This window comes from Hesperophylax consimilis, chromosome 9 (genome assembly GCF_061612785.1).
Source record: "Hesperophylax consimilis isolate HC1 chromosome 9, BYU_Hcon_1.0, whole genome shotgun sequence".
Lineage (NCBI taxonomy): Eukaryota > Metazoa > Arthropoda > Insecta > Trichoptera > Limnephilidae > Hesperophylax > Hesperophylax consimilis.
The window spans coordinates 16,304,419-16,376,507 of NC_142844.1; the positions used below are offsets into that span (position 1 = coordinate 16,304,419).

A 72,089-nucleotide genomic window follows, 5' to 3' on the forward strand; every position below is an offset into this window, starting at 1 on the left:
GGGATAAAGAGGTATAAAAACCTCATTCAAGCGAGTTAGGACAATTAGGAGGTCGAGTCAACACACACTGAACAGCTCTATTTGAAAGCTGCCGCCGCTTGAAGTAAAATGTCACGAATTCTTAAATCATAAATGATACACAAAATTATAATTTTATTTTAAATGCCGGGACCAATTAGCTTATCCTCTCTCCTCGCCATTCTAAATTTTATTTGAGGAAGGCAACTTCCCCGTCCTTTGGAAGCAAGCACACAAGCACGCCAATCCACAAAAGCAGGGATCAAAATAATACATTACATTTCTTGAACAACCAGCAGTACAATCAAATCATACTAAAAAATCCACTACTATATAGATTTTTCAAAAGCCTCCGTCAAAATTAACATCAAACTGCTTGTGAAGAAGCTGTTAAAAATCCGGATCCACGTGGACCTTCTAAGATGAATCAAATCATATGTCACAAACAGAAGTCAAACAGTTAGAGCTAAGGGTTTCTTCTCACGTTTTTACAATAAACCGTTTGAAATTCCACAAGAATCTCATCTCGGACCTCACTTGTCTATTTTATATTACAATGATAAAGGCACTTGTTTTAAAAACTCAAAATTCCAAATTTTTGCTAATGACATTAAAATTAAAATAAAAAAATCTGTAATATTAATGACAGCCTAGAAATTCAGGAGGATATTAATAAGCTTGGATTATATTGTGCGAACCACCAAGTGTTCCTTATTTGGGAATATTGTACCACAATATATTTCACAAAAGCATTAAACCCCTAACGTTCTCGTACAAATCAATGACATAGAAAAAAAAAAGATGTAGTGATGTAAGGGTCCTAAGAATAATAATAGACTACGAAATGTTTTTCCTTACAAACATTGCTTACAAACTTCTAGGATTCAACGTAAGATTGACTTAACCATTCAGATCATCACATGTAATGAAAATACTATTTTTCTCTTTTGTTCGCTCAGTATTAGAATTTGAATCAGCAATATGGAATTTCAAATATGAAGTTAACAATGACAGGTTTGGAGGAATTCAAAAAGTCCTTCTGACCATCTGAACATTTTAAGGACACATTATTTTTCCATAAACTATCAACACTAAAAGATACAAGAGATATATCAGACCAAAACATCTTATACAAAAACATCCACGATGCTGTTGACTTGCTTGACAATGACTACCTTCTGGAAAACATACATTTTCACTATCCAGTACGAAATATACGATACAACCAACTATTCCACATCCCACGCTCAAAAACTAACTACACACAACAATAATTTTTCAAGAGGACGTACATTACGTAATTTTACGTCAATTTACATAATGTCTATTGGAAAAAAATAAGTTAAATTGTTAATAACGAACCCTCTACCCATGATGTGTGTAATTTATTTAAGTTATTTGGAATATAAGAAGTAGATTCATTTTGGTTTCCGATGACATATTCTTCCAATTTCAAAAGAAAAACAAAGCAATGGACGGTGAAAATCTGGGCGGGCGTCATCGAAGATCAAAAACTTATAATTTTATAGCAAAATACTGAAATAAAATTTTACTCATTAACATTTTTTTTTTTATGTATATTTTATTTAGTTATAAGAGTTTACATCTTATACCTAATATATTATTTACTATGACTACTACAATATTATTTACTTCTTACATACTAAAATTTAGATTTCACTACATTGAGACATAATCCACGAAAAACTGCAAGACTTTTAGCTTCCTTAACAATTACCGGGAGTTCATTGAACATTTTAAAACCTTTATAATAAATATTGTTTTGTGTTTCTGATAAGTGTGTTTTAGGAAGCCTAAAATCGTTGCAGTTTCTCGTAGGATATAAATGAACTGTACTATTAATTCTAACATTCTTTGAAATATAGTCAGGTAACATTTTATTTTTTAGCTTATAAATAAACACTAAGGTATTATAAACTAATCGTTGCCACACACTTAAAATATTGAGTTGACGTTGCATGGTTTTTATTCTGGTGTACCTGCTACAACACAGTATTGACCTCATGCCTCTGTTCTGGATTACTTCCATTCACTTAATTTGGATTTTGTTACTTAGAAATATTACACTTGTACAATAATTTAGATGGGATGCTACAGTGGTATTGTAGACCAATATCCTTGTTTTAATGTCCAATTTTCCTTTTATCCTACTTAAGAAATTAACCTTTTTCGCCATTTTTTATTTAAAATTTCAAAGTTAGTGTTAAATTTTAACTTGTTATCTATTATGATTCCCAAGTATTTAATTTCTTTTACTTCTTCCATATTTTGATTGTATTGGATTGAATCATCGGTAAAATATTGTATTTGTGTGCCTTTCTCGAAAGAATTAAGTCTTTAAACGAACAAAACTATTGATTCACATTCATATTGCGTATATACGGGCGCAAACAAATGATTTGTCTTAATATTGTAAAGCAATACCTTGCAAAAGCGTATTTAAACAAAATTAATTCATTAACGCCATCTGTGAACACGTAGAATACAACGAGCGTTGCGTTTAACCGTAATGAAATGTTTCGGGCTTTAGCTCCTCCCACTGGTAGGGCGTCAACTCTTTAAAACAATGGTCGGAAACGCCCATAACTGATATTTTTTTCAAGTCTTATTTCGCCATAAAAAAATATATTTCAAAAAAGGAATTATGTATACCTACAATACAAGCCGGTAGGTAGGTACCATTATATTAAAAAATGAGAACAGCAATGTCCTAATAAACACGACGTTTTCATTTGAATATAGATTTTTTTTTATTTATTTATTTAACTTTATTTATTACGTTTCATTGGTGGATGTACTGTGCTTGTCACTCTAGGAAATCCTTCGTTGAGAGCAGACGCAATATGTAATATGAGGAGTTTATAACAAAACAATCAGCACTGTACCATTGAATATACATACTTATATGAAATCCAATGCGCCCTGGCGGAATAAAAAGGTACCATCAACACGGCTACCATCTTGACAGGATTGACCTTAATATTTATGTAGTTTGTACATTTTTGTTTCTTTTCAATTTAAATCTACCCATGTTTTGTACCCCCTTTTATGCTTGTACCGGGAATCTTTGAGAGTATTACATGATTAAAAAAATATGTTCGTACATGGATTTTAGGTTTAAGTACAAAGAAAGAACAGTAGGTAGATACAATTTTTTTAATTGTTAAACATTTGAGAAAGTCGACAGTTTTATTTTTTTATTTAATAGCTATATATAAGTTGGCGCAAAAGTAATCACCCTATTGGAAAACGCTATAACTTTTGCAAATGTCCCCAAATGTGAATTCAATTTTGACATTTATGAAGTAAACAAACGCAGAATACAAATCGACAAGACATAAATAGGTTTACTCCGCAAGAACGCAGAATAATTGTTTCTATTTTTTTGCAATAATTCGGAATTTCGTCGCAGTTTTCCTGGCCGTCCGACACCAACTGGACAAACACTGCGGCGTTTGGCCATTTGCCTTAAAGAGATTAGGAGAACACAAGATGTTCCAAAGGCTGGCCGCCCCCGGAGCAGCCGTTCTCAACGAAGAGGTGGACGATTTTTCATCAAAAAATTATCATGAGCGATGAAGCTCATTCCCATCTTAGCGCTTACGTGAATAAACAAAATAATCATTTCTGGGGCCCCAAAAATCTGTGTATCACCCACAAAGAACCATTACACCCGCTCGAAGTTACTGCGTGGTGTGCTGTTTACGCGGGAGGAGTCATTGGGCCATTTTTTTTAGAACGCCGCGGGCCAACGACGACTGTGGACGGCGCGTGCTACAGAGCCATGATTACCGATTTTTTTCTTATGAATTGGATGAATTAGGATTGTAGGATATGTAGTTCCAATGGGACGGTGCAACAGAGCACACTGGTCGAGCCATAACCGATATTCTGAAGGAAAAATTTCCGGGTCGCTTAATCTCTCGTTTTGGTGATTTGCACCCGATTAAACCGTTCCAAATTTATTTTTATGGGGTTTTTTGAAGTCGCGGGTTTACGTCAACAAGCTTCAGACTCTTGAAGCCCTTAAGGACAATATTCGCCAGGAATGCGAGAACCCGCCGCCCGAAGTTCTGGCAAGAGTGATGGAAAATGCCATAAAACGGGCTCGGAACTCTGGCGACGGCTACTTGGCCGATATCATTTTTTCGACTTGATGGAATAAATTCTAATGGATTAAATAAACAAATTTCCTAAGTTGTACCAAAGTTTATCATGAAAAAAAATTACAGCAAAAGAACATCGGGTGATTACTTTTGCCCCACCTGTATATATATAAATATATATAATGATATTTTCCTTGTGATTTGAACGACACAGTCAATTAAAACACAATTGAGTTTATCTGTAATGAAAGAAGAGGTTTATTTTGTTAATCTCACAAGATTTACATAAAGAAAAGCATTCAGTAACAAAACATCACCTGTAAGGAAAGAAACGACATTTAATGTTATTAATTGTTATGTCAACTCCTTAATCACAATCACGATAGCAATTACCAATTATTGAAATTATTCTCATCAATCTGCCTTAAACCATAGATTACGAAATATTGAGTCGACTGTGTAGGTACTGTGGCGCACATCCAGCCAGTCCACGACACACACAGCCACAATGACGAGTCAAGCTCGGCATTGCCTTGAATCAAAGAAAATTATATTTTTCTTCACATATATATTTATTTTTTTACATTTTTACGAGAATAAGTATATTTATATATATTAATAATAAATATTGATTATATTCGTAGTCCTCTTCACCAGGAGATCCTGTGTATAATACTAATATAATATACCTACAGGTACGTAGGGACGTAGTGACTTTACTTACAGTTGATTCATGGCATTATTTGTAGTTAAAAAAAGGTAAACAAAATTGTCTCCGGTGACTTTTTTAAAATTAAATTTTTTTATTTATTTCAAAAACAAAAGAAAAAATGGTCACTCAGCCGAGGAACCGCCCAACCCTTCACCTGACCCTAACTGGCTAACACCTACCGATTATTTTAAGGTTCAACGCAACGCTCGTTGTATTCTACGTGTTCACAGATGGCGTTAATTAATTAATTTTGTTTAAATACGCTTTTGCAAGGTATTTCTTTACAATATTCAAATCAAATTCAAATTTCAGTGCCGGCAACCCGGGCGTTTATTTATTATTATTTATGTACATACATGATTTTTCTCCTTACCCTCCTCACTAGACAAAGTCTGTTCTGAGGCTGGTAACTAACAATTTCTAATTACATAAAAACAAATAAGTGGTAAAAAAAAGAAAAAAAAGAAATATATATATTATAGTAAAAATAATAATAATAAAATAAGAGGAGAATCAGAAATTAAAAACAGAGTAGAAAAAAGGAAATATATAATTTTAGATATTAAGAATATTACTTATCTCTCTTCTTTCTTTGACATTCAACCAGTTTAAAAATCTTTTGAATACCCAATTCAAATTATTAGATGCGACGTAGGTCTTTGTTTGGGCTACAAATTTATTGAATATATGTGGTGCCAAGTAAGATTCATGTTTTTTTGCAAAATTTGATTTGATATATGGTACTTGTAATTGATTGTGTGTGTTTGCTCTTGTGTTTTGCGAGTGAGTTATGAAGATAATTAATATGAATAGAAGTTATGAAGATATTAAGATAAATCATTTGTTTGCGCCCGTATATACGCAATATGAATATGAATCAATAGTTTTGTTCGTTTAAAGACTTAATTCTTTCGAGAAAGGCACACAAATACAATATTTTACCAATGATTCAATCCAATATTGTATTTGTATGCCTTTCTCGATAGAATTGAGTTTTTATATGGACAAAACTATTTATTCATATTCATATTGCGTATATGAGGGCGCAAACAAATAATTTGTCTTAATACTGTAAAGCAATACCTTGCAAAAGCGTATTTAAACAAAATTAATTAATTAACGCCATCTGTGAACACGTAGAATACAACGAGCGTTGCGTTTAACCTTAATGGTAAGTTAGGTCACCGAAGACCTAAATTTCTTTTGCATTTTATACTCCATTTAATGTCAGAAAGTCCCTTACCACCTTGTATATTATTATGTAGTTATGCTAAAAAAATAGGTACCCACCCATTCCTAGTTAAAGTATGAACTCATAGTCAACTGTAAATAAAGAAAAAAATTATATCAAGGTCTTTTCATCTTTTTTCCATATTTTTTCATTTGCTACATTTAGGATGCCTACTGTTGATTAATTTTTTCCGAAAATGTTTTAGTTTCTACTTATATAATACGTACATTGGAAATTATTTTATGCCGTTACTACAAAGCATGGTAACTTCAATAATAAAAAATAATTAATAAATTGCATTGACACCGAAATATCGATATAGCGACATCTATCGGCAAATGGTGAAAACTTCACAATAACCCGAGACGCACACCTTCGAAATTATTATTTTGTGTTGTATTTTTCATTCAGTGTTCGGGAAAAGTTTTAACCTTTTAATAAAGGGAATAGGAAATTATGCAATAATTAACAATTACATTTGAAAATCTACTAAAATTATGAGAAGCGTTAATTAAATTATCCAAGTGGCAGAAATACATTACGATTTATCAACTTTAAATTTAAACATCTTTCCAAATATACAAAAATACAGTAGATACAACGCGATAGCAATGATTGGCAAATGCCACATTTTGCTTTTAATCAATTTAAATTATTTATTATTAGTTCTTGTCTGTCACAATCAGGTTGGCACATTAATTTCATTTAGCGCGTTTAGTTCTGGGCCTGTGTACTATTTTACAATACCAGATTACCTAGTAAGGTGCTAAATGCTCAAGGAGACATGGAGGTCGCTAGTTCTTTGCAAGATACAAGGAAATTAATACGAATATATTGAAAGTTAGTGATTAATCTGGAAAATAAAACGTCTTTTATCATTGCAAGGTCGCTCACAATGGAAGCGGAAATCACATCATGTTTGTAACTTTTTTTAGTTTATATATGGTACAAGAAAAACATCGGAGTAACCATTAAAATAATATATGTAGGAGTGAAACGGCTATATTATTATGAACGCCCCTTGCTTGTCTTGCGACTTCGCGACACCAGTTGCGAGCTTACTGCGGCCCACTGACGGGCGAGCAAGTCCGCGGCAAGCATGACGTCACAGGCAAGCGACGATCAATTTTGAATCGACGTCATGCTCAAACTGCTCACCGCGCACATGCTCGCCCGTCAGTGGCCCGCTTTTACCCTCAATCTCGATGAACAAACGAGCGAGCAGAGCAGTAGAATACGACGTACTGTCATATTACTAGATTGTCCTCATACTCTGATGTGTTTCTGCGTTCGCTGTCGCAGTTCATTTTATTCGAAAAGCAGCATAAATAATTGTATTTATTGAAGTAATCAGTGATTTTGAGTACATGCGAATGGAAACAAACTCCATCAGATTTTTGCACGAAAATGATTTGTGCACATATTGAAAGCACAAGAATTGATTTTTTTTAAAAAGAGCCTCGAACGACTTGCTTGTGGCAGCCGGTGACAGCGTGTCTGACCGACGGGCTTATGTTCGATACTAAACGCAGTAAATCACCAGTTTGTCCACTGGGCCCAGTTCAGTGCAACAGCGCACAATGTCTCAGTAACCTATCTTCCTTTTTATTTCATTTAAGTGGCCTCCCCCAGAAATAACTCAACAAGATCCAGTCCGTCTTCAATTCTGCGACAAGAATGATAGCCTTAATATTACCACAAACCTCCAAGTCTAAGGCATCGCCGTCATTGGCTTGGATACCATGAAAGAATATTTGAAAGCATTGCAGGGAACGGCAACAGCCTGTATATTGGAACTATGTGTCTGAAAAGACCTAAGAAGATCTTGATTCTTGCTGACTAGTTAAACTCTTTCGGTTGAATAAACCCATCTACTAATATGATCGTGCATTTCGTATATCCCGCCCAGTGGAATAAGCTTTCCCAAATACTGCTAACATTTATAATTTAGCAAAACGCAAACGAGTCTTAAAAACCAAATTATTCAAAAATATGTATTATTATTCAAACATGTCGTTATATTTTACCAATATTATGTAAGAAGCATCGTTAGAGTAATTTTAAGAACATGATCACTGATTCTGATCACAGAATAGGGTTACTAAATCATTACTTTGAAGTTTATTATGGTGCTTACTTGAAGTGAAATGACACAAAACTGTGCTAAACAAACGCTTTGTTATTATGATATATTAAATCAATGTTCATTTTACACTGCGGTTTTGTAATATCCATCCATCAACGTCAGGATACTCGGTTAGCTCTAACAGGAAAAAGTGTCGAAACCCAACAAAAACCCTAAAAAGTACAAATAATTTTGGGATCAAAGATAACCTTGTCGAGGTTTTTTTCCCCCTTTTGTTACAATTTTATTTATTGGAGCAAGAATAATTGTTGTAGGAATGTTACTAAATATGTCTGCAAATTATATTATAAAAAGTGGGATCGAAAACAATTCAACTTTTGCGGCTAATTTCGTATTTCCCAACATCAGCAACTATCCCCAGAAGGTAATTTTGATTTGTGACGGTTTTGAAAGGTCAATAAAACAAGCGATGGTGGATGAAATATTTTATTTACATCAAATTATGTAGGTGCAGTCGATAAAAAATCGTAATGATATTGTTAAAAGACAATTGACAAAGACAGGATTGCAGAAATTCTAATAAATAATTACAAGTTTATTCGTAAAATTGCGTAGGTGCATGAAAATGTGATAGTATTTAATATGTTCACATTTGAAGTGTAAAAAATATTAACCTTTTTTGTAACTTTTTTTTAGATGAATAATCATTACATGCATGAAAAATATTTTTTTGTAATTTGTTACTATCTTAAATTTTATAATATATTTGTTAATTTATGTTCATTTACATAATAATGTACGCTTAAAATTAATCTTAAATAACGATGTATAAAAGTTCAGTCATATTTGAACATCACTCTCTTAGACTAATTTGAATCCAATAACATAGTGGAATCTTAAAACAACTTTCAAACCATATTTTCTGTTTCGTAATATTAAATAAACAAAAGTCGTTTTTAATAATTTACGAATAAATAAATAAATATCAAGTTATTTATTTACAAATGATAAGTAATTCAAAATTATTATCAAATAACCGACATTGAATTACACCTATTCCCTTCCTTTCAACATCTCAGTAATCTGGTCCGACAATTCAATCAAATATTAAATACACTTATTTCTAGGCACTACTAAATGAAACTTTAATGAACTAATCAGGTGAGGAATAAGTGGTTTAATTCAGCAGAATGGCGTTACAATTACAAGTATATTAAATATAAACATCAAATTCTATAAGGTTAAACAATTGTTATCCTCTACTGCTCTTTTGTTACTCAAAACTGTTTTTAAAATCAATGTTTCTGTTTCACCAATGCATTTCAAAATAATCGTTGAATGGGGACACTATTACACAAATAATACCCAGAGTCGCAAAACTCTCAAAGTTTGGTAAAATAATCATTTCGAAAAAAATGGTACAATTGAAACATACATAAACTCGGTTAATTTTTTTGGAAAATCAATTTACCAGATATTCTAGTATTTCTACACCGCGGGTGATATATTTATAAAATATGTTATGGTTACGAAAATGTTACTTTTTTTCTTAAGCGTGTGGCAGTTGAATAATTGAATGTGTAAAAGTTTTACTCCAAAGTCGATTAGTATCATAATAATATACTAATAATAATGTTAGGTGCCGTTCGAAAAGCACAGGTAACTGGTTTGCAAATCATTTGATATGAAACTTTTATGTGAAATACTAAAATCGGTTCATTTATAACATGACCATTCCGATTAGGGGCTAGAATATACTTTACTTTTATATTGTTGAATGAATTGTATTTAAGTGTTAGCAGTGGAAGGATTTTGGTTAGTTAAGTACTCGGAAGTAGAATAAAGAAGAACAAGAGAAATGGCTTGTGAGCGTGTTTCGTAATGTAAATATTTCTCTAATCGAGACTTAAATTTGCAATACAAAACTGTATTTACGAAATTCAAACGGGATGGAGATCTACGATGTCAGGCTATTGTGGGTATTGGGCTCAATGGCACAGTTGTTTCCATTCAAATTCGTATGGAGGACACTTCTAGTTTTCTTCATTATTCTATGGTCAAGTTAGATGTGAATTTTTATAACCTAATTATTACATACCGTTAAATATTTTTATGGTAACTACAAAAACAGGTAACTAGTGTGGTTTTGGTGACCGGAATTCAAAATAAAATTTCAAGGTCATTATAAAATTGGCATAGTGCATTTTTTTTTAAATATATTTGGTAGGTATCAGAATTCAATTTCATTTATGCTTTAAATTTCTTGTTATACTAAACATATTCGCAGTGAATTATTGTGAACTATTTCAATGTAAGTATAAATAATAAATTAACGGAAGATCCAATGCGGATCTATGAAGGTCTTACAATATTACTCCCGCTTTTATAAAAATAATGTTATAAAAAGTTATTGCACTTAGTTTACTAATCGTAGTTACTTTAATGGATTCTAGTATTTATAGCTAAAATGGCATATCATGGAACCAATAACGGGTGACTCAGTAAAAAAGGATCAGTTCATCAGCTCACTTAAATCTGAAGAAGATAGAAAAAAAAGATTAAAACAAGTTTTCTTCCTCCTTAGAACCATAATAGTAATAGGTCCACGATGACTGAAATTATGAAATAAAAATAAATCAGGATTTTTATGGAATAATTGAAACATTGACTATAAATATAAAATAAGCCGTCAAACTGAGTTCTCTTACTGCGCCATCCGGTGTTAATTTAAAAGATTCTACCACACTTTTACGCTAAATTATCATCGAAATTAGATAGTTCATCAAATTGAAATCATCAAAGTATCGTAAGATCATCTTCGTCATTATTATCGCATTATTATTGGGGACAACAATAGCGCGATGATTTCTGCAATGATAAGGAAATTAGAATTCCGGAAAATCCCAATAAATTACACCGTCTTCTTTTATACCTTAAAATTAATATAATTCAATGATTTGAATATGTTTGAACTCAAATATAATTTATTACCTATCTACATTGTTAAATTTATCGACTAAATTCAACGTTTTTCAGCATAAAAATGTCTATTTTAAAGAACACATTTTTTAGGCGGTGGTTGGCCTTCCATTGATGTTCTTGTTTCACAAATATGATGTCCGTTGTGTTGTGTTTCGAGAAGAAAGTCATCACTGATACAGGAACTGGTGGTGATAGTATCTGAAGAAACCTGAAAATCAAATAAATAATATTTTTAGTCGAATATTTGCTAGGCACGATTAAATCACACTTTTGTGAGAACCTGTTGAACACACCTTATTAAAATGCAAAAACAATACTGTTTGAAATAAGTTAGGTTAGAGGTAAGGAAGGAATGATGTTGTAGGCATTATATGAGTAAAAATACAAGAAAAAATCGTTATTATTTTTATCAGGCAAATAATATAGAATACCGTAAAATTTTAGCGTCATCGTCATGTTCCAACAACGAAAGATTTAGCAAGATACCAATCTGACAATAAACTTATCTAACTTAATATTTGTAAATGTTTATACACTTTCATTTGTATGCTGGTTTGGGTAATATTTATTCCCAGCAGAAGGTTCAGTTTGGTAAAAATACCTCATTTACTTTTTTTTATGCATGTATGTGGGCATAAACATTGCCGAAAATAAAAACGATCGATCAAAATTGTCGAAAACAAAATCAATCACAGAAACGTATGGAAAATCATCTTACTATCAAGTGAAAGTCTTGGATTTAATCCCCAACACGTCAAAAATCTTGTTTTCATAAAATTATATTTACATACTTGCTTAAGTGGGTTGATAACATACACTTAATATATGTTTAGTATATCTTATCATTCTAAAAAATGGTAGAATCATATAGTTGTATAGAACGTAATCTGCTTTGCATGAATAATTTTAAATGAGAGTACGCTATGTCCACGTAGGTACTTGGCGCCATCTGTGATTGTTATAATGTATGAGCATATTATTAATACGGCAGCGCACGTGCTGGAACTGTCCATCCGAAAAATCCCAGCGCCAAACAAAGGGCACTCGACCACTTAATTAGACGTTAGTATTGCAGAATTTAATACAGCCCTGTGGGGCGGGCTCACATTTAAGCCCTCGGGGTTAAAACGACCCGAGTTTATTTTTTTCCCAATTACGATTAAACATAGTTTCATTATCATATTTTTATTTTTTATCACACAAAGTATTTTTACGCACAAATAATAATATGTTCTCAACTCAATAAATTTACAGATGCGTCAGTAAAATTTATTTGTAATAGATATGAGGAGCTCAGTATCAAAGTGGGACATAAGCCATTTCGATTATTTTGCAGTAGAGTGAGTTTTTTGTTTCGAATATGTAGGTATGAAATATCTGATTTTTTTTACCTGCATAATCCTTGAGCGTAAAGAATCACAAGCCACAAATTAAATTATGCAATTTAATACTCTAACTAATTTATTTTAAAATTTAAAAATGCTTATGTCCGCTTTTGATACCAAAACCAGCAATTGTCCGTTTTTGAAACACATGAACCTGTAAGTGTCCATTTTTGAAACAAAGTCTTACAAAGGTCCAAGGTCTATAATATGAAATAAAAGGCTGTTCAAGTTTATTTTTAAGAAGTATATTTTTCACGAATAACATAATAACAAAATGGTTACAAACAAAAATACTCACTTGGTAATAGTAAGCCAACTCCTTTACACATACAAAATAAAGGGCATAATCTCAATTTTTTAGAGCTTTTGGAAATTAACAAAAATTCTAATAATCTGAAAGATAGTTTCGCTCGCCACTCCTAGATATATTTAAACCGAGTTCAAATATTAGAGACCATACATAAAAATACTTTATTATACTGGAAAAAGAAACCCCTGAGTCATCATTTGGGTATAATTCACTTAACGAACTTTGGTCAAATTTAAACAATGCGGTAATTGGGGAAACTTAAAAGGGGAATAACCATTGATAATTTCTGATATTTTACTAGGAAATCAATAAGAGCTTAGGAAAAAAAACAATAAATTTTCATTTGAGTACCTATTAAGAAATAATATAAACATATCGTCTGTAAGTAAGTGTCCTGAAGTTGGTAATGCTTTCAGAAGGTAAAACAGCTCTCACGCGATGTTTTTAATAATGATTAATTGTCAAATTATTGTCTATTATGTTTTTGTACCACTGCACGGCTTCCGTACACTTCCACTCTGCACCAAAGTGTTTACAGAGTAAATAGTCCACATCGATAATTTTGTGTTCGTTCACTTTTATTCCTATCGCTACGGGTGCTGCATTTATGTCTTCAAAATTATGTTTTTTTTTTAGAATTGATTTTTCTCCTGCAACGTTATTATTGTAAGATAGTTCACCTTTTACCAAAATCTGATTTTTATTGGTTTTACGCAGTGTAAATCTCTTGCATTGAGAAATTTTGAAATGGAATTGTCCAGTTGCTTTTATGTGAAGTTTTGCTTCATCCTTCCAATTAAAAGGCTTCCAGTCACTTCCAATTGTTTTTAAAGAACCAAGAGTTTTAAAAATGTCATGGTATTCTTTTACGTTTATTATCGTGGCCTTTTTTTTCAAATCTTTTTCAATAAGACCGAATACCCGGTCTGCCGGGAGGAAAGAATGTCCTGTAACGGGAAATATTATTTCCACGGTGATTGATGCTGGAGAATCATTGTGCAACCATTTTGCACACATTGTTAACATAGTTAAATTTTTATTTTGGCCTGCACATCCGTCTGCCACCAATCTAATGATGTTGAAGCCTACCAATGATTTGGTTTTCAGCTCATTGAAGATTATCGAAGCCACTTCATTTGATGATTTCCTTCCTTGGTTTTCATTCCAGGTGTATATTGAGACATTATCTGGAGATAAATGGTCTTTCGACGTGCCAGTCACGACAGCTAGATTGTAGCAATACCTTTAAAACAATCTCTATAATAATAAGCCGACTGGTCGCTGACTTTTGGTAAAACTAAGTTCTTCTGGCAGTCGAAAGACATAAGAAAACAATCGTCTGGTTTATCATTCAAGTATTGAAAGAAACAATCAGCTTGTTTTTTATATGTAGTGTTTATTTGAAAACAAGATCATCCCTTTTAATTACATCCTTTTCAATTTTCAGTTTTTCTTTTAATTCGATGCATGTAGGTACTGCATTCGTCTGTACTAGGACTTGAAAAACTTATATTAAAGTTTGTATTGAAGACATTCCTAAAATAAGATTCTTTCACTTTTAAATCGTCAAGTACTTGACTATTGTACATTTTCCATATTTTAGAAATGCTAAGACTTGAATCCAAATAAATTCTTGTACTTTTAGCGCGTGTGTAGTGAGACTCAGTTCCTTTGAGCCCCAATGAAAATTTTACCGACTCTAGTTTTTTTTCAAATAATGAATCCTTTCTCGAGCCACCCCTCGTTTCTAAGGGCACCAAACAATTATTTTTTTAATCTTTTAAACACTCCAATAACTCTATGCTTGGTAATGTTTAATGCAGACAAAAATCTGCAGGTAGGCAGGTTATATCCGGCTGAATTTAGGATACTATATTGAAATGTGGATAGTTTTGGTTTACTTAGTTGCTGAATTCCATTGCGGCGTCTTTTGGGTGGGCGTACTATGCAAAACTTCAATATAAAAGCATCTTGTTTGTCTTTTGCTGGGACGGAGTAGAATGCTCGTTAATAGCCTACACTGTAAGCCACGGCGATGATCACACGTTGGATATCTAGGAAAGCCTTTTGACGAATACCTAAGTTAAGTAAAAACATGAAAATATTAATTATTTGATTCAATAATAAATAGCAAATAAATGCATTTAAATCTTGTCCTTTACCAAAATAAATTATTTAAAATATATATTAATGTAATACCATTTTTAAATTGCATGTAGGTATCGATTGAACCACTCGCAATTCGCACATGACATTTGAACAAATTCGGCTGGTTTTAAAATCAAACAATAATGCCATTATTTCAATAGGAAACATTTCTAATTTTAATTGTATTCATCAAAATATGTTTATTAGTCTTAAAAACGCAGGATTCGAAGTTCATATCGTCGTATTTATATAAGTAAACCTCATTGAAATGAGTACAGATTTGGAATAGTATTACGGATGAACTGACTTACTTTAACGTCTTTTCTCTAGCTCGTTTCCAATTTTCGGGGTTGATTAGGCGCTTGTGAGCATTAGTAATCTCCATTTTATTCAATTTTGATCAATATAGTGCTGGTAAACTTAAATAAATCTCAAATTTCGTCCTAAAACTGTCAACCTTCTTTCACATTCGGCGGTTGGTGACTGACTGTCAAAACAACAGCCGCCATGACACTTTTTGTGATGCTTTTGTATTGTATGTCCGAGTTTGTTGCGAACATGAGTAGCAAGTGTCCGCTTTTGAAACAAAGTGTAAACTTTAACATGCGATTTCTTGTATTTATAGTCCGTTTTTGATAGACTTTCTCAGTTATTCAGTAAGAGAATCAGACATACTACCATAATCAATCAAAATATGCATTTTGGAAAAAGTGGCGTATGTCCCACTTTGATACTGAGCTCCTCATATTTAAAATATAATTTTAATTTTTTTATTTTTTATAGTGAATACCTCACAAGAGTCCCAACTGCTCCCGTCTGGAGCCAGTGAGACTATGGCATCCCCAATTGGGGGATGTTGTGAGGCTGAAGGAAAGTGGGGAAGGGAAAGAGGAAGGTGGGGAAGTACCTGGCTATTCAGATCTAGTCACTAAACACGGCTAAAGCCATTTGGAGCAACGTTTCAATTCTGAATGGTGGTCTTACACCAGGGCGATACTGGTAGTATCTTCCACTCTGGAACGTGCCGCAAATATACTATATATTATTTTAATTAATTAATTGTGAAATAACACAAATTAATCAAATAAAATTTATTTGCGCACGCCGGGTTCGAACCCGCGACCTTCGGAATGGCAGTCCAATGCGTTACCACTGGACTATGCCGGCCGGCTTTATTTATTATTATTATTATTATTATTTTAATATAATCAATGTCTGATTTCTCTGATATTCGGAAACACGTGACATCAGACTTAAACGTTACTTTTAAAAAAATCAATTTAGTTTCATTCTGAAGACTCCAGTAGCACGATTAAACCGGTTTCTGAAGTCTAGTAAATAAGTGGAGTGTAACTTATAATTTTTTTTCATAATACTATTTACGCATTGTTTTATCAGCACCTTAATATTATGTTACACTCAAAATAATTACATGTTCACATATACATTATTAAGGACGGGTTGTTTAGCACCATTTGAACAATTCATCAAATTTCAACGTTAGTTTTCAGGTTCTGTGAAAGTCCTATTCAAGTTCTGTTATTATATTATTATCGTCCAGTAGTTTGACAGTACTGAAATAATAACAGAATTTGTATAGAACTTTAACAAAACTTGAAAATCAACTTTGTAATATGAAGAATTTTTCAAATAATCTGAAGGAACCCGTCTTTTGTCGTCAAATTTTGAACATCTAGTGTTCCTAAGATAGACGATTGATATATTGCTTCTAATAATGCAAAGTTTCCTTCTTGTGAATTAAACAAGAATTCAGAAATGGACAGTGGCCATCACATTGTTTAGATTAATAAGGGAACACGAGGGTTAACCAAGAAGCTTTCATCGTATATACCTAGGTACTGTATGGTATGGAATTCTGCCAAAGGTAAAGGGTGGGTAAAGGGTGTAATGGAGGGCGGGGAATCTAATAGACCAACTAATATTAAATACGAAACTATGAGGTTTTGGCCGGTCGGTGGCTGAGTTGACATCGCGTTTGGATCCCACCCGGGCGTAGCGTGTTCAATTCCTCGGCTGGCTAAGTCCTCCATCACAACACAAGCAACATTTTCCGCTTACTGTGGTGGTAGTAGGAGATTTTCAAATATTATCAGGTTATTCGTAACCAGATTATTTTGATTATTAATATATACAATATATATTAAAAAAATATATTTTGATCATAAATTTAGTGAGAGAATCATAATATATCTCGGGCTGTCGCTATTTAAATGTTCGCTAGAATAGACCAGATTCTGAAGGTTGCATTAAGCCATTCTATAGTATAAAATATGTAAATCTTTAGCCATTATGGAATGTGATTATGTTAATGATAGGTGAATGATTGACGCGGCTCGAAGTGCGTATAATACTTACTAATTATATTGTAAGGAAAACTTATTACGCTAAGGAAAAGAACCGGTCTTTTATCTTGAAATGTCGGAAGATTGCCTCAAAATTCTCACTTTGGAACCAATACAATATCGTACGATACACGTTTTCTAAAAACTGTTTACAATAAGGTTTACACTCACCTCATCAAGCTGCGCGAGACTAAACAATTATTTGGAGCAAACATCTCCATTTTTAGATTTGCCTCAAAGCATACATTTAAATTAATCCCTACACACTTTTAAACTCACTTTGCATTTATAAAAATATTATAGAAGAAAATATTGTACTCAACTCCAATCAATCTATTCACATAGTTAGTTTCTAATTTAAAACGAATAGATTCTTCCCTGAATAAGAGTAAGGCAATCGAAGGTTAACATGAATTTATCTTTTTCAATTAAAATATTTATTTAGATATCCGCAAACAAATTTCAAATTATTACAGCTTTACGTTATTATAAATTATTCGCTCAAATGCATTTATTATTGGATAGAGTTTAGAATTATTCACATTAATAAATAGTTTGCATGTCGCTGGTGTCCTATTGTATGATGACAAATTAAAGTAGCATATTATTATGTTTTTTGATCAATATGCCAAATTAAATCTGTAGGGCACACGTAGTGGTTTGTGCCTAGTTCTCATGTAAAAGGAAATACAACCATTTAAAGTTAACACAATCGACGATTTCGTTACTTATTCGACTAGGCGACCAATTATCGTACAATACTGCTAAACTATAGCCCTACACAAATATACGAATAGGTTCTTCTTTTTTACTGTCCTAATTTAACGGGTACGTTCACATGATTCATGTTTATACCGCGTGCCCTCGCCAAGCATTCATCCGAGCTTTGTTCAAAATACATATTATCTCTGGCTATCTTTCCAATAATTTCACCCTTCTTATTGAAACTCGAGAGGGCTTGTTCCTTGTCCTACCTGCATTGTTCTCCTGGCCAATTTGTGCTTTAAATTATACACCCCTTGTCCGGAGTGACCGGGCTGTAAGGACGGACAGGCCGTATGGGGAAGGGGGTTTTATTGGGTGAGAATTATAAAAGGTTGGGTGGTCCACCACCGAATAAGGGTGGGAGATGGTCAGCATCAGTCAAACACCCTCTTCAACTGACTCATTAGCCAAATCAATCCAACTAGAAAATTATTTATTTATTTCATCCTAAAATGAGTGAAGCTGGATATTTTAATTACAAATTTTAATGACATATATACTAAGCGACGTACCATCAAATAGCCGGTGACCGGATAACTCATCAAAATGATAATTCATCATATCTTTAAAAAGTTATATAAAGTCATGGAAAGTGATGAAACAAAAACTTTATTAACTGGGTTAAGTAGGTTAGGTTAGGTTAGGTTTAATTTTTTTTTCATTGTTTCTAATGACTTTATATCACTTTTGAATTGTCACTGTGTTGAGTTATCATGGAACCCAAATAGCCATAGCAACAAATGTATTTTAATAAAAGTTTTCCTTCGGATAGCTGCTGTGACAACAAGTTAGCTTATTTTTTAAGAGTTATGAAATAACATGTGTATGATCTGTAGTACATACTAGTATAATTTTGATACGGCATCTAATTATTTTTTTTTTAATTATTTACTGTAGCAGATGCCAGATGAAAGGTTTGGTAATAAATTTTGACATGGTACCAGTTAGTGTGGATGAAATCACGATTCGAGATGATTTTACATAATGTCTTACATTACCAAGGCTCACCAACACTAAAATAATTTTGGAAAAGCAAAGGTCTGGAAAATTGTAAGGGCGTTAATCTAGGAACAGCTGCAAGTAATATTAGCATTCCAATTAGTTATTCGATAATAATATACTCTTAAGCAGTAGTAAGCATACGCAACAGGGCGTAATACCCCAAAAATAAATCACGATAATAACATTAGTCGCGGAAATCTCATATCATATCAAACTAAAGCATTGTATACATGCCACACCATATTAGTTTAAATAATTATAATTATTTTTATTCAATAGGTAGATGGTAATAACTTTTATTTTTTGATGAATTTCTGAAAGAGGAACCATTTTAATATCATTTTTTATTAAAGGTACTATATATAAAATATATTCCGTAACCTCGAGGGTGCTAAAAGCTTTGAATGGGAAAAATAAAATTGTGACCTCTATCGGTGTGAGATAAAAACAAAATAATGTATGTACAATATGTTCATGCTATTTTAGGTGTACATAAAATGTGTTCGTTTATATAGCAGAATAAAAAACTCATCACTCACTGCTTGAAGCATTTTCAAGGATATATATATTGTTTTAGAGGGTTCTAAATATTGGCCTAAGTTTTGCGTTGGAAAAAAGAGAAAACTATTCGTAGATTATATTTCTGGAAAGTACAACAATATTATTTGCCACATGTCTTTTATCAATGTGATTTAATTATATAATAAGGAAGTGGGTCCTAAATAAGTTTATAAATTAATTTCCCCCTTCCCCCCACCCCTTATATTTTAGCTAGCCCCCCGACAGGGTCGAACCCTCCATGTGAATGCCATAGCTACGCCACTGGTACACTATTTCATGATATCACTCGCTTGCACGTTCCGACATTCTGACTTCTAACCGTCATCTCAATAATAAAGTATTGCAAAAATTAAATTAAAACATTATTGTTATTATTACTGTTCTGACTTACCTCCGTTGACGGCTTCCGTGTTCAAAGGGTAAAGCAATTCCAAGGCAGCGGGTTCAAATCCCGGCGTGCGTAAGTAAATTGTATTTTATGATTTTGTATTTGTTTTTGGGGTTTTATGCCGTGTTGCGCTAACTCCTTATTTAGCCAAAGTTTCGGACAGCATTGCAGTGTCCATCATCAGGGCACACTGGATGATGGACACTGTAACGTTGTCCGAAACGTTGGCTAAAGAAGGAGTTAGCGCAACACGGCATAAAACCCCAAAAACAAATAACAAAAATACTTTTGGCCGTAAAAATCTTAAATCATATTTGTATTTTATGAATTTGTGTTATTTTAAATTTAATAATTTTAAAAAGAACATAGTATACTTACGGCACGTTCCAGAGTGAAAGATACACTCAATATCGCCCAGGTGTAAGACCACCATGGTTCGAAATGGCTTTAGCCTTGTTTGGTGAATAGATTTGAATAGCCAGGTACACCCTCACCTTTCTCTTCCCTATCTCCTTCCCCTCCTCACTACCTTTAGTCCCACAACCAATTGGCGATGCTATAGTCTCACTGGCTTCAAAAGTTTTGGAGCAGTTGGTTCTCTTGTGCGGTATTCAAACAGAATTTGAAAAAAACTAATAAAAACGTTGGAAGTTATTCCAACAACCCACAAGTCTTTTTCTACAGTTCCGACCCTCGAAGAAAACTAAGGGTTGGTTATGGGTAAACTCGGTTCAGATAATCTTACCTCACCCCTAAATGTCTTGAATGATGGAGGTTCTCACTTTCACATCTTCTTAACCTTTATCACTTAACTCTGACACTTGGAGGTGATTTCCATTCTCTGTGTCAAATTGTACAGAATCAGATTTTATCTCGGGGTAACTGACAGTTCTAATGCAATTGAACGTGAAACTTATAAACCATTTATTTTTATTTTATAATAGGGTTAGATCGTCAACTAAATACTTTAGGCGACTTCACATTTTTGACAGTGCTTTAAAGGGAATGCAAAAAAACCAGAAAACTTGCTGATGAAATATTTGCAGCGTCAATATGTTAAGGTACGATTTATTTAATCGAATTCAAAAAATCTAACTGGAGAAACTTTAAACAAAAAAAAATTTAAATATATTAGTTTTTCAAATATAAATACAATTTAAATATCGGTTCCATGATAACTCAACATAGAGACAATTCAACACACCTTTAAAAAGTGATATAAAGTCATTAGAAACGATGAAAAAAAAATTTAAACCTAACCTAACCTAACCTACTTAACCCATTTAATAAAGTTTTTGTTTTATCACTTTCCATGACTTTATATAACTTTTTAAAGATGTGATGAATTATCATTTTGATTTATCCGGTCACCATTATCTTCATATATAGTTAGTAATAACGTAGATCATTGTAGAATGTATTATATATTTGTACAGCGCCGTTGAGGTGATTTTGCACAAAAAACGGCGATATTCAAATCATCCAAATATTATTATTATTATTATAAAAGTAAAGTTCGCTAAAGTTAGGCAAAGGTTTGCAGCGCTGTCTATCGTGGGACTTTTCTACGCAGGATCTAATGTTCTTTCCTAATCAAATCGCCTGGCGTAGCGACGCTGAAATTGAATGAGGTGGGTAAATTATAACACATTTATAAAAGTGTCTAACTAAATAGTGTAACAAAATATTGTTTCTCATAAACAAGGAAGAACTTGTGTTTACCCGATTTGCGATTAATAGGTTAGTTTTTTTACGCTACCAACGGTTTGCGCGTCATTGTAAAAAGGAATAGTAATTCATAAATTTTTTTTTTCGAAGACCGAAATGTGATAGAACAATACGAGTTGCTTGTATACTGTGAGATTCAAGTATTGATAAATAATTTACCACAACGCCACCCATTTTCCGCTTATGTTGGTTTGTTCCCCTTTCCCCAATCGGCTCGTCGATCAATTCAAATGGCTATAATAAAATATATGTAATAATTTTAAGACTGTAACCCGAAGCCACAAGTATTTTCGTCAATATCGTGAAAAAGATACATTATTAAAACCGAACAATAACTACAAATTGAGACTATTAGTAAACATTCTTTCTCCAATTCCAGTAAAAAATAAATATCTGTAAAGGCATGTTGAGTCAGCACATTCGCTTCCATCAAATCACGGCACGACATCTGCCAAACATAGGTGTTATTATGTTATTTCGAGTATTCGATGGCAACTCTAATGTAAATTTAATTATTAGGAAAAGTGTAACAGCATTAAAGCGTTTACTTTCTGATACGAGTAAAGAGAGAACTGACTAAAGTGAATGGTTAAAAAAATTCCACTACATACCACTAGGTGATGCAGAGTGATGAATTTGAAGTCGTACATATACAGTCAAGTAAGGATTTGTTGTCAGATTTCAACCCATGGACTTTATCAAACTAAACTGTATACTTTAAATGTAAATAATACAATTTTCATCTTCCGACGAAGATCATCAAGTGTCATCAACATATATATATATATAATAACATAAAATGAGTAACGTAATTCCTAAATACTTTTTTCAAACATCCTTAATAAAACTGCTGCAACCGCAAGAAAAAGCAATTTGCCTTAAAAACACGCAATCTTCAGTATGAAAAGATCATGAAACAATCCTATATTGACTAATTTATTTTTCATAAATACCTGATCGGTAAAAGTTATTTCATCAAATTAAAACGAATTTTTAGCATTAAAAATTGATTTCTTTGCAAAAAAATTGGAATTTACTTACTATCAATTAAACACATTTTCTTACCAACATCTTTGTAGAGAGTTACATAATAATGAAACTATTCAATTTGTGATCTTAGATTTCCATCTGTCGTATTTCCAACGTTTGACTTAGCAACATAGACTTCCCGTCTAAATTGCCAAGTACATAATTATTGCTGTTTATTTCCAGTAATTAATCACGGACAATTATCGTATATTTCCATTTGAAATGTTATAAAGTACCTTTATACCAGGTATCCATCGATATTATTTGATATATTTACGAAAAATGAAAAGCCAACGACCACATTAAATATCTTTGAAATTATAAAAATCATTTCCAATCTTATTCGAACTACGGCGTGTATCTTTTGATCTTGGCTACGACAGACAATCCACCGGGACATCACCCTCCCCCATTAGGTCGCAAAAAGCCTGAATTCGCCATTCGCCACCCTTCCAGTAAACTACCCCTTCCACGTGTCGTGAGTCTGACAAGCCTTACCGCCAGATCGGCACTTCGCTTTTTGTCACAGATATTCAAATGTTCTTAATTCGTATACAATTGGCTGGCTTTTTATGACCGCGTCATATTTCATCCATTAGCAGGCTCTGTGTTGTTCCTTTTAATCCGGATCCAATCTCTCCCCGTTTCGATTTCGTTTTGATATCAAAATAGGGTTTGTCAAATTTTGCGTTGAAATTAAACTAATGGTATGAGCTGCGAATGGGTTTGGCGTTTGCATAAATTCTTTGGAGTTTTTCGTTAATTGGATAAATTTTAACTAAAAGCTGTAATTTATAAATCATCATCTTCTATGTCTATTTTATCCGCTTTTGACTTCTTGATATAATGGCATACACACATTGACCAAATAGGTCTACATCAATGCATACACAGACCAAAAAGGCTCCTATCTATTTCTTAGAGTTTATCTAATGGTTGTTGGAATAATATTTTATCCCAATACCTGTATTATGTCATGAAAATGGATAAGTTAAAAAATATTCTTTGGTTTAAAAATCTCTTTCATCTTAATTAATTATATTTATTTTTGCTACAAGGGAATATTAAATTTATCGATGAAATACCTGACACGAAATTAATTTAATTTGCTCAGATGGAAATGGATCCAGGTCAAACAAAATGCACATATTCCGTAGGTATATTTCAAACACGGAAATTTTTGGTTCAATTTAAGTACACGACAGTCTATTATTTCTGAAACAACATAGCATTTGGAATGCAGCATATTATCTTTATGAATAAAATATCCAATATGCACAGAGCCCTGTTCAGAATTTAATAAAGTGAAGAGAGATGTAAGGTATTCCGCATATATGACTGTGAGTTATCGTTATTGAAATCTCTTTCAATATCAAGAGTGACCACTGGAATCAGGGGAGTTTATTTGTGGGACGCTGTTTCCACAAAAGTAACAACCTGATTGTATGTAGGTAGTTTGGAAGTAGGTACCTACCTAGATATCTTTGTGCTATACCTAGCGTACTTTGATACCAAATTCAATTTTGCAGTTTGTGCCGCCATGGACCCAAGTAATGTAAGCGTAAGGAAAAACGCTGGCTTTCAAAATATTTGTTTTTATGTTAAAATGAGCTTTGAAATATATTTTACGATTATTTATTATTCTACGGTAATTTAAATGATATGCGAAATATGTGTTGTTCATATTATTTCTGCATGTAATTATTAGTTAAAATAATAAATATTGACGATACTTGAGATAAGCGAAACCTGGTTGACAGTCATTTATTAATTCAATAAAAGTGGTGTATTACAAAGTGTGTTTGTTCATTTAATATGAAATATAATGTATTGATCTAACGAACCACTTGTAAAATAAAATACAATTTTTTAAAGAGATATTTCTCAGAAGTTATATTTTATTCACAGTGCAGTCTAATCGTTTTTGCAATCACTTTTTTTTAAATTTCACTTGGAAGCTCGCTGCACCAACTAACACGGTATCATTTTTTAACAAATGATTTCGTTTTGTTCTCCAACACTATGTTTAAAAAATATATTAAACTATCCGCTTTTGTCACAACGCTTTTCTTACTCACATTAGCAACTTTCAGTCATGTGTACCGTTTTTTTTGTTCAATAAATACATTTATCTGAACGACGCTCAATAAATCGAAGGTCCATTACAGCGGTTATGCTCATAAAAATAGTTACAGTGGTCCTTCAGTTTTTGTATGATCAAAATCAGCGAGAAAAAAATTGCTCTTAAACTCATAATTGATTGACTTACAAGAGATTGATCGACGTAATGACACTAATTCGCGATTTCAGTTCACGAGAGTTCCGAGATAATAATAATATTTCTAGGCCAGACAAAATTTTCAAGCAAGCTTTGTCTACTTAAAAGTCCGAATGCATTGAGCTGTCAGGAAATGAAAATATTTATTCATTGGTTTTTGAAATTATCGAGAATTTCATCAGAAATCCTAACAGTTTACGTAACTGGTCAGAAATATAATGCATAGGTGTATTACATACGGCTTAAAATGGAAGCAGTTTCGTAAATTTTACTTATACTTTAACATCTAAATAGGCTTTATTTCAACTAACAATAGATAAACTGAGAACTGTGTATGTGTGTTGTGTATTGCTCATGTTTTACTGAGACCGAAATATATAGGAAATTACGTGTTATATCGACGTCTAAATCCTGTCCAATCTAATCGAATTTAACTTCAGGCTTGTTTTTCAGCATCTGTGAACAATTATTTCAACCTCTTAGTTAATCGTCTAACCAAGCCGTCGAGACATATTGTCGACATGAAGTGCCCGACAATTATGACCTGAAAGCTTTAAAAACTGTATGCGATGGGTGGACAAAACCATTATTTTACAGGAAGTATTTTTCATAAATAATTCGATCGAGATTCATGTAACAAACACAATATTAATGTTTAATCAATTTGCTAGACGAACTATAGCTTCATTTTTCGGAAAAAATCTTTAAATATTTGGTACCTACTTTAAATACTTTCTGAAGTAGCAGTATATTTTTACAGTAAAATTAGTTGGTAAAACATAGCTATAATGAAAAAGTAAACGTAATTTATTTAGGGTGCGTGATTATTTGCATTCTTGCTTGTTTTAAATTTAAAAATGCGAAATATTTCAAGATGGTTTTGATATCACAAAGAAGAACTGAATAATTATTTGAATTTATAGCAATGATGATTTGTCCTGTTCTAAAAAAAATCTCAAGAGCAGATGTAAAAAAATTACGTCCATTACATGCAGAATAACGGTTACCTTTTCGTTTGTTTTGAAGGAGCGAACCAGTTTGCTCGAATAGTAATATTTTTTTAATAGACGGCTGATCAAACCTCGTGTGATTTTATGATTAACCTTCTATATTGTGAAGCGGATGAAAATAGGAAGATAAGTAGAAGGTTGTGGAGAAAACTCGGATTAGGTTTAAAATTTAGGGAATATCATGAGAGTGAATGAAATGAAAAGACAGGATACGGAAAGGGTGGCAAATAATCGCCTATTCAGATCTGGCCAGTGAATATTGTAATGTCCCACTTCAATAAACTTTTTTTGCTGAATGGTGCGCACTCATCAGAATGTTAAAGAGGGTTTCTTCCACTGTTTGCAAAATTTACAATTTATTCAAATTTTGTTTGCGAAATATTAACATATTTTTTCCCTCTCCGGGTTTATGACCTGCGACCTCTCGGTGTAAAACAAAGAGCCAACTGTTCTGCCACGGAAGTCACCGTAATAGTTTAATATTAATTATTATTTCTCGTTCGTACCAAGGTATTCTAGTCGGATATAATAATTTATTCAACGTCAGTGCAGGTCTCCGCAAGCATTGTATGAAATCCGCGTTGCCTAGATACCGGTCCATAGCATCCGGATTGATTTTTATTTGATTAGTTCGCCGGACCCCGCACCCGCTCATGGGCGTACAACGTATTTAATAAATGGGGGGTATCATGTCAGGTATAAAATGGGGTCCACTCTACTTTGTAAAATAGCACTCTGTCGTATTAGATACTGCCGTGTATAGGATGGGATATTATTTGTATTCCAAAACAAATCTAATAAAATTCCGGGAGGGGTGGTTTGGGATTTGCTTTATTTCGAAAACAACTCACTTAACCTAATTATTACCAACTGTCAGAATATTTTACTTGTGTTTCAGTGTTTCCTGGTTCGTTACACACGCTTCGTGTTTTGTCATTTCATTTGCAAAAGGTAGAGTGGGCTATATTATCATATTCTAGATACATAATTTCAAATGGGATAAATTTTAATTGTGTGGGTAAACACTGGTACGTGTTTAAATAAGGCAAACGAATCAAATATTGTAACTAAATTACAACAACTTCTTAAAATATTTATCCACTAACTTGAATATCATATTTAAACCCATGGTTTCGGACTGAATTACCGTTTCAAAGTCAGAAGTATAATTAAAATGATTTATTATAAAAAAATTTAAGTCATCGGCCGTAAAGCATCCACTGTTTGGTGAAGGATGGATGAAGGCCTCCTCAGGCTTCTTCCAGCTTCTTCGTCATCTCGGTTTTGCGCGTAACACATAACCCTGCTAAGGATGGTTGCTATACTTGTATATGGCTATGTATGACTACCAGTTCAAAATAACGCTTTCCCTCTAATAAACCAACATTAATTGTTGTCACGCACTTTTTTACCTTGTCGGGAATCTAAACTTCAATCATAACAAGACTATGACCCGCTTGTTACGGTGGTTGCCATTACAGTGATAAAATATTAAATATAATAATTTGGCTATTTATAACATTAACCTGGGTAACATATTCGCTACAACAAAGAAGGTGAAAAAGGCCCGAGGAAATGAATAAGCCTTCATTATTCTGTGAGTGAAAGGTTGTTAAAAAAAACCCCATTATATTGCAATATTATAATTGCATTTTTTTAAATTGAAAATATACATAACAAAGGTTAGTACAGTATATTAGGAACAATTTAAACACATATAAATTTATTTAACACAGTTTTCTTATATTGTATCTTTGACCCTTTAACATTGAAATACCTTTTACAAAGCGATACAGGTTACAATTGGTTAAAGGAACCTATACCTTTACATTGTTTGTTAATAAAACTGTTAATATTTTACAGGTGCTAATAATGGAAAGATTTTTCTCCTTCCAGAATATATAGTGTGTGTATTATTAATCTGTTAGGTTAACAATTTTCGGAAGATTCAAAGGTGCTTTGTCCAATCCAACCATTCAACAACTCTGGGTCCCATGGGTCTATGTTTTAGTGTCATGATTATACCTGTTCTCATGACTTGTTGTTTCGTGAAATATTTTTTGTTATTTTTGCTAGTACTGTATGCTTTCCATTATTTTCTTTAAACAATTCAAATACTTTGTCAGAAGCACGAGAAAACGTTTGGTCAGAAGATCCAGACGTTCTTGAACGGTTAATACCCAGATAAAATAAACAAAGTATTTTTATTGTATTCTTTATTTTATTACAGAGTTATCTTAAAATCTAAAACATGACTCGTTCATCTCAAATGTATAAATAAAAAATGACTGGTTTATAAATAAACTAACATACATCATATCTAAAGTTGAGAACAGTTCTCAAGAGAGAGAAAAGGACTTCATGTGGAACAAAATAAATATGAGCATTTATAAAATGCCGATTAAAATTTGTCAAAACATTCTTAGCCAGAATGCAAAAGAAAATAAAAAAGAATAATTTAATCACATGCGTTCTTCGAAAATACAAATCTAATGAGAAAGAATCTCAACAGAGACGTAAAAATCATTGATTTACTTTTGAAGGGGATGTTGAGAAAATTGAAATTTATCGAGGTTTTGGTATAAAGTAATCAACAATCCTCAGAACTTCAATACTTACAAATTGGCTATAACTTCATTTAGACCTTAATCAGGTACAAAGGTCGACAGATGAACAGAGTCGCCTCATGATTTAATAAGGGTGGGGGGTTCTTAAAAGGTTTTTTATTTACATTATTATTCGATTAACCTTACTTCTACGGGATGTATGGATGGACAGGAGCTTTGTGTGGGAAATAAATACACGGTTTAGGAAAGGATGATTTTTCTATTATTTTCATCTACTTAGATTTTACCTTGCGCGCCGGGGGGCACGAAACCGTACCCTGACGCTCCCACAACGACGCCACTGCTCTCCTCAGGTGCGCCGGCGGGAGAAGGGGGGAATACTACGGGACCTGGAATAAAAAACACCACATAAATTAGTACGCAATTAAATTTTTTACTAAAAAAAATATTCATCTGAGCCGGGACGAAGAACTGTCAATGTTGACAATGTCACCATACGAGTATTTCGAGGCATGGAAGTAAAGTTTAGTGATTTTAGGACAAAAGTGCTGTGTGATGATTGAAGCCCTGATATTCGCATTTACCCGGTTGACATTTCTAAACCCTTTTAGGTTGTACTTAATGAAGACAAACAGTGAAATAGTCATCATTTTACCAACTTATCGTTGTGTTTTCCGTTTTGGGAACATCTAATTCAGAGAACTGTCAACTTAGACTGATATTTAATTAGAAATCCAATTATGTTTGCAATGATATTTCAGTGGCCGGGGACTTAAGTAGCCGTGAAATATAATTACTTAGATTTTATTCACTCAACAGGTTGACAGTTTTTCATTCGATAAAAAAGGCTTCAAAATGTTTTCTTTTCCATCGCCTGCCGTGTTTTTATAATATCTTTTTTACAACTGCTGCCAATCGTTTGATGTGCGTTTCATTTGCTTTAGGTGTCTCAATTAGAATAAATTCTTTTCGAAATAATGAAAAAATTCTAATTTTGTTTGACCAACTACCGAATAAAATGATTTGCAGCAGACTATTAATCATTGAACAGAAAATATTTTTACATTCAATATCATATCCGGCATTTGTAAGTTATCCGTCATAGTCGTTACGAAATCAGTCGTAAGGAATTTTATATCCTGGTCCGCAAATTCAATATTACTTCAGTAAAATCGATCAAAAGATTAACTAATTTAAAACCTACAAGAAATATTACCTATCAAATTTAATATCCGTGCTGAATAACTTTGATATTTTATTGACAATATGGTTTATGTTGGTTGTATATTATTAACAAATCATTAAATTAGTTTGTGTGTCTACTTTTAAAATATCATAAAAAATAGGGAAACGTCGCTATAAATAATTTGTTAGTTTTGTCTGATTTTTTTTCATTCCAGCGTAGGAAATCAACAAGGTTACAGCCTTTTCTCAATACAGCTGTGATTCTAAAACTTCTCTTATTGCGCTATTTAACAGTTGCTTTAACTATTGCCGTTCTTTCCTCTTTTGTTATGCTCAACGTTTACCTTTTGCCACTGCAACCAGCTTGTGCAAATATTATTCATTCAATTACCAGATAATAATCACGTAGACCACCCAAAATATAAAAAAAACTGTTTCACGCATGTATTAACATGAATAAAATATAAACGACTGGTTCAGGCACGTATTAACATGAATAAAATATACAATCGTTTGGTTCAGACACGTAATAACATAAATAAAACATATAAACGACTGGGTCAGGCACGTATTAACATGACTAAAATATATGTACGACTGGTTCAGGCACGTATTATCATGAATAAAATATGTTTAAGAACTGTTCAAGTACGTATTAACATGAATAAAATACATAATCGACAAGTTTAAGCACGTGAATAAAATATATAAAAGATTAGTTCAGGCACGTATTAACATAAATAAAATTGCACATGCCCGGTAGTCTTCATGTCTTGTATATATATATAAGCCATGAAAATACTTATAACAAACGATATTATTTATGTTATCTTGAAACCAGTTCAAGGAGAAACCATTAATTTAACTACCGTAAAGTATCTTTTTGCTACCAAACGATTTGAAGTTTTGGCGACTTTCTTTGATCATTACAACATGTTGGCATTATTGCAGACAATTCATAATATGAAATATGTTAAAAATCAACATGTAAAAGACATAGTGTTTTTTTTTGTATAATGCACATTTTATTTTTTTTAAGAAAGACGAACATTCCTGGTTACGAATAACCTGACAATATTTGAAAATCTCCTACTATCACCACAGCAAGCGGAAAATGTTGCTTGTGTTGTGATGGAGGACTTAGCCAGCCGAGGAAATGAACACACTACGCTTGGGTGTGACCGAAACGCGATGCCAACTCGGCCACTGACCAGTTTGTTTTCAATTTTAGACCTAGTTTGCTATTTCTTGGGCCGGTAAGTAACCAACATCGACAAAAAAATATTTTTTGTTGTTTGACTGAGTAAACGAAGAAACCATTGGTTTTGTCGAACCTTGGTGATTAAATAGTGGTGTTTACAAAGTTATTTATTCTATTAATAATATAAAACGTTTTTTAAAACTTAAAAAAATATATATTTTGACTGAGGATTGAACCTTCTTCCCCAGTGACTGGAGTCCACCGCGCTAATAACTCCGACATATCCCGATTGGATAGGATCGGCATTTATATCGTATACTAAATGCTTTAATGTCATCCAATTTTAGAAAAATATGTCCACATATTTTTGCGTAGTTGCTACCATAAGTTAATGGAATGCATGACCATCGACAACAAGTGCCGAGTTTCAGCTCGATCCATTCATTCATTCACGAAAACTAAAATAAAATTGAAATAGATGAATTTAAAATTAATGTTCAGTAGCGAAAGGTGAATAAAAAAATAGTTAAATGTTTGCATTGTTACATACTTAATATTTTCTAAACATTAATAATTTTTAATTTATTTTTATTTTCGTGTACGTAATTGAGTTATATAATAATTTTTCTTCAACGGCAATGTGATGCCAATGCAATAAATTACAAATTATTGATCGTTTAGTTAATTTATGATGCTTGATTGTAAGGGTGCTTATAATTAAATACGGCAAGCATAAAATAACTAAGAATCTTTGTGAACAGATTGCCTTGAAAAGATGCTGAGCGAAAGTTCACAATAATCTTAAATAATAAATTGTTCACCTTGTAACTAATGCGAAATGGTAACTTATAGGCCTAGTTTGCCCACAATTTATTACGATCGCAAATACTGTTTGTTTATGTACGCATACTATAGCAATAATTATTAGGTAAATGACTTAAATTTGACCGTTCGAATGAAATAAAACAAATTACTTTATATCTCTGATACGAACTAGTGGGGATTTTCTCAATGGAATAAATGTGTGAGTTATCATATAATATTAATGATAATGATAATAATGATTTATTGTCTTATTTTCTTAGTAACATATAGAGATAATGATATATAAAATACAGATAATAAATATAATACAGATCATTACTATTTTAAAAGTTGCTTGCGACAACTGAATAGTCATTTTTTATGGTTCGTCAAATAACCTATACTACAACAAACTGATTGGCAAAGCTCTCGTCTACAGAGTGTCCGGGGGTAAAATGCACTAACTTCGGGAGGTGAATCGACATGATGGTAGAAGTAAAAAGAAAAAAATACTTTTTTCGAAATTCAAATTTTTTTTTCATATACTAAAATATTTTTTCCATACAAGAATTTTTTTTTCCATACAAACAATTGAACTTTTTGACGTAAAAACTTTTTTAGGAATTTCGATAAAAGTCATTTATGTTTTCTACTTTTAAATTCATACAGAATCACCCACCAAATTTAGAGCACTTTACCCCCGGACACCCATGTTTGATTTGATTAGCATGTTTTCATTCCGTCTAGGAATAGAACTTGACTCCAAGTCCAAAACGTAGACTACTTAGACAATTGTTGATGAATTTGAAATTATGTTTTTGTGAGAATAAAAATTGTGTTTAGTAGAATTTTGTTCTATAAACATGTTAAAGCGTATTTTGATGACCGCACTTTACGACAATATATAATGTGTCATCATCTGTGTAATGTGACTTGAGTAGTATGCCTCATTTGCATGCCTTGGATTACTTATGTAATCCTGAAGAACTCAAATAAGCTCAAATTCACTATCAAAAGTTAGTAGGTAATCTACCTAGGTCACAAGGTAACTTGCCACCCACCCACGCTTTGCGTCACCACATTGCGACCATCAAATTCCAAGTAGCACCAATATCAGGTTTACTTTATAAAGTAGATATTTGATTGATAAATAATATTTAATAAGTAACCTTCATTTAGAATAAGATCATGCGGTAGATGTTATAATGTCTCGCTGGCCAGGAATGCTGACCACAAGCCAAGGTCTGTTATGTAGCTAAGCAAGGCGGGCGTGGTGCTGATGCTGGTATTGTTGGTGGTACTGCTGTGGCATTGATTAGTTCGTAACTTATCATGATTATGGTAAAATGGGATTATTATGCTTGGTAATCTCGTGATTTTCTGCGTTTTGATTTACAGATTGGTTACTTGATTTTTTATGATTTTTTGTTAAATACTGGAATCAAATTATATGTTTCGCCTTGTTCTCTTTGTGGCGAATCACAATTATTTTCCAATCCAAATAACTCGGTGTCTGAGATAATTTTGTTTTATTCAAATACTTTCGTCTTTTAAAAGAAAAAGAAATATTTCTTGCAACATGCAAAGGATTCTATAAAATGGTTGCGCTATCAATATTTCTGTCACTCTGTCTGTGTTGGGGCATTGTCTCAATCAATATTGAAATAATCCGTGACAAATCAATTTACGACGAAACAAAAGATGTATTTTGAAATCTCAATAACAAATAACCTCCACGTTTGCTAAGGTAATAGTGTTTACCTGTTTATATTAGCAGGTAATATTCAGAGGTGCGTCAAAACGCACAAATTATTTTTTTTAAACACTGGAATATGTTTTTTTCTTGTTTATAATTAAACCCAAACCAAATTTGAGTTTTAATAAATAGGTCATATATGTTACATCGACAGTAAGATGGCCCCAAAGTGAACACAATTTTTTTTTTAAATATTAATTAAATTCCATTATTTTGCTTCTCCGTAGTTGTAACTGAACTGAAATAGTTTTTTCTCATTGTAACTAAACTGACATGAAGTTTTTTTTAATAATTTGTGCGTTTAAAGGATGAGGCGCGCCTCTGGTTATTTACTATAATAGATTACGAATAAGGCATGTGGTTTAATATGCGTGTGATTCTTTTGGATGCGATCAAGAATATCTTTTAATCACCTATGTATTTCCTATCTCCCTATATGCAGTTGGTGTACGTGTAGAGTAGAGAGGAAATGAAGTATCGCAAGCTATTGCTCAACTGAGGACTCCTCACGGTCTCAGTGACTTTCAGTTTCAACAGAGCAGCGGCGGTCATAGTCTGGTGCACAGATACTAATTGGAATAATCGAGAGCAACTTTTCAAGAACAGTGAACTGGATAAAGGCGGCGGACATGCAGCACATCGAGCATATACACGTCGATGTTTTGGTTTGATTAACTTCTCCCTGTTTTGTTTTGAATTAATCGACAACCATTTGTGTTATTAGACTCGGATAATTACGCCATGTCTAGAATTCAAACACAACACTGTTTGTCGAATAAGCATTTTTCCTTTGTTCTACAATATTTTCAAAACGTCGGTATTTTTTTTCTTCGGAGGTATGACAGTGTTAAGAAACAAATAATTTGTTTTTCAAATAGTTGTAGTACGATTTTTAGAATCTCTTTTCCGTTTCTAGATTTGATTCAAACCTTTGGGAGTAATATAAAATTAATGATGCGTTTTTGCTTTTTGCCAGAAAGATTTTTTTACAAATTGAACTGATAAGATTAATTGAACTAGTATTTTAAAATTTCTTGTTCAAAACCTAAAACGTTCACACTTCTTTGGTCACGGGCCCAATCTAGCTTCGCTACAGAAATAGGAATTCCTTCAACGTGAGCCTACCGCTGTTACCAAATGCTCTGTATTTTCATTAGCGGAACAAATATAACCAGTTATGTTTGCCTGTGATGACGTGCAAAGCACTGGAATCGCAAAGTATTATTCGCTTTCTTCTGGCGAAATCAATTAGCACTTTGAACACAACACGTATCAAAATGTGTCAATTCCCCAGCCGAGAAAATTTACTTCCCCTGCAGAAATATTGATACGGTTCATGCAAAATTGCACCTTTACTTGAACATTATATTTAATATCTACTTCAGTAAGTTGAACTTTTACAAATTACTCAAACATATTAACGAGTAAAACTAATCTGTAATAAAAATTTCACCAATTCTGCTTCTGTACAATAAATTACTTCACACCGCGTGTGAAGTAATATAAATACGACTACAAATTAGTACAGTGTTACTGTAATAATTTGTAGTCGTATTTTAACGATTAATAAGTTGCTCATTATGAATCATTCATTGAAGGCTCTGCCCTTATTAAAGAATATCCGTATTTCATTAGCAACAACACCTGTTTTATAAACGAATTAAATTAACGTACAGATTAAGTAGGCGCTTCAACCGGTTTGCACATTATGAACCAAAGGTAGGTAGGTACCCTTGATTCAAATAGTATGAAGGTACCTCCCCTCAATTAAAAGTCGGTACATTATTTAATCTTATAATTGCGTTAAATTAATAAAATAATCTACTTTCAAATAATGCTTTACGTTTTCCCTTGGAAACTATAAACACGGCTGATAATTTTAATCAGCTGTAGCAAAAAGCCTATAATATTAATTAGGTTCTAGAAAGGTTATATCAGTTGACAAAGTTATGTACGGCGACATCAGATTTTGTATTTAAGTATTGATTTTATGTTTTCATTCAACAACTATGGAATCTATTAAAAAAATCATTTGGTTTCCTCACGTTATTAAAATGCTTGAATTTCTTTAACAATGGTTAGTGAAAAATATCGGAAAAAATATGCTAATTAAACATTTAAAAAAAAATTAACTTGTTTACTATATATTGTTCGCGCAAATAATTTACATAAGCAAAAAAGAAAATTATTTTAATTACACTAAAACTTTGAAAAATGTTATCTCAACAAATGATTCGGTGAATTCTGTCATTGTTTGGTGTTTTTAAAATAATTTATTTAGTCACAAAAAAACCGGCAGCATTAACAAAGGTAATTCAATGAGTTGTAAGTCAAAAACCTAATCCCGTAAAAAAACACAGTCTTATTGAACCGGGACCAATTCTCAGACTAATTTCTTAGAAACAGAAAATCTGGAATATCTGAGTAAGCAGTATTCTGATATGACCTTGATCAAAGTAACTATAGTGATAATAACATATTGTTTGACAGTGATGTTCGGAATTATTGTATTGTCCGTTATCATCTGTGTAATCGCTTGGGACACACCTGACTTAGTAAGGAATCAACCCAAGAATGAAAATGAACCCATGTATTTTTTTGTCACTTGCCATCCACATAGTAGAATTCCCATAGCACCAGTTTGTTGAAACAATTATTAAATTTTATTTTCAGCAAGCTGTTCTAACCAGACATATCGATATCATGTTATTTTTAATTAATTTATGTCATTTTAACGTCACCGATAGCGACTATTAGGGTGAGCTGATATGTGATGTCTGTCTCCTCTAGAGTTCTAGGAATTGCTAAGGGTGGTTTAATAAGACAATAATTACCTCTGTTTTGGCGGGGGTCTCTTTGGGCGCCATTGAGGGGGAATCCACTCACCCCCGATGGGCCAAAGACCCCCCCATTGTAGAAGTCACCGAACTGGGCGAAAGCCACTGACAACACCATCAAAAACACTAAAGCCATCTGAAACAGAGAGAAAAATAATGTTATTATTAAATCTGTATGTTTTTACTGAAAGTGAACTTGTAATAGAAGTATGTAGATACCTACTATTATTAATAGAAACAGTAGATATAAATAATATTTCAATGTGGAAAAACATTATTTTTTTTTATGTTTCCGATTTTGTTGTCCGGGTTAAATCTTCCCCATAGGAAAAACTAAACCCTTCCACTCACTTTTCCACAAATGATCAGCTAGTCAATCAACACTATGCAAGTGCATTATATAAGTAAAATAAATACAAAACAATACAAGAACAACAACACGTCAACTCACCAGAGATCAAATGGGAAAAAAATTCACCGACTCCAGATATTTTCATATCAGATGGTTCGGCTCGGTAGAACTTCTAACAGGGCCTATAAATCCTACTGATCCCTCAACATGAATATTTAAAAAATCTTTCGTTATCCTACATGTATTCAAAATGACCGACTTTTGCATCTTTATATATAAATTTTTTGTTAGATATAATACGCCTAAATTTTTAATGAGAGAGCTAGGTATAATGCCAGTAGCCGAAATAACGAATAGTAATATTTTTATAGTCTGAGAATGCCCAATTATTTTTATTTCGTTTGCTAAATCTGTGTATTTTTTTATTTTTTCATTAACAGATTTTTGAATGTTACAGGAATTTGGAATAGCGACATCAATGATATAAGTTATTTTTTTAATTTTGTCATGTAAAACTATATCGGGTCTATTATGACTAATCGTTCGGTCTGTTAGTATAGTTTTATCATAATATATTTTATAAAATTCGTTTACTAAAAATGAATTTGGTTCGTAAACATAATATGGTACTATATTACGGCAGTCAATCAAGTTATGTTTAATTACCAAATTTCGGTGAATTATTTTTAAAATTTGATTGTGCCTAAATGTATACTCGGACGGTGCTAATATAGAACATCCCGATATAATAATATGTTCTATAGTTTCCGGAAAAGCCAAACATTTTCTACACAAATCATCTATTTGATTTGTATCTTTGATTATATGATATTATTATATATTATATTATTATTATATTATATTATATAAATATATTACATTATGATTCAATTTATATTGATTCATCTAAATAAGCTAATCGATTCAACGTGTTAATGTAGTAACCTTAACATGTATTTTTATACCTATTAGATATTAATTATAATATATTGTTAGATTGAGATGTCAGATATAATATTATGTAGAACAAATGAACGGTATAAAGCTGTGTTTATGAGTGCAACATTAGTGGAATTGTCGTATTTTATTATGAAATAACTGATCATTTGTTAAAATTAATGTAACTTATTATCCGTCCACCTTGAGAAAAATTGTATCGTACGCGTGATTTTATACATTTCATAATATAAAATACCTACGCTTCGAGTTGTTTTAATAGGAATACAATAAAACGGTTACGAAATTGAAACTAACAATATTTTATTTGTGTAAAAAGGTTTCGGTTAAAATGATTTCATGACCATGGTCTCGAAGTATCAAGGTCTATAAATACATGCCCGGTGATGTAATGAATATAATCACTCAGAGTTGTGGCAATATCCTATTGTTTGACCGTTTTTTGGGTTAATGTTCAAGTTTTATTCTTAACTCTTGCATTCTTCAGTTAAATGACTATGTAGGTATCTGCTTAGTTCTTATAAAGGTTACTTATTTTATTACCGCACAGCTTCATGAAATTTTGTAAGTACTATTGACCCTAAAAATACTGTTGAGTTACATTACTGTACATGCTGCGGTTTTGCGAACCGAACAATCATATTTTTGGGTTAACGCTTTAATAAATAAATAAAACACTACTATTTTTGCTAGTTACATCTCGTGTGTATTTTATTATCCTAGTTAATGTTAAGTAAATAGTCTTGAAATTAAAATTTGTACAAAAAATACGCATTTATGGCATAACGGTTAGTTAGCCAGTTAATAAAAATAATTGATGCGTTAGTTTTTCTCATAACCAAGCTTTTTAAATACAATTTCAAACAATAAAAGCAAATTTTTCAACACTTTAAAAAGTTAGTAAGTATGGCAATACACAAAACTGGAAGCCATATTTATTTATTATCATTTTTAAAATGATTACTCGTCTTTCATTTGAAAAACAATACGAATTGAGTGTACAGCTTCTAAATTTTCTCGTAAATGCTTTAATTTCATTGATTTATTAATCTGATTGACTGGCTGCGCATATACAGAAAAAAAAATTGAAGAGACAATGAGATTTTCCAACCTAAAAGGTTATGCACGTAAATATTTTCTAGGTATATATGGCAGTGGCGTGTATAGAGTTTTTGATGTGTGGAGAGCAGTGGGAAAATCAGCGAATTAATTGATATTTAAAAAATCACACATCTCGCAATATATATTGAATTAATATTGTGTGCGTGTAAACAGTGAATAATTTACTCTGAGGCTGGCGGCATTTTAGCATATCTAGTTCTTGCTTTTGACACGTAGGGCGGCCGTGAGGTGCGCGCGGCGCTGCAATTCGTAGCAAGATCTGCACGCTTATTTTTAAAGTATGGTTTTATTCTTTGCGTTCATTTAATAAAGTTTTATATTTTTATGCTATGCGAATACGGTAGGGTAGGCATTGTTTATGTGTCTGTATGGAATGCACGCCTCTGGATAATGAGCGTCTTCGATTAATGTACATCAAAATCGTGCACGTTATATCGCCAATAAAACAATTTTAATAGTTACAATTAAGTAGGTACTTGATCCTAGTTTTATTTGTATATTTTATTATGACAAGATAAAACCATTCAAAAGTCATAAAATTTCTCAATTTTCTCAGAACTGAAACTTGATAGCAAGTTTGTAGATATTTATTATTATGCGAACTTATTGTTGGACATATTTGACTGATAAATGAGACAGCAATATTACGAAAAGGCTTTACGATACCATACTTTAAACCCCGTCTAGGTAGGTGAGATTTGCGGAAGTTACAAAATAATAGAAGGTAAATTAGGTTTCTGGTTCACAAAACAACTATAATATTTATTTATGCAGAGTTACTAACCCATTAACTGTATCTGCCTACTAAAATATTTTTATGGTAATGAGTATAAAAAAGGTTAGTACATATTTCTAAACCCGAGATGGGTAGTTGATATTAAGGGTTCATTCGAAGATTTTAAATAATTATCAGCTATGCAAATAATAGCCCCACATTTTATTGTCACGAATTGTGTAAGCTAGCTGGTTTCTGTTGTAATCATTACAAATTAAATAGCATAAATCAGAAGCGAAGCATAAACCTACCGATAAAGCCACAGAGGTGCAACCTTTCGGAATTTACAAGTTACTTAATCGAAAAAGTTAACACCGAACTAATGAAGGATACGGGTTTAATTTCGCCTGTCACCTGCATTGACATTCTCTGTAATACAAAATTCTTTACTCCAACAGAAAAGAGAAAAATCTTCAGTCTGTCTTTGGAATACTGTCCAAATAAAAAAGTCTTTATATTTTAATCAACTTTACCGAGGAACAACCAGAACTTTATCTCAAATTCGAAGCGAACAGATCGCCATAAGAACTATTGATTTAAAGGTGATTTCACGAGGTTGTAACCTTCACATTATAATAGTCGTCATCTAATCAATTATCGGTAATTAATTGATTTTAGTAAAATATGTAAAAAGTTTACTTCAAAAGTAACACCAGAAAAACAAGTCAGCAAACAATTACTTAACATTTGACTGTTTCATCACCAAGCATTAAAAAGTTTGATCCCAACCAATTATTTTAAGCACTCTTATAATCCAAATTTCATTGAGATCGATCAATAAGCTGCCATTTCATAATTAAATTTATGATTTTTTTTAATGAGATGCAAAATTAAAAGAGTCATCAATGTGTCACAATTTATTGACATTTTCCGTGGGAATCTTCATGAAAATAAATCGTGTTTACATCTCATAATAAATTTAGGTCATTGAAAATCAACTTCATGGAATTGCAAATATTTATCAGCCCATCATCTTTATGTCTCATAAGTTTTCAATGTGGTCTGCTTGAAGAGTGTACGACGTACGTTGACGAAACCAATTTAGAGTGCAAATTTACGGCACAGTTTCTGATAAAAAATATTATAAATATTTACTGATGTCGTATTAAAAAATATATTAAAACAATTTATTTGTTTATAAGCGCTAAAAACATATTTTAAAAAAGGTTTAAATAAATAACAAGCATTGAAGATAACAAACAAATCATATCTAATAATGGCGCTAGGTAATGATGAAGTCTTGCGTAACCAGTTGTTTTACAGGTTTATTTATGTAATATGAATAATCGACTGCTGAGTTTGGTGATCTATTGTACTCGTACATAAACAAATGAATATTTTTTGCCGCTTTATAATGTTATAAACAAATGCCTTTCTCCGGTTACACTTCAGTTAACCTTGAGATAACCTTACAGAGGCTGAATGTCGCAGTCGGTAGACCATAAAAGCCTGAGAAATATGAAAGCCAACATTCCACTTTATCCCTTGTTTGCGAATTATGACACACCTGACTTCGAGGAACCCGACCGCAATATACGAGCCTCCAAATACCTTTAGCCTTAAGTAACCCTTGAAAACATGGACGTATCCCACAAATAACCCTTGAATATTGCGTATTATTATATGTATCGCTCATTCAATTTAATTTATGGACTGGTAATATCGGTTTCAAATCACAATATAATTGCATAGTCTTCAAAAACACGCTTTCAGTGAAAATCATTGATCGTTTGAACCCTTAATCAAGATGCTGAGTTCATATTATTAAATTTAACGAAGCCCGTGAGCAGAAATCCTTATTTAAACTTAAACCGTGCTACAATATCTACCCAAGTATGCAGATATGATTGTATCCATGATTAGCTGTGAAACTAGCATTTGTTTCTGACAATCTAGTCATTCAAACGACAAGTTGATTTAGCAAGTGAAATAAAATTTTACAAATAAGAATGCAATGCCTTATTTACAATGTTCTGAATAAAATCCACCGTTGGGATGATGCCAAATTACGAAACATACCAAATATAGCACGGTTCTGTTTGAAATAGCAGTAAAAGTTGCGATTTTATCACAATGGTGATGTTTGACGATTATATATATAAAATTTGATAACAAATTGCGAATTACTTTGAAGTTACAGCCGGCATTTGTTTGCACTTTTGTGTTATTTGATTTGACTAATTATGTGGAAAAGGGTGCCTATATTAACGGTTTTTTAATTTATCGCTTTATACATCAACGTCGATCAATTTTAGTGGGTTCTATAACGTAATGATGAAGATTAGGAAGAAAGCCCTGATCTTTGTAAAAATAAGTTCAACATAGAATTATTACTTCTTCAATAATAGTCGTAAAATCACTTTGTGGCGTCATTTTGAGTATAAAGTGTAAAGGTGTAAAAAAAGTGTTTAATTTAAATATAATTAGAATTATAAATACAAAATAATTTGATCTGGTTTTTTTTCCGTCATCAAAATGTGTTTACAATGACCAATAAATCTTATTGAATTTGGCTATCGTTTAAACAGATTAATCAATCTACAGTACTACTTTCACGGTTTTGTTATCAATATAAATAACTAATTAACAAACCCACTTTAATAGATACGTATTACCTTACTAGAACTATAGTAATAATAGCGTATGACTAATAAGTGAGCAAGGCAGTAAGGGTTTCAATGCCAATCGCGGTGCAATAACTCGAGGAAGTCATTCGACACCACATGTGCCTCATTCTAGAGCAGACATATGACCCGCGGCCCGCCCGCCCGCCTCGTGCTTTCCTGGTATATTGAAAACAAGTTCTTTTTGTTGGCAATGACATTAACATACTGAATGAACGTATGAAAACGTTCAAGCTGTGACGACAGCAACCTGTCTGAGCAATAATTTTATATTATGAAGCTCGCGATTTGGCGCACATGAATTTAATATAATTACACTGTACTCGTACGTATTCTAAACCAATAAATACTTTCTAAGGCACAATCAAGAGTTTTATCTGCTCAGTGACCTTAGCATATGTCATACCTTTAATCAATACAGTTTTTTGTTTAAAAAATGGAGGGTAGACCTGTTTATTTGTATTAATATTGTAAAACAACTGTTAAGAGAAAATGAGAATGTAATATTTATATACTTTTTTTGTAATTCATTTTGTGGTGTCAATTTCATTGAATTAATATTGTATCTGTGCCTACATAATAATATAATACAACAATCCATTATATCTACTTTGTACGCTGTTCTGTAAAATCATTAGTAAGTTCTTCGTAAGTTTGTAATTTGGGAGGCGGGTATGGGTTCCGCCGCCCCGGGAACCATTTATTGGATAACCAACACCCCAAGCGGTTGGTTACATTCGGTGACTTAGCAAGAGTCAAGCAAGTCTTGGCGGCGGATGCGTTTTCCCACCGTCGGCGTGGTCAGATCGGGAGAAACTGGTTGAGGGAAACCTTTTGACCTCTCATCGCCTTGCACTGCGGTGGGAGGGATGGATTCATACGTCCGTCGCTACTGGATTTATTGACCCCCAGATTCCTACCATCTTCTCATACCTTTTCTTACCAGCTTCCTCTCCCTCCTTTCCATACAAATACATTCCACACAGCATCCCCAAAGATGACGTGTGGAGCTAATGTTTTATTCTGATGGTTGCCTGGGTCAGCAGCTCTCAGACCCTTGACCTCTTACGTGAGTAATAAGTAAAAAACGCATTTCCTGCACACCAAACTGCAATCCCAAAACCCAGTGTGAAATGCGTACACAATTCCGCAAACAACCTTCTTGCCACACTGTACCACAGCGGACATCAAAGATGTGTACCTGGCTGTCATTAGTTAAAAATATCTATCGGGAAGCGTTCTTACAGACAACTGAGATAAGATGATTTGGTTCGATGTCATACTGTATTATAAACAAGAGTAAAAAATATGTATCACGTATCATGAATAATCGTAAACTAGTAAAACGTATACTCTTACTTTTATCTACATACTTGTCAGCGGGCGTTTCTCTTTGATTGTTTAGCTCTTGTACAGTAAAAGCCTTGAGAAACATTGCGCCTAGCAACTAGCCATTCCACAAATAAACTGCAATCTAACAACACTGCAATAAATTGTTAATTCCATAGAGATTAAATCTATGCTAATTTTGATTACGTGATTATAACTTATTGTTGGAAACTTTTTTCCTCGAATTGTTCAAACTTATTACCCAAATTGTGATTAATTGTTCAAAGTCAATGGTTTAAAAAATTAAATGGCCGAAAACTCTGCACACTTTTGCTTTCTTTGGTGAAATTGCTCATGATTGTGTTCATACGGAGATATGTATTTATGTCTCAAGAAGTGGTTCGAAAACTTAATTGGTCATCAACTCCAATTTTTTTGATAAAAGATAAAACATAATACGATAAGCTTGTATTTTAGTAATGTGAAAAACGGGGAAGTCTTACCACCTGTTTCGTTATATTGATGGAGTGGAATGTCATTAATTGGAAGCATACATACAGAACATCGTTTTGTACATGCAAAAAGGTTAGGCTGGGTTAGTTGCCTATATGCCATGTACGGCGAACGTAAATAGGAAAACATAATTTGTGCTGTTGCAACAACTCAACCTTCACAAATGAGAGTGTGGCGTGTTGAAGCTGTCACAACATTCTGCAGAATGTGTTGAATTATCCGAGGTTCTGAAACTGGACCAAACCAACGTGAAATAGTGTGGAAGCACATAGTCCCTGTCCGAGCAGCTGGCCCGAAGCATGAAAATAAATCTCTAAATTCTTTCTTCTAACCGCCAATGATACGGTCAATCTTCATATTACCTGCAACTTTCGTTGTATCTTCAATTCAGCAGATTTCCTTGCAATCGAACATTACGATCAGATTGGTATTGGTCACACGATCATTAGATTGATTTGCGGTTAGTTTTGTTGCACCTGTTCAAAATGTACGTTGATGTCTTCCAAGGCTTGGAAAATACATATGGACAGTCGGTACTTTTATTGTACGTGCTGTAATTTTGCCATGTGATTGGACTGTCCGAGCAACGCGTTAAGTAACGAGACTTGCCTCGGAGCGTGATGGCGTGATATAGGCCACCGTTACAACAGAATTCACTTTAGAACAAGTATTGGACAAAGGATTTCCCGAAGCCTTTTCATTATCCTTGTATTTTTCTTTGTTGGGTGTGCTGAAAATTTTCATTTCATATTGGTGCGATTAATTTTCAACTGAGAAATGATCTTTGTATTTTACCCTTTGGACCAGTAAAGACATTTATTTTCGCCATTTACAAAACATTGATAATTATAATTTCCATTCAAAAGAACAATGTAACAATTTTTGTTCACCGAAAGGTGCTTTCTCTTACGGTATAGGTTGGTCATGGTATAGTTTTTTCTTCATTTCTGCAACGAATCATTCATAATTATTGGTGTGAAGTTTTGAAGAGGGTTTAAATATCTTCATTCTTAGATTTTTCATAACGCTATCAAAATAGCATTCAGGAATTTGAACATTGCTTTCAAATTCCTCCGGCCTACAAATTTCATCAGGCTCTGTTTACCTCCAAATCGAATATCTATATGAAACTGAATGTTTCCGATACCCTGATTGTATCTGACATTGTAGGTCTTCAGCATTCTTGAATGCAAATCAGGCATAAACTGCGTGCATTCTCAATCAATAAGTTTCAATGCATTAACAGCTGACGCGGACAATTTGTAACTGACAACCATTAAACTTCGTGACATTTACTTGACAGAATGAGTGGAGCCAATTTTAGCCGCTGTTTGTGAATTTTATCAAATTATGCATGGGTTTAACGCGCTTTTGGAATTGCTACATGAGAAAAACAGTATTAAGGTTTACAAATCACGCATTTATTAGTAATTAAAATGATTATTAGATTATATGCTTGTGCGATAATTGATTAAAAATATCTCACCGTTAATTTATAACGTTCATTTCTTTACTATCAAATGTTCCGATTTCTCAGTAGTGACTCTAATAACCTCCCATTACGCATAGCATAATATTTTTTAATATAAATAAAATTTAAGTTTCTAACTGCACGTCCCTAGGGCCAAGTGATAATATAAAAATATCAATAAGTACATTAACGTGTATCCATTATGCTACAGATATAATCATTTTTTCGTATTATTTCAGTAAATTATCTAAATGACGATCAATACTTGAAATCATCATTAGTTTGAATTTAACGGTCCATAAAAATATTTTATCTGTTTCACAAGCAATTTAGGTTAAAAAACAATAGTTATACATATTTTGTAGCCGAAAATTATCATTACTGTTTTCGAATGTTATATTAATAGAATCTGCCTAAAATCTATTTTTTAATGGATGCAAACATATGTGTAGTTTTATAATTCGCATTCTACAAGGTTAATTACAAGAACATTAGATTTCTGAACAACAATAATGTCTGAGGTAAACTTTTTTAAATGTTAGGTTAATGCTATTATTTATTCCATGCTTGACTTATACCTACATTTCATTGAATATGTTTTCAGACGATTAACCTCAAAATGACCTTAATAATCTTGACACTTGATATCAGAAATTCAAAACTCTAATCTAATGTGGTTTTGATAATATGATCCAACTGAAGATCCATCGCGATAAAACTGTTTTAAAATATATTATATAAATTAAAGCATCTATGTATTAAGTCATATGCAGAAAGCAAAAATATTTTAAACATTTTTGCGCTCCATTCTAAGGGTAGATTAATAAATTTCATAGTGGAATGATTTTTATTAATATTTTTACTTTTTTTCTTATGTAATTAGGTTAATTCCAATTATTTATAATTATTTAGGATATTTTTTTTCCGTTTTTCCGACTTGTGCTGTGCAATTTCCTCACAAACTTCGCGTCGTGACGAATTCCGATAAGGCTCCGTTTCCACAGTTGTAGACAAAAAGGCTATGACACCATAATGATTACCTTAATTACTGTAAGCTAAAACATGTAACCAGGTACTTGCACTAGATAAGAGATACCTATCATGAATCGAGGAAAGAGTATGTTAAGCCATAATCATCAAATCTTGCTAAAACAAAGCGACAAATAGTTTTACCTCGTAATAATAGCTCCACATATGTCTGCTTCGAACAGAATACTCTACATGGTTTCACCCAAGATTTCAACCCAACTCTTCTCTAATTGAAGTAATGTCAAACGTGAGTTAATTAACTCCATTTAGTAAACGTTACATAGCTCATGATGGAGATGACAATGCGAGCAAAAAATTCATAAATTTAATAACCTGTGCAATTTCCATATAACTTGTTCTCACTGTTTGAGAGTTTTATCTGTTTCAGGTATTAACAAATGTTATGATTAGTAGGTACGAGTACTTTCATTATTGTCAGTAATAAATGAATCCCTTTAAAACATAGTTTGAATCGAAGCTTTCCAATGAAAGTGAATTGTCTTGTTTACATTAACAGCGCTACGAGATAAGAAGTAGAATAACGATTATGATGTGTTTGATATTAGGGTAATAATAATTGTTCCATTACATTCCAGGAAATTAATTCAACTTCAGCGTAGTAAACAAAGGAGTAAATACAATGTAAACTAGTTCTTCTTAATTTATCATTGCTAAAAATAGCGTATATTTGTGCTGCACACAATTATTTTATTGTTGTGATATTTATATCGTCTTTCAAATTTTCCCTTCGAGAGCTCTTTAGCACGTGATGGAAATGAAGCATTTGATTATAATTTTCATTCATAAGCAAGCTATGCAAATTTCATGAGGCCCGAGCTGACTTTTATCTAAATTTTTAGCCACGGAAGTGTTTTCAGAATAACTTTAAGTTCGAGCGAAAATTTTTGTTTTTGCTTTTTTCTGTTATCACCGATTCAATAGTCTAGTAATTCAGTCAGTCATTGCAATAATTCGACAACTTACTTTTCAGCATACCTGTGGGCAAATTATTCGATTACTCAGCAATATTATGATCAGCATATTTAATCAACGGCACGATTAAAACGATACTGGAGCAAAAAAATTTTCTATCACAATAATAATTAGCCCTAACGTATTACCGGTTTCATTTTTCAGCTAGTTGCAAGTTACGTGCACAAAGTACAGACACTGAACAACTTGGTAAAGTTTAACAGGGTATTTTTGATTAATATTGTGCTTTGAACTTCAATGACAAATTATCCATTTTTTTAGTTTCATTGTGACGAACCGATTGTCTCGTTTTCACATGTGAACTTGGAGATAGTACACTTGATTTAAATTCAAATTTTAAGGTATTCTGTAATTTTGTGAAAGTGAGAATCAAGAGTAATGTGTTTGTTCATCAAAATATCAATAACTTAATGGAGTACTTCCGAGAGCCATGCGTAAGATGCGTAAGTATCTGTTGATCATACTGGTACGAGTAAGAAATGATAAGGCCGTCTGGCGTAGGCACGTGAGAGCACTCCAACGAAAGTGAAATTTAAACCTTGAAACGCCGCAACGTAAGTGTAAATTAGTACGACCACACTGAACAATCACCTGCTCGCAAAGAAAGCGGGAAACTGTGGATGGACCGGTAGAGGCTTTAACATAAACTGCGATAGTTAACATTACGAAATAGTATCACTTTTAACCTTGAAAATAAAACGAAATCGACTCTCATTGTCTTGTAGGGAAATTAGCGTATCTCCCGCCGTTCTAACGAATACAGGTTATCAAATTTGCGGATGTCGTGCCGCAGTTTCCGGCCTTTTAACAGTAGCTAAATGACTATAATTATTTATCTATGCACAGAGCACCCAGTATCACTTATTATCACTAATGTATTAAAAATAAATAATAAACTTACGAATCTCATCTTGAAAATTCTTCTTTCTTTCGTATTAACAAAAGAGTAAGAACCACTGAATCACACTTCACTTGATAAGGACTAGTGTCTCTTGTCACGTAGCAACAGTCACCAGTAACAGTAACACTTGGTGCTGACCCTTTAAACACTGGAAGGAAACTGAGTGAGAGAGCTAGTGCTAGCTGCAGAGCGGCGGTCAGCGGCGGACACGGTGGAGATCTTCTGGTGGCGGTGGCTGGTGACCGAAGTGGAGGAGGTACGTGGTAATGTTAAAGCTGCGTCCAACGTATGCGAGCACAATGCAATGCTTAATTGCTGGCTGATTTGTTATAATCCTATTTGGGTGTGCACAGAAGTGGATGAAGCGACAGAGTAATTTTCGTGATCACGTCCGACGGTTATATAGGCATTAGCTGGCCGGGGCGGCCTTCTTGAGCGAATGTACCCGGAAAGGTTCCGAGACGATTCACCGTCGCTGGAGGCTAAATTCAACCACATGTCGGTAATGGTCAAGGTTACTTTATTCTCCTATCAGAAACAGGTTGACCGGTTATATCGTTCACTTTTTTCCGCATTTTTTTGCCGGGGCAGACAAATAATAATAAATCAAGTTTTGAACTACAGGAATCATTTTCGGTCACGTATTCACATATTCATAAAGCTTTGCGTGAATGTATTTGATTTAATCGTTTAAGGAATGGATAGATTGTGTTTTTTCATATACGCAATTAATTTTGACTGAATCAAAAAAAAATAAAAAGATAATAAATTTATGTAACTTATCGATTTTTTTAAAGGTGTAGCTAGTTAAAAAATTGTTATAGCTTAAAATTATGTATCATGTATTTTCTATCTACCTTCCTACCCGCTGTGTCTAGGTGAGAACGTTATTCAGCGAGCTCTTACATAATAGTCAGATAATAGAAACATGGGAGCAATAAAAAGTTCTGAGGGTTATTGTCCGAAAGAAGTTATTAGATTTATTTCTCCTGCGCTAAACTACCGTCGTAGAGGGACGAGCTTTGCGATTATTTTGCAGCATTTTATTCAAAAAAATATTTTTTTAAACTTATAATGTATTATTCCCAGTGAGTTTACAAAACTCATTTCGGGAAAGACAACATTATATTAAAGACAAGACAACATAGATACATTAAAATAAATAAACGCACAAGTTATTTTAGAGTTCCAAAGAAAGAATGTGTCAGTCATTAATAAAACTGCTGAGGAAATAGCTTTAAGAGCTTTTGCCAATGTTTTTTTGTTCGTTGCCGGAAGTTTTAGATTACTAGGTAATGCGTTATATTGCTTATGTGCAATGTATTGTAAGGAGTTAATTCCAAATTTAGTCGTGTAAGTAGATGACGATAAGTGTATTTGATTTTTCGATCGTGTTTTGTGCTGGTGTATGTCGGAATTAAAGACTGTTTTAGTGTTGGTGTGTAAGGAGTGTTGAATCATTTGTAGAATGGCAGTTGTGATGTTGTGATTTTTGCAACGTTGGATGAATTTGAACCCATTCGCCAGATACTTGTGTTGGACTTATAGACATAAATATCATGAGATACTTTTCTCATGATATTTATGTTGGAGCATTTCAAACTCCATATCATTTCATGGTTATCTAATCGGCGATCAGTGCCATTCAGTTATTTATTTAGTTAGTCAGTTTTAGCTTTTGTTCTAGCTGCGTTTTGCTGTCAACAAAACAATCAAAATGTTATTAAATGTGATGGTATTTAAAACATATTTAACTTAGTTACCTCAAATCTACATATTTATAGGTACTGCCACCCCATTAACCATTGATTGGATAACCAATACATCTACCATAGGTCACCCTAAGTGGTTCTCTACGTTTGGTGACTTAGCAGGGGTACCCGGGTTCATGGAGTGAGGTTTTTCCAGGTCTTGGCGGATGCATTTACCCACCAGCTGCGTGGCGGGCCAGATTGAGAGGGGTCTGTGACCTCTCTAGCCCGACTCCCTTGACCCAACGCTTTGCACCGCAGTGGGATAGATGAATTCACGTTTCCAGACAAATTCCTGATGAATTCACGTCTCCACAGATTTCTACAGACATAGGTGTTCTGCAGAATTAACTCCAGTGCTCTCAAAATTATTCTCACTCAAAAGTGGAAAGGTGTCAGATTTTCGGAAAAGACCTTCGCCAACCCAATCCCTGAGAAGGGGGGCCGCTCTGATCCTTCCAATCTGATCCGGCTCCACAGCCATCACTTCCATACTCTCAAAGGTATTGCAAAGGGTGGTGAGTAACAAGTTGCTCACATACCTCCATAATAACAACATCCTAAGCGATCGGCAATATGAATATCGATGAAACCGATCCTGTGAAGATCTGTTCGGAAATGTGACGCATATTTGGGGGCAGTACTAGCGTTTTGGAGAAACTCAAACCGTCGCGTAGGGTTGGATATCTCCAAAGCCTTTGATAGGGTCTGGCACCGGTCGGTTGTCGGGAAGTTACCATCGTATGGGATTAATCCAACCCTCCATAGTTGGACTGCGGACTTTTAACGGAAAAAAACAATTCGTACCGTAGTTGCACTACTTCTTCCTCTCCCCATCAAATCTGTGCTGACACCAACTACACGATTTCCATCTCTAATGCACAAACGCAATGTGAGCATGCTGAGTCTGTTCTACAGGTATGTTAAAGGCATGTTCTAGCATCATTGATCCCCGGTGCACCGGTGAACGTGCGTGGAACTCGGCGGACACGAGCGGAACTCCCGTTCACAGCTGTTGATGTTTACTTCATGATAACGGGTTGTTTCTTCCACTCTTTTTTGTGTAATTCAGCTCGTATTGTGGAACGAGCTACCGGCATCTGTTTTTTCTCATTCGTATGATCCGGGTCCCAGACCCGCATTAAGAACCCCTTTCTACAGCCCCTACCTTAACCCGCCTCACAACGCTGTCGAAATGGGTGGCGACATAGTTCCCCTTGCCCTTAAACTAATAAAATAAAATTGATTTTCACGGCTTTTTGCAGCACAGGGGCTTAAGATGTAAAATTTATTTTCGACATAGTATTGAAGAATTTACCCTACATTATTAATATTCACTTGGATTTTGTATTGTCACCTTTTCACCACTAGAACGCCTAACAAAAAAATAATGTTTCAGTGGTTTGAGTTTCTTAGTTATATTGAATCTTTATCAGTAATATTACTGCTGGTTTATTGCTTAGGATTAAACTAATCAGTATTTATTAAATGTGGTTTATTTTGTGCACACCTTTTTTTTTGTTAAAAAACCGTTTCCTGATCCATTCATTGACTTGTTTTTTATCCGCATTACTTAAAATAAATATCGGCTGCCAAAGATATCAAAGTTTTTTCACGCAAGTACTTTTTTGTTAAAATTAAAATTTATTGTTATCGACTAGATAATAAAATGGGTTTAATTTTTATATTTTTATTACACTAGGTTAGTTTCATTTTCAGTGCCAGCAACCCGGGCGTTTATTTAAGGTTGGTTCTGTACAGATGTTTTTTTTTCATTACCCTCCTCACTAGACAAAGTCTGTTCTGAGGCTGGTAATTAACAATTTATATATAAACCAAATGTTTAGTAAAAAATAGTAAAATAAAAATAAAAAGAAAAAAATAGTAGTGGAAAAATTAGTAATATAAAAATAGAAAAATAAGTGTAGTACTATATGTGTTGAAAAAATATGTATAAAAATATGAAATGAGTATTTCGTATTATAATTAATTGTAAAATTTTATAATTTTGTTAAAATTTGTGTGCAGTATGGTTTGTAAAATGCATTAGATGTTTAGAATATTTCTAATATCTGTTCTTTCTTTTACCATCAACCAGTTTACAAATATTTTGAACACCCAATTCAAATTATTTGGTAAGACGTTAGTTTTAGTTTGGGTTAGGAACATGTTGAATATGTGAGGAGCCAGGTAAGATTCATGTCTTTTAGCGAAATTTGATTTGATATACGGTACTTGCAATTGTTTGTGTGTAATTTCTCTCGTGTTTTGCGAGTGAGTTATGTGATGTGGTAATTTTTTTATGTAGTTTTTGTAGATGATCTTCTTTATGAACAGTTTATTTATGTCTAATAAGTTATTTTCAATCATTAGCTGTTCTGTCGGATGTTGATAAAGCTTTCTAAACATAATTCGAATTATTGATTTATGATTAATTTTAAGGGATTTGAGATGAGTGTCTGCTGCTACTCCCCATACTGAAATACCATACATTAGAATACTTTGACAAAGTGTAAAGTATATATTTTTTAGTTGATTTAATGACATAATATTTCGTATTGTTTTGAAGATGTATGACAGTTTCCGGATTATTTTTTGTTATTAGGTTAATTTGGCGATCCAATTTTAGATTATGGTCAACAGTTAAGCCGAGATATTTGATATTATCCGCATAATCTATTTTGTCACAAGTACAGCGTGTGTTATTTGTGGAAGTATTGGTGCAGGGGTGAAGATGTAGGTTGATCCATTACTTTGTAGGTTATTGAAAACATTACATTATTATATCTACCATAACCTTTATTGTGACTATATAAAAATGAACAATGATAATTTTCATTTTAAAATATATATATATTTGAGGAAGGTTTGATCCTCAGTCAAACCAAAAGTTCACAGCAGTTAAGAGATGTTTAAAATATATATTTTAATTCATCTTTAATAGAAATAGATGTATAATAGTAAAATAAACTTTTTTTGTGGGTTTATTTTAATTTTATTTTTCACGAGTTGTTTTAATATTTGAAATAATTGCATTTAGTGTCGAAATTGGAATCTTACAAGTTTTTTTAAATATGTGTAAATTGCAAATAACTATTATCATTTGGTGTACATCTCGGGTTCATGATACATATATAATATTTATTGATCCATTCAATTATTTATTCAATTTTGGAGGCGGTTACGGGTACCGCCGCCACGAGAAAAAATTTTTAGATAATGAACGCCTCTGCCATAGGTCACTCCAGCGGTTCGCTATATTTGGTGACTTAGCAGGGGTGCCTGGTTTCATGGGGGTGAGGTTTGTCTAGATCTGGGCGGCGGATGCGTGTGCCTACTTGCTGCGTGGCGGGCTGGATCGAGAGAAACTGACCCATCGCCTTGCACCGTACTTGAAGGAATGGATTCATACGTCCGTCATTCCTGGATACACTGACCCACAGATTCCTACCCACCCTCATACATTTTTCTTACCAGAACATCCTCTCCTTCCTTTCCTTAAAAAGACTCCACACAGCATCCTTTAAGATTATATGATGGAAATTATTTTCCTTAGGGCCTCCTGTGTGGTGCTAACGGAAAAAATGCTCTATTGGGAAATTACATGTAATTTTATATTTATTTATTTACGGTATGTAAGTATAACAAGTAAACAAGGAAAAATATAGATGTAGATAACAATTAAATAATTAGATCTGATAATGTAAATAAAATAAAGAAAAAAAACTAAATAATAATATCTAATAAAGTAAATAAAACAAAGCTAAACCATAATATTTGATAAAGCAAATAAAACAAAGCATAACAATTAAATAATAAGATCTTATAAAGTATAACAAATAATTATAAGAAGCAATAATTAGTCGCCTCATAGACATATGAATATTAGTAGACCTGCCCTAAGTGATTAAAAGCGTATTATCCCTACTCCCCATACCGGTTCCATTGGAGCCGGCTGTGCTCGCGTATGGCCTCAAGTGAAATTTGAAAACGTGACGTCATCATTCTTGTGCGAACTATGGTCGAGGCATCATCGGTTCATTTTACGAAATAACACGGCAAAATGTTGACATAATGCTATGAAAACTTGTAAAAATAGATGTGAAAAAGAGAATAAACCCAATTGTCGTATTACATTCCATATATAAGCATTATTTTACTTTATTTTAAGCATATTCACATCGTATAATATGAATCAGTTGTAGAAACATGTCTGGACGCGAAACACAAAGCTGGTTGGTTGCTGGGAAGTAAATTATGAACATTTATAAAGTGTCTTAACTAAATACTTAAACGAAATATTCGACTCTGAAAATAGATCCGAATTTTTTTGCCGAATTTGGACTTCGCAAATTTGTTTATAACGTGGCGAGTAATTTGCGCTCCCATGTAAAAATGTCTATTCATTCAAAAGCAGATTTTACTTTTAAGAAGTAAATGGTGATATTATAATGCTAGATGCCTATTTACTGTCAGATTGATTTATTGACGAATCACAGTCAGCTTCACCCCCTTCGTTCTTCAACAGTTGATTTTACCCCTCGCCATTATCTTCTCGTCTATTAATTCCTATGTCTGTGAGTAGCTATGTCAGCTCAGTGGTTTCAGAGCACCTGACCGGACATCAGAAGGCACGGGTTCAATCCCGTTGGCGGCATTTATTTTTACTCGGGAGATATTTTCAATTTGTATTGATATTTCAGGCGACTAATTATTGCTTATTATTATTTGTTATCCTTTGTGCTATGCATAAAACCTTGTCTTATAAAACAAAGCATGGCAATTAAAAGACAGTATAAAAGTAATACAATCATTTTTCATATTGATTTTTACCTATTTTATTTGACTCTCATTATCGCTCTCTAAACAACACAATATCAACAAACATACTTTTATTCCATTCTATTTTTATAGCCAATTTTATTGAAAGGTTAGACCTTTTCCGATTATCCCTTTTATAACGTAACAACGAACTGTTGCCTAATATCGAAACATTATGTATCGATACCATTTTACATGTTCGAAAGCAAGGTCAAAAAAGGTTAAGAAATGTATCCGATTATGGTCAAATAAAATAATAGATATATTGCGTTATGATCTCGGTCACATCCATGGGAATATTTCAACTACCAATATTCGATCAGTAGGTACGACTACAATATGAAGAAACAATGATCCATAAAGCAAATCTCACGAGACTATGCCATAACAATAACATCTCCATATTTGTGAAAACAGACCTTCGTTATAATAATATGTTAATCGCTACCTGGAAAATACGTTAAATTTTCAAGTCAGGAGATGGCGCCACGTCGTGTAACATTCGGAATCGCCATCAACATAAGGAATATTATTAACAATAATATTCCTTATGTTGATGGCGATAAGGTTGAAATTCCCGTTTAACACCAGCTGCCTGTTCTGATTTACACACGAAAATTGCATTGCCAATAAGCGTGTTTTAATTTATTATGTGAACATCAGGCAAATATTTTTTTTATATCCAATCATTTAAAATAAACATAATTTTCCACATTATACAATAAAAATATTACGGAAAATGAGTTCATAAGAAAGAGCTTTTGCACTTTAAAGCGGTTTTTTACACCTATTTCTTTATTTTTTTCTGGGCTTATAAAAAGACTCAAAGAACAGATAAAAAATCCTCGATTTTTTCAAAGGCTTAAATGTGTTCTATTCGCAGTAAAGTATTCATAATATTTCTAACCTATAAATTTGCAACATATAATTTTTCACTTGCATTGCTTCGCAGTGCATCACCTTAAGTGAAAAGCTTGTTTTGCGACCCGCAATTCCACTGTGTGTTTTAGTTTTATTTCAGTGTTTAAATTTTGTTAATTTGACGTTAAGACTGTTGGTCGATGAACGTACACAATAGAGTTACTATTATTTTTCGAAAGATGTTTTAGTTCATTAATTAACAACGTGGACGAATTAACAAGCTATTTGCCAACTATCTAAGAACAAAAAATGGTAAAGTTTTGAATGTGCATTGTTGTAAATAAATAAAATTTTACGGAACTATTTCCTGAAATAGAGTTTAATGGTCGAAAAAACGAATCTAAGTACTTATCCCTACTAATGAATGTCACGATTTTTGCTTATCGATAGAAAAATTCGATTAATGCATCGTTTGACGATCTATTTTTTATATCTAAATTCTTTCAGCTAATAATAATACTATGTCCATTAAAGATTAATGAGATCATTGTGGGTAACCTTAATCTACAGTTTAGGCAATAGTTGGTAGGTACTTTGAAAACATGAACCATGCTTAGAATTGAACTTACAAGAGGATAACACGCTTATACAATTGATACAAAAATAAATGGAGAAAATTAATTGATATGAAATATTGTTAATTTTTTTAAATCTGGTCAAATTATTCGTTTTCCTGTTAAAAACGGGACTAGTGGCCTAAAATGAATGATTTGACAGATTTCGTAAGAAACTATCAGTAAAACACGAATATTTTATGAGGATGTCGGAACACGCGTTCTTCAAAATAATAATATTATCGCATCTTATCCATTATATTTATTCGGACAAGGTCACCTGCGTTGAACACGTGTTCAGATATATTCTGAATGACTAATATTACACTAGGAAAGGGTCATGCAGCTACATTTTTGATTTGATTAATTTTTGGGATATTATGCCGCGTTGCGCTTCCTCCTTCTTTAGCAAAGTTTTGGTCTGCATTACTAGTGTCTATCACCAGGGCCAGATGTTTTTATTGTGGTAAAGTGAATGTTTATGTATGTAGAATCTATGATTGTTGAGACGCGCGTTAATCATCTTAGAAAATAGCGGGTATGTCAGTATAATATTTAGTTAAACTAACGTTGTTTAGTTTAAATGTAGTCGCCATGTACCGGATACTAAGAACTAATAACTCTTGAGCTGTGTTCTTATAGCTACATCTACTAAAATATGTAAGAAAGTATCCCCAATACATCGTGTACTAATGAAACGATTCTTCAAAGAATGGCACAAAATTTCGAAAGCATTCTAAATGTCAAAAGAAGAAAACTCTATCATCTTAATTACATTATGAGAAGGAAATGAATAAACACAGCAGTCCGCAGGGTGAAGTTCGCCCTAATAATAGCCAACCCCGAATAACAGTGGTGCCGGAAGAAAAATAATATACCTAATCTAACCTTAACAAAGGTGAGCTGAATTCTAAGGTCAAGGCTTGAGTCATTTTAAAATTATGTATTAAACCAATTTAAAACCAAAGACCTTGATTTTGGAAAAAAATCTCGTACCATCCTAATATTAGGTACGAGAAGAATAAGGTTATTATGACTATTATTTTACCGTGATTTTAACTAATGCAAAAAGTTTCGCGCGTGAAGTAATTTAATGCGATTGTTTTTCATCAATTACCTAGAAATTCCAAATATTTGTTTATTTACCGAAGCGTGGAAAATATCATTACGTAGGTACCTTAATGTGTTATTTATTGTTCTATTAAAAAACGTAATTCCAGTGAAAAAAGGTTCTACAGTAAAGAACCACAATAATGCCGTTCCTCTGTCCTCTTATCTAAAAATTATTTTTGTCAACTTGACATCTATAAAAAAATATTACTTATTCATTTAAATTAGATGTTCCGTGATGAAAGTTATTTCTGAAAGTAGTCAAAAAGGGAGTTTGAAAAATAGAGTGGTCTAAATCATATTCTGATTTTTTATTGTTTTTTTTTTTAATTTTGTATTTACAACATATATCAAACGAATTAACTATTTTACCAGAATTAAGTTTGTTCAAACAATTTCAAAATGGAAGTCGAAAAAGTACTTTTCATTAAGATTATTTATTAATCTGTTATATCATTCACGATAAATTCTTCTGGACATTCTTCAAACAAAAATCAAGCCAACAACTAAAAAATAGATTAAAATTAAAAGGAACAAAAAATTGTTCAAAAAAATATATTTTATATTGTAGAAAAACCAAATGTATGTGTATAATCGTATCGAAAGTTTTCAAATAGTTTGGGACAAATATTTTTTTTTAATAATTTATCAATTTAGATATATTTTTGAGGAATTTAAAAGCTTTATTAGTTATTTTTTGTGTGACAACGTGTGTTTTAAAATGTATTTATGTCAACAACACACGAATTCATATTGACAGAACCCTTATTTTTCTCAAAAACACGGACCCTAAATTGTGACTATTATTCGGTAATAGGACCCGCATCCTCAAAATGAATTACGTGACGAGGCTTCGTAATGGAAAAAAAATCAAAATCGATTCAATGTCCTTACGTTCAATTATTTTTATTTTTTTATTAAAATTAGTAATAACAACTTATTCGGTCCATTTGATAATTATTGATCCAAATTATTTGCCATCAAGTTTCATGAGATAAACATTTTTTGTATAAACCCATTATATATTTTAGGACAAATATATATCAAAATGTTATAATTATACTCTGTTTTTCAACTTTAATCTTGACCTGCATAATTATTTATTTCATAATCAAGTGTAACTTTAGCATTGAATTTGTTTTCCGGATTTGTAAATTATTCCGCGTTTAACCTACATAAATAATTATTTTCCCCACATTACTGCTGATTAGAATAAATACGACATCTCTCGTTTAGTTTTACCGGTGTACTCTTAAAATTTTATAGGAACCAAAATATTATATTATGTTTAACATTAAATAAACTCTATCTTATTATGTTATTTACGTTCATGCCAATTTAATCACACGATAAGCGGTTAAAATACTACATGATAATAATAGATAATAGTGTTAGGTGTAGGAGATCTGGAATGGTATAATATTTTTCGGTCGACAGTCTTACGTCGTTTGATGTGCAATAAACAACTGAAATGGTCAAAAATAAAAATCAAACGAAAAATGTGTAACAGAAAAAATAGGAAAAGATTTGGTCGCATCTGGGAATCGAACTCAGAACCTCTGCCTTGCAGGGGCATTGCTCTGAACCCTGAGCTAATTCGTCCATTTCAACTTTCGTCGTTTTTAACTGTGTACTTCGATACCGTTAAGATTATTATCTTGTTAACATTATAAAAACTATTAAGATTATCTTTTTTTCTTAGCGCACATCTTTATGTAAATATGATTGCAAGATTCTACCTGAAATAAATTTAATCTAGTGACTTAATAAATGGTTAATATTGTCTTAATATTATAATTTGAGATAAGATATACTCCACCATAAGAATATTGAAAATTATTACTCTTGCCTAGTAGTCTTGTTTAGTAAAAACAGGGTAAGTGAAAAAGCATTTGAACGATGGGTATCGTGTATATTGCGATGGGTAAATTCAATTAACTGTGTTGATCTAAGCTCATATTAAACTCGTTCATCGTTTTAAGTGATTTTTCGACATTTCCATTTATCAGTTGAGGAATTAATGAAAATTAAAATAATCATAACATAATTTGAACAGAAAAATTTTAAAATTACTTTTCCCGTTTTACCTTCTAAAGAAGGGGTGGAGAAACTGCTGCCCGCGAGGTTTTTTTGGTGCGGCCCGTGAACGCTGTTGGCGCATAGTGCTGAAAGCACCGCAAAATAAAGAAAAACACATTGAGAATGCGATAAAGGTTTTTTTCGGAGTGTATCAGATATATTTTAAATTAAATAAATATAAGATGCGTAATTTAAAAAAAATTCAAGCTTGTGGACTTGTGGATTCTTGCGCAGGTTCATTATTAAGTTAAAACCAGCCCTGTAATCAGAATGCACAAATAAAATTCATGTTTCTGATTCACCTTCTGACGCACTTCGAAGGAAACTGCAGTTCTGAGTGCGGTATAGTTAAACCTGGCGGCACACAGACAGATTCACTCTTAAGATAAAATCGGTTTTGCTTTCCAAATGCCCGATGAAATTCAAAACTATTCTAAAGACTCTTATGCAGAATCTCTCTTAAATTAAATCCAGTCGTAAATACATATACGATACAATAAACATCAAAAAGGTTCCCCACCCCTACTATTGTTTTAAAGCATTGTGTCCAGCGGGAACGTGAATTCTCTAAAAATAAGAAGAACAAATTTTCAATGAATTTACGAAAAATCATCTTTCGTCGTTATCAAAATTTTGTTTATAATTTTCCATGACTATTGCACTCCAGGTGCGTACTGAGCACGAATGTTTGTTTTACAGTGACTGTACATTTATTCAAAAATACACTGAAAAATACTTCCTAGTTATCGGGGTATCTTTCTAATCTCCCGTTTATTATACCTTCTAAGTCAGTTTATGATATCTGGTCACGTTACAAGCTAATAACAATTATGATAACGTGTTCCTGCATCCTTGCCATTTCCTGCCAAGCTGCAATTATAAAGATGATGAAAACATTGCGAAATCGTCAAGTTCCTGGTGTCACTCTTCACGTCCACCACGACAAGATGAACCCTGGACAAGTGGTTAGAGTCATTGACCAGATTCCACGAGGCTTCGAACTTTGAGAAGGTCACCAGGTGAACTCGCTTGTTACTTGTTACCGTTCATTAAGCACTGAACTTATGACGAGACACACTTCAAGGCAATTTAAAAGGCTTTTTTCTCGTGCATCCACTTTTCAATAACAGTCATGAGTAATACAATATCCGACTGCATTCTTCTGACCGTGTAGACAAGATGGCATTGACGAAAATGATTATTGGATTTGTGGTGGTCAGTGTTACACTGGGTCAAGTTGATTAGAGCACAATAATTTAATAATGGCGGCCAAAACTAATTGTTTTTTTGCTAGAACACGCTCCCACGTATGTGCTAAATTATCACTTTATCAGTTTCTGACAGACAATTTGCTTTGAATTTTAAACGACTGTAGGCTAACATTATTTTATACTGATTAAAAATAACCTTAAAAATAAAAGTAAACTGACCTTTAAGAGTTATTCATTCTGATGTTAGGTAAAACAACTATCAACTTTTAACTATCATACTCCAGGTCACTCAAAATGAAAGGAATAAAACGTTAATAACATTTATTATTTTTAATATAAAAAATTGATATTACTACATTTTTAATAATGACAAAAAATCAGTCACGCTGTGCTGCCACAAGGCAGCTTGTCTGCAGGCTCAACCATTTTTCTTTAATTTAACAAACATACGACAATATAATCATTTTGGTGGTAAATTTATTTTTTCACGGCAATGTCTTTTTTTTATTTTTTTTTATAGTGAATACCTCACAAGAGTCCCAACTGCTCCCGTCTGGAGCCAGTGAGACTATGGCATCCCCAATTGGGGGATGTTGTGAGGCTGAAGGTAAGTGGGGAAGGGAAAGAGGAAGGTGGGGAAGTACCTGGCTATTCAGATCTAGTCACTAAACACGGCTAAAGCCATTTGGAGCAACGTTTCAATTCTGAATGGAGGTCTTACACCAGGGCGATACTGGTAGTATCTTCCACTCTGGAACGTGCCGCAAATATACTATATATTATTTTAATTAATTAATTGTGAAATAACACAAATTAATCAAATAAAATTTATTTGCGCACGCCGGGTTCGAACCCGCGACCTTCGAATGGCAGTCCGATGCGTTACCACTGGACTATGCCGGCCTATCTATTCGTATTGCACTGGTCTCTTCTTCTGATTGTAGCTGTCGCATTTATTATGTTTCTAATATGAATCCCCTGGATTATCATTTGGGCAAATTTTGTTGATAGGCAACATGAGGCAACGTGAGTCCATTTTTATGAATTTTTTTTATTTCCTCCGAGTAAGTTTGGTAAATTTTGTATCTCGTATACAAATAAAACCGGGGGAAATGCGGGAGGGGGGAAACTGTAGGGCGTTTGTAAATAATGAACCGTACGTGTTTCCACAAAAAAAAATTTTAAAAAACGCACACTTTTTCCACACTTATAAATTTTGTTAACAGGAGCTAACATCAACAAATAAACACGCACTGTGAAAATTTAAAATCAGAACTGTAATTAATTGTATATTAACAGGTGTCACTATGGAGTGTTTAAAACTCTTTTCTATAATCGTTATGTTTAATAATTTTCATATTTTGAAAAAACAATATGGAGTTCTCAGTTTTTTTTTAGAGTATTGACGGAATTTTATAGACACGCTCTAGTTTTTAATGGCACGCACAGACAGATTTTCCGCGTTGTAATTAATAGCATAGTAAGATTAGCACAAATTTCAAGCCGCTTTTTTCTGTTAGGCATATTATTAAATCACATCAATAAATTATATAATTTCCTTGTTGAAAAAAATCTAAAATATTTGTAGTAATGAATGTTACAAGTTTTTTTCAACGAAAACATATCCAGTGCAGGTAGATTCCGCTATACTTTACGAAACAACAAAAAATCACAGTAAAAAATATTGAAATTTTTTGCGAATTATTTGATCAAAATCAATAGGTTTAGAATTAAACACAAAATAAGTAATGATAAGTAACAAGGAACTGATTTGGTAATCACTAGTTTCCGATCAGTGAGCGCTCTCGTTGGGTTGGATGACTGGGTTCAAGATCATTGTATTTATTTCCACGGCATTTCTCTGCCAAACCACACGAGGCAATGCCCGACCTTCGTAAACCTGAAATCTAGATCTAGCCTTCATTTAAGTCAAATATTTATACTTACCTTCATTCATGTGTAATTTACTGGTCAGATCCCCATTTCCTGTCATTGGAAATGCGGATATATTTTATTCCTCAAACAAGTATAAATATTATGAGTTACTAATCACAAGTTACATGACGTCAATTTTCCGACTCCCAAATGCTGTCCCAGAACGGTTCAGACGGTGTTACTCGATGCAAGAACTTTTCAAGCTTTTGACTATCCTTATGAAATTATCAATCCCAGATTTGTACTCATTAAACTTTTCTATTCGTTTTATACCTGGGGAAGTATATTGGGGAGATTTTTTGCAAAATAAGTGTGGTTTCTGTGTCTGAATGTGTTTTTATAACTTGGAAAGTTTTTTAATGTGACTTTGATTCAATCTATTGTGATGGATACGCGGACTAGTAGAGAATTCCGTATTTTTTAATAGTTTGATAGCATATTTTTGGGATATATTTGTTGTATTTTGGTACGTCAAAACTACTGAAAATTTTAATCGAATGCGTTCTTCTGGGCATTTTTAGTTTGGTCTTTATGATTTCTTTTTTAATTGAATTCATATCATATCTTTATATAGGTTTGAGATATCATCTATATAAACAATAAATAAAATTATTGTTTATATAGATGATAAAGAACTACACTTTATTTTTCTAAAAATCATTATATTAAATGGATACGGTTTACTTCTTTAATCTTTGTGAACATACTTTTAGAATTAGGAGAAATAATTTATGAAAATATATGACATTTTTTAATGTTATTTATCAATGCCTTTTTGTTTATTGTTATCTAGTTTTATTTGTAGAAATAAGATTATTTTATTGTTCTTTCGTAAGGCTTTAATGCCTTCAGAAGGCGAAACAATTATCACGCGTAATAATAATTACGTAGCAGAAATTATTTACAAATAAACTTTTTTTTATTAAATTTAAAAATATATTTATGAAAAACTTATTTTGAAGGTTATGTACATCAATGTTATGTATCATTGAATAAATCTAAATGAAACAGAATAAGACAAAGCCTGCCCGGGAAAGACAAGAGATCCTGCGTTCAATTTCTAGTTGTGACCGTTATCTTTTATTTTTCTGTGTCTTATTCTGTTTCATGTTTCGTTTAGATTTATAAGTATTTTTTTATTCTTCAATGATATAACAATATTATCAACTGTATAAAAGAAAAAACATGCAAAAACTATAAAACAAAACACATTTTGTTATTAAGTATATTCTTCTACTAGCTATTGTTTTTAAGATTTATCGTCTTTTGAGAGCCCTATGTTGTATTACATTGGTATAGGTCGACGTTTTTATTTAAATTAAATATTAATATGTATTGCTAACGTAACAATATTAAGTAAAAATATAATTTATCTAAAATTTATAAAATTTATAAAAAATATATGAAATAAAAAAAAAAATATTACACAGAACTTAATAAAACCAAAAAAAATATTCCCTGAAAAGTGGTAATAACTTAATTATTATCACATTGTATAGATCCGAAATTTCTAAAACGATTTTGCGCCTGACAACTGTGGCAGCAAAAAACTGCAGACCTTTTTATGCAAACATTAACAAAAAATCATTATATTTGATTCGTTGTTTGACTAGCTGGAGGTTATTTGTACAAAAAACTCAACAATGATTACGTTATCGTGTTATTTTAATACAAAAAACTATAACGCTGCTGCGAGATTCTTGGAAAATGGTTTTAATTTTTCTTAATATAAAACTAACATGCAGGTTTACAGTTGCGGTATGGCGTTGGATCACATCTCATATTAATTCAAATCGCAAATCAATGCTGAATTAATAATCGGCAAGTGGTCGAATGGATAATTATAAGATTAGGAAGAAATCACAGGGAGACTTGATATTATGCAATGGACCAAGGCTACGGAAGTTTTATAAGTTACCTGTTATCGAAACATATTCCCGAATTCGTTAATAAGACAAAATCTATATAAATACAAAAATTCTTAAGAAAAAAATTCCACAAGTCCTCAATGTTCTACATCAGGGGTCTCCAAACTACGGCCCGCGGGCCGTATCCGGCCCGCCAGTGTCTTCCATCCGGCCCGCGACATTTAATGACCAGTGTCATCAAGGACCCGTGACAGCTAATGGCTAAGACCTTGCTCAGAAGGGGCGAAAACTCCGCGAATTTTTTCGTGCGAATAAATAAATATGCTCGTTGGCGAGGTACTTGGCACCAATACATTGCGTCCACAAGTATCGCGCGAATATATCAAGAGGATTTTTTTGAAAAATCTTTATTTGATTCGCAATGATATCAAGGTCTGAGAAACGAGTATCAAAAAATATCCCCTCCCTAGGACAGAAAATATGGGTGTCTAGAAATTAAAACGGTTTCGGCCCTCCGAACTCACTGGAGTAGTCAATGTGGCCCTCCGGCTGAAAAGTTTGGAGACCCCTGTTCTACATAACTACGCGATTAATGATAAATCACGTTTCCCAATTGTTATGAGGCGTATTAATCTTAATCCGGGTACCTAACTTGTATGATGTTGTGGCCTTATTTTTACGTGGTATCTTCAAAAACCTAATTATTAGTATAATTACCTAGCTATTCTGGAACATTTCGAACGGTACCTGCAGCGGATTTTAATTGAAACTAAAATCATAGTTGTTCGCGCTAGCAGGAGGTATATTAAAGTTCTTTCAGCTGTTGCAACAACAACACTTACATTACAAGTTATAGAAAGAGCTTTTTTACTGGTATTTTATATCCGTAATCTTATAATGATTATGTAAAAATACTAAAAGAGAAACAAATTTCTCAATTTATCGTAAAACCAAATATAAATCTACTATCTGACATGTACCAAGCGTTGCTGGGGGTTATCCTTAGGAGATATACGTGTACTTACTTATCTCTTAAGGTTTAGCCAGCGTTAGCAATGTAAGCGCCCGAACATATTTTTTTACGACTTGATTACAAAACATCGATTGTTTCTGCTTTCTATAAATATAACATGCATGTATTATTTATATATAAATTTTTTAAACCTTTCCGAAGAACTTTCCTAAATGATAACGAAAACATATCAAAATCCGTTCTGTAGCTTAGTAGCACTAATTGCACAAACAGATAGACGCGGATAGCTACTTTATTTCATACTATTTAAAGATAAAGATTTGGGCATACTAATGCTGAAAGTTTAACCTTCAGATCGGATATAAAATCACATATTGTTGCCGGCAGGCGTATTTCTAATAATATATTATTATTTACCAGCAAATAATACTTTTGTATTTTGTTAATATTGTTAAAAAAAATAGGCCACTCTACACAGCTTCAGGTGTGAACCAATTCGTCAACATTGTAAGGACATCGACAGGTGTTTTTTTTAATATATATTGTGTTTGTTCACTCTCATTAAATTTTATCAAATATGTATACCTTTTCAGAACCTCTGATTAGAAGTTATTTCAAAGAATCCGGACCCAACACGTCAAACACAATTTCCACAAATTAGGAAAAATCGCTTGAAAATGTCTTTTAGTCATAATCACGAATGTAGAAGTCGAGGTATTTGACTCTATTTGGGAGGCGATTATAGGTACCGCCGCCCCGGGAACCATTTATTGGAAAACCAGTATCTCTGCCACAGGTCACCCCAAATGGTTCGCTACGTTTAGTGACTTACTTGGAATGCCCGGCAGACCTTTTGACCTCTTCAGCTGGCCTCTATCGACACTTGGTCGCCTTGCATCGCAGCAAAAGGATGGATTCGTACTAAACACTAACCCTTAGATTCCTACCCACCACACCCTTTTTCTTCCCAGAACTTCCTCTCCTTCCTTTCCTTAAAAAGACCCCCACACAGCACCCCAAAGATTGATTATTTTCTTTAGGAATTGACAGGGAAAAATGCGAAAAAGCCATAATTGTCTCGTGTTATGGCGGGTGAAGTTTACTGAGAATTTATTCATAATATGATTGATATAATATTAATTATTAATTTATAAATATTTTAAGTTATAATTAAACTAGGTAAAGTAAATTCATTCAATAGTGCTCATTCATTGCATTCTGTACAGCTATACTTTAAACAAGTGTTTCTCAACGTTTTTGGTGCCCCACTATATTTTTATACACATTTGGTTTTTGCGCTAATCACAATTTTTCGGAGTTATTTGGACTATGACATCCCCCAATTTGGGTATGTTTTGAGGTTGACCAAATTGAAATGTAAATTATAACCTTCACGAATGAACGGTATTAGCTCGGTTCAGGGTGAATCAAATAAAAATATTGTCGGATTTATCATTCTAAAAGTTTAGTTAAAATTTTTTTGTGGAAAAATACCAGTACTTCATTACGTATGTGAATAATTACTTGCAACGTATTTACTATCCATTTACAAACATTAGAATTAACTATAACCAAAACACGCGCCCATTAACAATATTTGTTTTGGAAAATCAGTGTTGGAATATCAAAAAATTATTTATTCGATAAAAAACTAAATATGAATAAATAATTCTTGCATATCGCCTTCCAAAACATTTATACAGCCAGAAACTGTTGAGAAACACTGCTTTAGACAAGCCAGCGAATAAACTTTTGCAGTACCATGCCAAGCCTGGAGATACAGTACTTGTCCCAGCGAGAGGTCGTACGTGACGTCATCGTTCTAGAATCTTTTGTATTTTAATTTATATACAAGACGTGCGAGAAGGAAGAAGATCATCGTCGTGACATACGTACGAGACTCCCTGGTACTAGTATAGTCTTTGCAGACTAAGCAGACACCTAATAATTTTGATAATATGACTAAATTGGGAAGGGTTTTGAGGCAGATTTTAAAAAGGCAGTAGAAAAATGGGAGTAGGATGGTCGATAAGTGTAATTCTTTTCAGGTATTTTTTTCATCATTAAATGGTGGCCCAGAACACCTTTAAAGGGAGAAAGCCATCAACATTGAAAAAAACGCCACAGTTGTTTTCAATAATAAAATGTTACAACTCCAACGTTTAGAGAATACTTACATCTGTACATAACCATAGAAAACTCAGTACAATCTCGATTGCCTCACGGTAGATTAAGATATAGCGTTGCGTCACTAATTAACAAATCCTTGAACTCTTCAGCTTTTGGCTATAATAAGAATTAATTAATCTTGCACCGTATACCAGAACGCCGCCAGTAATTGTTTATTTCTTCTAACCCCCTTACACCGAATCTTAGCACACATTTAGTCATTGTTTTTACTTTATGCAATTACAACACGTAAATGTATTTTTGTAAGTTATTTTTTTAGTATTTCACATTAAATAAGGACCACCTCTTTTACATTTAATAAGTACCGTGCAATTAGGTGCAATTAACAGGTATTCTTTTAAAATTAGCGTTACCTTTCCCACCCACACTATTTTTGTACCACTGAGTGGAATTATTATGGATCCAAATTTAAATAGAATAAAAAAGTATATTGAGAAGTTCCTGGTTATTCAGTTCTGGCCACTAAACACAGCTAAAGCCAGTTCTATCAAAGTCTGCGTTTCTAAATAGCGGTCTCACACCAGGCCAACACGATCTACTGAAAATATCTTCCACTCTGAATCGGATACTAACTTCAGTAATATCAATGGTAAGGACATAAAGCTCTTTTCAAGAAACATTACGGTTAATTTGCAACAAAACATGTTACAATTCAACACAAACTACACAATAACTACCCGAGCCAAAAATAAACAACTTCTCCAAACTCCTTTGCTAAACTACCTTTAGACAAGGACATTTTAAATACATAGCAAGCAAATAATACGCTACACAACAGCTACACTTAGACAAAGAGAAATACTGGCTAAATTTAAACATGAAATAAATAATTGGATTGTTGATATAGGTGGTCCCATTATTTGGAACTTCTGAAAAACATATATTCTTTAATTTGAATATTAGTTTACATTCAACCTCACCTCTTTAATACGAGTTAAAAGGATTAGTATTTAGATAGTATACTTTACCTAAAACTTAACTTTCATTCATTGTCTTCATTATTATACTTATTTTATTTCAGCTTTTCTTTCTCCACTTTTAATATTACACTTCTAATTTATTTAAATTCTCTGTCAAAGAAATTGTTTATTACTGTTTTTAACCTTAGTATACATATTATATATGAACCCCCTGTGTCTGTCTCAACACAGGAATTTTCCAGTGAGACAGGCATTGAAAAAATCTGTTCCATGGAAACTGACAGTTGCAACTCACCCCTTCTTTTGAAAAACTAAGTAGGGTCCTTAAAAGCGATGAAAAAATGCATTTAAACCTAACTTAACGTAAACTAGTTTTTTTTCATCACTTTTCAAGAGTGTGTTGAAGTGTGTTAAATTGCCACTGATCTGCAGTCTGTGGTTACCTAAAAATCAACTACGATTATATTTTATCAAGATTAAAAAATAAATCATTATTCATATTACTTTACAAAAATTATATGATTTGGTAAATGTGAGAGATAAGATTTTGAATAGACCTCTGGATTCAGACCCTTGGAACTTAGTTAACTATAATAAATCAAAATATACACGTAGTTTTTTCTGACAATTGGTTTGTTCTCTGCCAATGAAAAAGCTATCACTATCCGTCTACACAAAATGTTATTTAAGTATTTTTTTATGCAAACAATAGTCGGTGATTTGAATTAATTATTGAACAAGTTTTTCGCAAACGTATAAAACTTTCAGGACATTTTTTATGAAAGTGCCAGCCTATTTAATTAATTCATTAAAAAAAATTGTTGTAAAGTCGGCGGCCTCGTGGTCCGGTGAAAAGGAGTTCAACTCCAAAATGAGTAAAGTGAGTTACATCAAAATAATATTGTATTGAATTTCTGTTTCTAGGATTGTTAGTACTAAATAAATGTTACTAATTCTCATACCAATATAACAGAATTTGCCTTTACATCATGTACAAACTACGCAATACATACGAATATTAATATTACAAGGGTAACAGCAATGTTTTCCAAAGTGGGCGATGTCGCTCCCTGTAGGTGCAGCTAAGTTTAAGGGCAACCAAGAGCAGTATGAAGTGTGCGAACTACAAATTAATATATCTATTAAGGCGATGCACTACGTAGTAATGCAAAAATAATATATTGTTGGTTTTGAAAATTTGGTCGCCTGGAAATGATTCAGATACTTTAATTAAATACTGTGAGTAGAATATATGTTGGCGTTTGAAATAATCGAGTATTTTTTATATAAGTCTTTTTATAAGCCCAGAAAAAAATAATGTATAAGGCCTATGAAAACTGCTTTAAAGTTCAAAATCTCCTACTTATGAACCCATTTTCTGTTATGATTTTATTGTATAATGTGGAAAATTAAGTTATTTATAAAATGATTGGAAAAAATATTTATGACTGAACATCCACAAAATTAAATAAAAGGCACTTTTTGGCCATGTTTTTTTCTTGCATAAATCAAAACAGGCCGATGGTGTTAAGCGGGAATTTATACCTTATCGCCATCTACGTAAGGGGTGTTATTGATAACGGCTCGATTTAAAATATTACACGACGTAGTGCATCGCTTTAAAGTCAATATATCAATTAGACATTGTCAATTTATTAGTATTTTTTTTATTTTTACGTAGCCGTCTGAGATTAGGAATATCATTTCACGAAGAGATGCGCCAGTGTTGCCAGCGTATGTCAAATTCTGATTTATTGCGTTATCAACATCGGTCTGGTATCAACAGCGCGACCGTGTTAAGGAAATCGGTATTAAATCAGCGTTATTTACGCTTATCGAAAGAGATATTGTAACGTTATCGATTTCACTGTGCTATATTGTGCTTGGGATGTTCCTGTGTTGTGGCAGGTGAAGTTTACAAATTGAGTTAATTCGTTATATAATTGATAGTATTAATTATTAAATTATACAATTAAGTGTGATTAACAAATATTTTTAATTATAATTAAATTACATTAATTAAACAGGGAATGGGAGACATTATGAAGTCCAGTTTTTCTTGTAATAATATTGCGTGTATTATGTTCTTGTCGGCTAACCATAATACTTTTTCAGTTAGGAAGGGATAAAGAAAAATTAAAATAAACAAATTAGTTTGATAAACTCTGATTGACGGCAATGATACTTTATTCAATTCGGTATCGATTTATTCAAATTGATAAAGTTAATTTCTCTTTATTAAATTAATTTTAAAATGGAAGGAGTACTTTGTTCAATGTGCGTATCAAATACAGAAAGGGGGCGTGTCAGAAGGTCGTTTATAACCTTCTGAAACTGTCTTGCGATAAGGACGTACACAAAGGTACCCCGTACCTGGGAGCAAAAGCCTGTATTTATTCGTAAGTGGTAACGCAATGATAAATGTAATTTGATTTCAATTATTTAAACGCGAATACTAGACGCTTGTTTTAAAGCAATGTATATTTTCATGAAATAATTTCTCAGAAGTCTTTCGTGGCTGAAGTTGTAAGGTCAAATCCCGCCTCAGGAAAATAAAGTATTTTTTGTTTTTATTTTATACAAAGATTTTAAATCGACTATCGAGATACGGGCATGAATAGCGAGTAGGTTGAAGTGGCAAGGATCTCGCCGGTGCGGGGCGAGAGAAATGCCGTGCCGAAAAATTAAATCTCAAATACCTATATCAAAATCATTAAATACGACGGTAAAACAAGCGCAACATCTATCAACGAGCGGTTATCACGTGAAATGGTTATAAATAGATTTTTTTTTACAGACCAGATTTGAAAAGTCGGGTTTTTTCCCAACCTTAGAGTTTTTTAATAAAACAGTTTGTAGTTCCTAACACAATTTTAAAAAGTTTTAACTTTATCTTTTATTTAGTTTTATCTTTATTTATTTATATTTCTAATATGATTTGCATAATGATAGGATAGGTTTTCAAGGGGTTAACGTGTACCTGATAATTGAATACTTCATAATAATTTACCTCGAAAATCAACAACGATTTTACTGGCTATAATTATCAGGTACGCATTTTTGTACACAATTATTATAGTGTTGATTGGAATCAATACAAAATCGTAATTTTTTATCCATGATTCAATATTTCCTTGTGTTATTTCTTCGGCGTCCTTAATTGAAGGCTTCTTTATCGCTGTAGACAACTTATGATATGTAATATAAATATATAAAA

At 32.8% G+C, this 72,089-nt stretch overlaps 1 protein-coding gene across 1 annotated transcript; it reads right to left on the reverse strand.

Moving 5' to 3' along the window:
* Positions 1-9,010: 9,010 nt before the first annotated feature.
* Positions 9,011-48,896, reverse strand: LOC149420986 (uncharacterized). Its single transcript, XM_089635320.1, has 4 exons — positions 48,540-48,896; positions 36,471-36,609; positions 28,978-29,079; positions 9,011-11,364 (listed from the first exon to the last, which is right to left on the reverse strand). Exons 1-4 carry the CDS (start codon positions 48,546-48,548, stop codon positions 11,324-11,326), a joined length of 291 nt encoding a protein of 96 aa, XP_089491446.1. The 5' UTR covers positions 48,549-48,896; the 3' UTR covers positions 9,011-11,323.
* Positions 48,897-72,089: the final 23,193 nt, after the last annotated feature.

What these genes read in the sequence shown, in the direction of transcription:
- LOC149420986 (XM_089635320.1), bottom strand. An exon ending in AGACCCCCGCCAAAACAGAG is followed by an intron (nt 29,080 to 36,470) that starts GTAATTATTGTC and finishes TTTTTATTCCAG; the next exon opens with GTCCCGTAGTATTCCCCCCT. An exon ending in CGTGCCCCCCGGCGCGCAAG is followed by an intron (nt 11,365 to 28,977) that starts GTAAAATCTAAG and finishes TTTGATTTTCAG; the next exon opens with GTTTCTTCAGATACTATCAC.